This window comes from Ciconia boyciana, chromosome 1 (assembly GCF_034638445.1).
Source record: "Ciconia boyciana chromosome 1, ASM3463844v1, whole genome shotgun sequence".
Taxonomy (NCBI): Eukaryota; Metazoa; Chordata; class Aves; order Ciconiiformes; family Ciconiidae; genus Ciconia; species Ciconia boyciana.
The window spans coordinates 36,050,674-36,122,762 of NC_132934.1; the positions used below are offsets into that span (position 1 = coordinate 36,050,674).

Below are 72,089 nucleotides of genomic sequence, written 5' to 3' on the forward strand. Positions count from 1 at the left end.
TGTTAGCAAGATTATTTTGATTTTAATGAAGGGATTTTTTTAAATTCTCTTCAAGTAGCTGAATTAAATTGTAGAAGTGGTGAACCACCTAGGAAACTCTTTAGGAAGAAATGAGTACATGTAACCTCTACTCTCCACCCTCTCCGTACACACGTGCGCACGTGCGCACACGCACACACACACTTTATTTATGACTTTGTTTCCACCTGCGCTGACATGGCTGGGAATTTACAACAGCATTGAGAAAGTTACAAGCAGTACCTCAGAAATTCCATATTTTACTGAGCTGCGTTATTATGGCACATTTGTCAGGCAGCCAAATGCTATGTCAGCCCTGTAATTGATTTACAGCAACATCTTTAAGAATATTTGAGGGAGAGGAGGAAACCAGTGTCCACTTTTGAATCCAGTGTTTCAAAGAAACTAATGGTAGTGGGAGATTCACAAACAGAAAACACAGAAATAAACAATATGTTTAAAGGGATATATGCTAAATGTTACAAAATGGGGGGAAGACAAAAAAGTGCATTACTTTTCAGACAGGAGAATAACCACAACCTTTCCAGGCATGTTTTAACTTAGCTATATAAAACACCTGGCACTAAAAAAGCAGACCTTTTTCTTCTTTTTTTTTCTCCTGAGGAAAATATGAAGCTTAAACGGGAAGCCCACATAGGCTCAAAACTCCTTTGTGAAAGACCTCATTAAAAAAAAAAAAAAGAAAAATCCCACCAAATTTATATAATAGTTACTTTGTAATTGCTATGAACTATATGAACAAATCCCTACTTTTCTATTTAAGAAAGTTTTGTGAGGAGAAAAGAGGTCCAGCACTATCAAAGAGCTGGAAAGGTTTGGGTGGAGGAAAGAGGTAGGAATGCGTTTCCCAGATCACTCTCCTCAGCCTCCGCACCTACAATAACTTGCTTTTCTGTTTGCTTATCGAACATTTTCTCTGCAAGACAGTAAGCTGCTGAAGAAAGCAGGGAAGATAGCTGATATATTTGGGAATGCTGGATATGATTTCCATCATCCTGCGACACGGTGCTGTTTTAGTTTTGGGGTTTTTTTCAAAGTAAATGAAGTTGATCAAACATTATAGACTTTAAGAAGTTTCCTCAGCCACCTTGTTTGAAAGATGACTGTGTGATGCGGCCTTTTATTTGCATTTCAGTTCAACGGGAGGGATGCTCACACAGCTCCTGAATCTGAGGTGCTGTTTGAGATCTGCTGGAGCGAAGCATGCCTGGGGCGGGAGTCACCCCTGTCGCTGCAGCTCCCCTGTCAGCAGCGCACATGGCAGCACCTCTGGTGAGTCCACTCGGTGCTCGTTCAGCAGCAAAACCACCTTGGGTTATGCAGAAAGTGCAGGGACCACCTTCCTACAATTCTCCAAGTGTGCAGAGACCAGAACATTTCTAATCACACAGAAAAATATTAAGCCTGACTTTTTACAACTATAGAAACTTGTTGAGTCAGAACCGCTAAGACAAAATCAGGAAGAGAAACATGCTCTGGTGGCAATGGGAATCAATCTGCAGGGCCCTGCCAAACTCAGAGCAGATGGATTTGGGAAGAGGGATATGTGGTGGGGACGGAACAAGCAACAGCTCTGCCCATACGAGCCTCCAAGCCTGGTCTGTTGTTGGCCTGATAACCCAAAGGGTTCTGCACTCTGTATTCCGGTTCTGAATGGAAAAGTGAGAATTTAAAAATAGAAATGAAAATAATTTTGCAACAAGTAATTTCAAAGTGAAAAATTTTCCATTTTTCAAAGCATTTTCCATTTCCAAAGCATTTCCATTTTTTCAGAATTTTTTTGATGTTCTGATTTAAGCAATTTAGTAAAATGAGCTCAGTGGCTCAGCGTCACAAAGCTTCTTTTTTATTTCATCTCTTTTTTTTTTTAAACCTACTTTGAGTGAAAATGCTATTTCAGATGAAACTGCTAGGGTGTGCTGGTAGGTGAAATAACACAGTTGTTACAAGCTACAGAGCAATAAACAAACACGTTTCTAAAATGAGGCACTTAAGAACCTCAGTTTACATTAAAGCATAATTTTATTCATTAAATTAATACAGCTTTCTAATTAGTCATATTTTCCATCATCACCATCATTTTACTACTTTGCCACTGTGTGGTCACAGTTACGTGAAATTTAATTCATTCTAAGTACTATTTTACACATAGGTTTTTGTCCCCTTGCCAAAACCTGAGAACAGATTAACTTTTCCCTGCTTATAGCAAATACCTACGAGGCTGCTGTGAGCGCCCCCGACACTTTCCATTCTTTAGTTTACATGGAAGGCTGTGTAAGCTAATTACGATGGGGGCCATGTTTGCCCTTTCCTGAGGGAAGGTTAACAGAAAAAGAAGTTTACGCTAATAAAGAATACAATCAGCATGTGGCAGAAGCCAGGCTCTGGGTAGTTGGCTGCTGTAGCACTGATGCTTTCTTAATGCTGTTGGCATACACACCCGCAGCAGGTAGAAGTGCAAGTACAGTTTATTTTAAGCCAAGAGTACCTAGCTTCAGTTATAAGAGCTGGCTTGTTTATATATGTCTTCTACCACTTACTCAAGTAGTAGCTTCTTCATTGGTGTGCTAGTGAGCCACAGCTGTTAAAAAACTATTGAACAAAAGCCTCATTTGTTACAATTATTATGTGGTACCAGTGGATCAAATTTTTTTTTGTGCAAGCTCTCTGGTTTTCAACTATGTCAGTTAATAGTCTACAATATCTTTCTGCATGCAAAAAGGTGAGTCATGAGCAGAGTGAGGGAAATCCTGATGCCAAATGAAGGACCAAGTCTTTCTGGTTGTTTCTAAGAGTCTAGAACCACAATGAGATTGAAAACCAGTTTCAAAACCTCCCTTAACATTTCCGGGGAAAATGTGCGATCTCTTCAGACGCAATTCTCCCTGCCACCTGGAGGGCTCTTTGTCAGCAAAAATTCTGCCATATGTGGACTGAGCATCAGACAAGTATCTCACCATGTACCTCCAGCTCAAATGGACTCCGTGTCCTGTAGAAAATGGCACAGCTGCCCCATCCAAGGGCTGATAGAGTGGCAGCTCTAACTTCTTGATAAGCTTACTGAACTCCAGAAGTAGACGCATGTGAACCTCATGAGGTTCAACGAGGCCAAGTACAAGGTCCTGCATCTGCATCAGGGCAACCCCTGGTATCAATACAGGCTGGGGGATGAAGGGGTTGAGAGCAGCCCTGTGGAGAAGGACCTGGGGGTACTGGTGGATCACAAGCTGGACATGAGCTGGCAATGTGCGCTCACAGCCCAGAAAGCCAACCACATCCTGGGCTGCATCAAAAGAAGCATGGCCAGTGGGTCGAGGGAGGTGATCCTGCCCCTCTACTCCACTCTGCTGAGACCCCACCTGGAGTCCTGCATCCAGCTCTGGAGCCCTCAGCACAGGAAAGACATGGACCTGTTGGAGCGGGTCCAGAGGAGGGCCACAGAAATGGTCAGAGGGATGGAAAACCTCTCCTACGAGGAAAGGCTTGCAGTTGTTCAGCCTGGAGAAGAGAAGGCTCCAGGGAGACCTTATTGCGGCCTTTCAGTACGTAAAGGGGGCTTATAAGAAAGATGGGGACAGACTTTTTAGCAGGGCCTGTTGCGATAGGACAAGGGGTCATGGTTTTAAACTAAAAGAGGGTAGATTTAAACTAGATATAAGGAAGAAATTTTTTACCATGAGGGTGGTGAAACACTGGAACAGGTTGCCCAGAGAGGTGGTAGATGCCCCATCCCTGGAAACATTCAAGATCAGGTTGGACAGGGCTCTGAGCAACCTGATCGAGTTGAAGATGTCCCTGCTCATTGGGGGGGGGGGCAGTGGGGTTGGACTAGATGACCTTTAAATGTCCCTTCCAACCCAAACCATTCTATGATTCTATGATCTGTGTTACGAGGGAGTAAATGCTAAAACCTACACAAGTTACTGCCTTGGAACAAGAGGATTATTCAAAACCACTTTATGATATGACAGGAACTCCTGCTTTTCTCCTTTATGTTCACTTTACAGTATCTCTGTAGCTCTGACTTTATTGTGACTTTACTGTAGCTCTGACTTTACTTCACTTTACTGTGACTTACAGTAGCTTTGACTACTTCCCTTACACGTGGTGTGCCAGCACATTAGCAGCAGGACAGAATTATATATTGCTGTCAAGTGCTGGCACATGTAAGAAAATCAGCATGAAAACCCACCATTTGTTGATGAACAGAGGGTAGAGCCCTGAATTCTCCCTGTTATAGCAACACAAAATGGAAGACAGCAGCATAAACAAAACTTAAGGACATCAATATTAATTCCTTCATTACAGTATTCTTCAGTAGATTTCTAAAATAAGTAGACTGGAAAGCAGGATCAGTGTCAAGGGTAGTTTCTTTAAGCAAATAGGAACTGATGTGGTTTTGCATCATTTTGCCTCAAAAGAAGCTGAAGCCTCACTGTTCAAGAAGATATTATTTCAAATGGCTGTATAATCAATACCTGAATTTTGATTATCCAGCAGTGGACCCAAATCATAAGTCTCAGCTTCTCCATGCACATCTACAAAGGAAGTGATGACTATAAGTAGGATGCACATTTCTCAGGCAAATGAGGGAGTCTTTAGACCATGCTGCATACAAGTCTTTCAAAGTATAGGCATCATAGCCTACAAAATCTCAAAGCCTGTCTTATATTCAGAGGATCTTATTACCTAGGTCAACCAGTAAAACCTTAATTTCCAGTGCAGGTTTAAAATTAGTCACAATTCATTTCAGGACATAATATATACATTGCATTTGTTGGTGAATAGTCCATGGTCAACAGTCAAGCTGAATGGGTATAGCAAGAAAGCACTTACTGATGGCTGAGGAAAAGTGATCATGCTGAAGTGCTATCAGTAGTCCATAATCTAGAGTAATTTATGGTTCTGTTCTCTGTTGTGTGGGAAATAAAATCCTGGACTCAATTCACAAAGCCTAAATTTGTTTTACAAGCAGTGAACTTAAATTACTACCAACTTCACTCTCAGGTCCTGTTGTCCCATGGCATTCTTGAGTCACATTGATCACAGGCATTCTGACACAGTGGACCCCATGGACCACACGACTCTGGGAAACTATGCATTGCACCAGCAATATTTGGTCTTGAACACAAACACAGAATAACAAATGGATCTTGCTGCTTGTCTACCAGAAAAGGAGATTTCAGATGCAGTAGGACGTAACTCTCCCGATGACATGCTCTTTGGCGCATAGCTGCTTTTGCCATTTTAGTGCACAGAGGATAAGTGGAATTAAATACACACAAAGTATTGTGAAGAGCATGGGAATGCATGTATTGTATTATAAATATTTTATATCTGTCTCCTCAATTATGCATTTACTGCATATTCATACCAAGAGCTTCCTAAAGCTGTGGCTAGCCTGTCTCCCCATGCTTCCACTCCTCCCAACTACTCCTCCCCTACTCCCTCAGCACCCAACTACTACCGACTTACTGCCTTCGACTACACTGTGCTCTCCACTGCGCTACACATTTGTCCTAGCCTGTAACCACAGTGACAGGGTAAGCAAAGAAACTGGAAACAGAGTAATGTGGGTTACCAAAGAGGGTCCCCAAAGGACATGGGAAGAGTATTGAGCTACAAGAGAAGAAGCTGCATGGGAAACAGGAGAGGGCTCCTGTGCCTTTTTTAAGTGATAGGATGTGGACATACCTTGTTTCAGTGGAACTACTGAACCTTAATACTTAGGCACAACCACCGTGAAAAGCACTGTTTGCCACATGTAAGTAGGCAAAGACACTATGGCTTTTATTCCCTGCTGTAACATTTCCCTAAAATATAATAAAGGAAGGTATCTGGTAAGCTCTTCAGCTGAGTAAAACCATATGTACCAGAACTGCACGTTGTTATACATTGGTTTCCTCCTTTCACTAAACAGGCTGAGGCTCTCCCCTCCCCTTTACTTTCTTAATATAAGAATTTCACATAGCTACTAAACTAACATCCAACTAGTCAGACACCTTCTCTATAACAATACAGCAATACACAAAGTTAGAAAAAAAGGGAGAAGACATCACAGAGTATAAATAATTGAGACATGTTACATCTGCAACAAGAAGTCTTGCAAGTAGCAAGTAAAATTTCCTTACATTTATACTTGAAAAGAAATACAATCCCCAATTATTGTCCTGGCTTGTAAGGCTGGCAGAACATAAATGTTTGCAGGATAAATCTTCACAAATGTTTAATAGATCTTGACACTTAAGTCCTAGTTTTAAACTTCTTCAAAGCAGTTCAAGGAATAAGACCTAAGTGTTCAAGAGATCTCTGAGACTAAATAAGAAATGTTTGGTGACACTACTGAGTCCTCAGTTGGAAAAGTAGCAATATTCTTCAGCAGAAAGTTTGGGCCTAACTCTTTGCCATTGCGGCACTGTCAAGATCCATTTACAATTAAGTAAAGAAAAAAGAATTCCAAATTAAAGCATTTGGTCCTGAAGTACTGTAACATTCTTTAAGGTTTTATATGTTTGAAATAGTAACAGTAGCACACAGCCTTCATCTGAGAAACTACACAGGTATCCCCCAGTGTCACCTCAGACACACCATTTAGGTTATTCAGTTAGGAAACGCTTGCTCCAGAGAGATTCTGGTAAACAGATAACTCCATTTATCTGTCTCAAATTATTATTCAGGGCTTCCAGAAACTATACGTCATTAATTATTTGTATGAGTTCCTTGGGTAAAAAATTTTATTGTGTAAAGGATTAAGAGGATACTGACTTTAAAGAACATTTTTCAAGTTTGACAAGATTCCGGTTGCTGCTGGTCATAAAACTGCAAAAAGTCTGTTTTGTCATTCAGCAACACTTGTTTCTCATTCTAAGACTCTGAGATGCAGTGTAAGCTTTATCCATTCTTGACCACAATTTATTTCCCCATCACATCAACTTACGATTTAGCTTTCAGCTGTGTAAATATCAAACTACCAGCTCCCTAACACCTGGATCTTCAGAGCAGGAAAAAAGAAAGTAAATTGGAAGAAAAAAAAAAAAAGAAAGAAAAAAAAGAGAATGAAGAAAACACTTGCACACCTTTAAAACAGATGTTTGGTTACATCATTGCTCTTAAAAAGAGCTATTAAGACATTGCAAGTATCTTGCAATTTACAGATTGCCACTGTATTTAAGCACAAACAATTTACTAAACATGAAAACTCACACTGGCAAAAAAGAGGACTCAGGAGCATTCATTTCCATTTCTGGGTATTTAAGACATCAAAGTTCTAGTCATTCGTATTTTTAGGATGCTAAATGAAGCTTGATGGGAAGCATCTAAAATTCAGTCATTGACCCTGAACGTTTATTTGGGTACAGAGATCCATGTCCTTGGAAGATTAGGATCTTTATATTCTCCAACAGCGAGTCCAAAAAAAAAGTATTTAAGGGAGAAGAAATGGAATAAAATGACATTGCCACAGTTCCCAACCTTCTCCTGATACAGAAAACAAATTTAAAGCTTGTTTTTCATGATGGACCTTTAACATGGAGCCTTAAGCATAAACATTAACTCTGGAATGAAAGATGTACTTTTTTAACTTTTTTTTTTTTTTAATGTCAAAAAGCAATGTCTGGTTACAAATACAAGCTATCATGGCCCCCAGCTCTCCTCCCCCTAAAAAAGCTAGGGTCAGCAGGAGGGGGGAAGAAAAAGGAGAGTTATTCAGTGAATCAAATTTAAGATTTCTTGCCTTATTGACTTATAGCATGTGCTTAACTCAGGAAAAATTAATCTCTTTCAAAATGCATTTAATTATAATCAAATACCCATATCAATGTCTGTCACCACATCAGCACATCTGGCAGCAATGAAGACAAATTAACAATAAGAGTCAGAAAATCTGGCAATATGATCAACTAAAGCACGCAAAATCCATTCTCTACACTTAGACCACCAGTGACTAAGGATGGATTAACTTCCTGTCTCTAGTGCTGGCGCCTAAATTAAAGGGAAATTGCATCGCAATCTGGGTACCAGGTTTCTGGCTACAAACAACAAAAAGCCCTTAGCTCAGCTACACCAGGCAGAGAAACCTTTGCTCTAGGTTTAGCCATGATGTCTGTGATGGCCTACTTTAACAGCTGTTTTTAATTTAGTTTAAAAGAAGTTACTTGGCAACCATGTAAGTTTGCACCTTCAAAGTAGACAGATGTAAAAAGCCGATGTCCTGTAACATTAACCATTTTGGAGTCTCGCCATCTTAATGCAGTGATGACAGCAGGATTCACAGCTTTTAAAAATAGTAGGCATCTGTACACAGAAAAACAAAATAGAGTGTTTTCACTTAGTTTTAATTACCATTTTATAGTAAGCAACCCTCTTTCTGACTTTGTGTAGTTAAAGGCATTAGGTTCATTACTGCAAATTTAATCCAGCAAGAATTTACAACTGCTCAACTTGACTGAGCAATTGAATAAAGCACAGACCTCATCTATAACCAGAAAAGGGCAGCTGAATAAGGAACACGAGTTAAACCAAAGAAAACATTATCTTGTACTTGGATTACCTTCTGATGTTGAGCATGGAAGTGGTTGCAGAAGCAAAAAAAGAGGGAGAAAGGGTATGGGAAAGTAAAGACTTGGGCATGCACTGCATATTTGGAAGACACTTGACACTAAGCCACTTAGAAAAGAGTGAGGCTACCAGGCAGACATCCAGTGCCTTTTTTCTCCTTTTACTAAATTAGCTTGATATGGATTTGTGCATCTGCTGGGCATATCCTCCACCACATGCGTGCAGACTATTTGCACACAGGCATGGGCAGACTGTTGGTACTACAGCCTTATGTGCATGAAAACTTGAGAATGTGTGCACACACACCTATTAGTGGCAATTCACAAAGTGGAAGATTTGCATACTTATTTTGGTACAAAGAGCTTCAACCCATTTTACCAGCCACCAGTAGCTGTGGCAGGACCACACTCTCTTAGAAGGTGAAGATAGTTAACACAGTAAATCCAGAGGTAAAAGTTTTAGTCAAATAAAGGTGCAGACATGCAACAGAAGGCACCTACATATGCAATACTATCTACAAACATAATTCACACTTTTCATTCTTCATACACTAATGTGGGTCAGAGACCACATGGCAGCATATTTTATTAAAAGTAATGTGCAAATAAGATGCATGATACCTGCAAACAGCATGGAGTTTCCATTTGTAAAAAGGTACAAGTAACAGTACAAAATTAGAATGCTTACTACTCATTTCAATAAAATGAAGTCTGACATAGAAATACATATGCTGTATTATTTACACCATTAATTTACAAAAGATATTATTTGCATAAAACAAAGCTATAAAATAATTAGAAATATAGTATTTTTATAAGGTATGTTTTCCCTGTATAAAAATGTAGAGCATTTTGGCAATTATGCTTTATTTGAATAAAAATGCGTTTATTTGTTCTGAATTCATAGCATCATGTAGTTTCTTTCTTCCCTTCTTCCTTTCCTTATTCCCTTTTTAAATAAAATTCCACACTGAGGTAGTAGTATGTCAAAGTATTTCTTTGGTTCCAGAAATCAATGGCAGGTCCAAAAGGAGCTATGTATCCAAATCACAGGATTGGAAAGTAGAAGTCCTAAAGTTTTCAAAGCACTGTTTGTAAGTATAAATGCTGTCTTCTCCTCTAGAAACTGTCCTTTCCTTTCCATCTTCATCTGCCTCTGCATCGAAGTCCAGTGAGGCATGAGGATTATTATGGGAGGGTTTTGGTTGGCAATTTGCTGGCTGTCTACAACTTGAAAGAGAGTCCAGCTGAGGCCTCCATAAAGGCTTTCCAAATGTTCCTGAAAGACAGTAAATGAGTAAGTAGTACAGAAATACTGATGCTAACAGTTTTGTGTCTCACTAAGGGCTGCATGTTAGAATGCAAGCCAAGGATCAACACAAGCAACAGTTCACCAAAGTGAGATTTTACTTAACTGTTATTTTACCCCTTAAAAGAAAACATCCCTGTGATCACAAGCATAAGGCAAGATTCTGCCACCTGAGACATTAAAAACATTTCCAAAGTAAAAGTATAGCCACGCACAACTTCATTACTTTTGTTTTCATGACTACTCCCATGCCCATTTTTCTTTGGGGAAGGTGGTGAGGGGGGAGGTGGGCACACAGACCAAACTGCAAACACATCACAAGACACTTTCTAATGCAAAAGTCACAACAGTCTCCCTGTTTTGCTCATCAGTGAACAAATGGCACATGAAATCTGCCATGCAGTTCAGCAAAAATAATTTTAAAAAAATGAAAACCCCAATATGTGTAGGGTTATACAACATCCTCCCACTGTGCAATCTGAATGCTAAACCAATCTTTTTCTGGCTAGCATCTCCCATTAATAATAAAGGTCTCGCCAGCCAAATTCTCCATTCACACCTGTTCATCTCTTTGCCCACGACTGGCTAGAACAGATGTAGCCCAAAGAGAATTTGGCATTTCAGTTGAATCTTTATTAATCATTATCTGGATTCACTAGCCAGAAAATACTTAGTGTGCCTGTCACTCTTCACCATTGGGAAGGTGTCAGCATCAACAACTCTGCAAGAAGGGCCTTCCCTTTTTTCAATGAAGAAAGATACGGCCATCGCAAGTCATAGTGTCTGTAAGTGACACTCAAAAGACTTCTTTTTAGAGGACAATGTGCCACAGGCTGATTTTGTAGAGGTCAGTCTTTATCAATAACTTAACACTACAATAATTAATAAATTTTGCACCGAAAAAGCCACACTTCTAGTTTTGCTTAGTTGCTAGAAGCAAAGGTTTCAAATAAAACTGTGATGAGAAGTTACTAAAAATGGATTTGGACAACATCCATATTTGCATCAACGATCTGCTCCTAACACAACATTAAAGGATGTGCCTCACAGCACCAAAGCTACAAACGAATCCTGTCTGAAAAAAAAAAATCCAAGCTATGAACTTTCTGGCTCATGCATCAACAGTGATGTTAATGCCAGCTGTCTTCTTCATTGTGATTGTAGAGGCAAAAGGGGGGCTGAATTTGAAGACAATGATGCTGAAGAAGCGAATCCACAACTAAAGACAAGAAATCTATCACAACTTCTTCCATAGCCACCACCTCCAAGATCTAACCATAGGCTCTTTGAGTGAAGAGTGCTAACAATTATGAAGCGTCCAAGGCAATGATGATGCAACTTGGGTGGGGTAGTAGCTCAGAGAACTGACAAGAAAAGTAGCCCTGTGTAGATTTTTAAGTCAGAAAGGGGAATATGAGCCCTTGAGGTTGCATTAACTCCTGTGTATACTGACATACAGTAGAACTACTTTCTGCAGGAGACATGTGGTAAAGCCCTATCTGCACAGTCCCACCACAGCAATAGTGGCAGGCAGCCAGGAGAACGTGTGTAGTCCCAGGGCCTCTGCCAGATGTCATGGCATCTGCAATGTTTTACAGTCCAAACATCTGGCTTTCGAAGGGAGAAAACTTCAGAGCTTGCACCTCCCTCCCCACCCCCTGAGAACAAAGAGCCCAGTGATGCACATTCCCCCAGATCCCCTTGCAAAGCCAGCAGACCCAGGACTTGATCAACTATGCTGACACACCAGCCGGGAGACAATCCACGGTACCAGGGCTGCACTTGGTGCTCAGATATCACAGGGATGAAAGCAGTATGTGGGTTTATATACATTTTAAACCAACCAACCAAACCAACACCCAAAATCTGGGGAGCTTCAAAGGTAAAGCAATGCTTTTCTCCTTCCCCCCACCTCTCCCTGCAATCTGGATTAAAATTGTAAACCCTGAATTAAGCTTCAGGAACTCTTTTTTCATACACACCATGAAAAAAGACAACAAAGGAGGGGTAGAGAGGGTATTTTTCCACAGTGCCTTACTTTGAAGGGTGAATAGTTCTGGCTCACTGTGTTATACAATATATCCTCATACACTGGAGTTCAAGTCTCCCCACCTGCCCTGAGCCCTCCTGGGACCTTGCACACCTTTTGCCTGTCAGGCAAAACTTCTGGTACGCCTGAAGTTTGTTAAGGTGCATTTAAGTAAGTACCTTAACATTTACAGAAATCTGCCAGCTATATTAAGATAAAAGATAAGAATCACACCACTGATGAGATTTTTATGTAAGTGTGAGCTATTAAGATCTCCTGGTAATCTAAATATGGTCATTACGCAGTTTTACCGTAATCACTTTTCTGTTCCTGAACTGCAAACATTTGGGACTTTGTATCTAATGGTCCTTAAAGTCAGGTTTCCTGAGAAGCAGAAGTGGGCTCACAGTTACACCTGGAGGTGTAACCTGGAGCTGCTCCCTTTGTAACACAGGATAGGGCCCATCTCCTGGCTAACTCCCAGTAGGATCCAGAGGGCACCCTAAGTTCTGGGGCATCCAACTGTCCTCATGCACTGCAGTGGAGAGAGAGCAAGCCTACGTGTACAGTTCAGTTGTGTGAGCCTTAAAAAATAGATACTGCAGTATCGCAAGTTACTCAGGGAAGAAGAGGGGGAAGAAAACAAAAAGACAAGAACACATGCAAAAACATCAAGGACAACTCTCAAACTGCCTTTCCTCAGCTAATTCCCATCTCTCCTCTCCTCCTTTCTGAAGTGTTTATATTCCACATGCTGTATTATCTTACTAAATTCACAGACACTCACAAAAAGAAGCCCACGCAAAACTACACAAAATTAGTTTTTCACAACACTAGCTATATGAGCATCTAAACACTACTACAGAATTACCTGTTGTAGGAATGGGAAAGAAAAAGCTGAGAAATCAGTTTTGCTTAGTATTGGGAGTAGGAAATGAGACAGCAAGGATACCAGCAGCTTGAATAAAAACCAATAGGTAGAACATACCCATGAAAGTGCTGTTACTGATAATAGATGAGGGTTCCAAACTTCTGTTTAAATCAAATGTGTCTGAGTTCAGACTTCTGCTTTTTAGTCCAGTTCCTTCATTTTGAGTGTAAATGGAGTTAATCAATTTGCTACCTGTAGCCTGCATCCCAATAATGCCAACACGCTGGTCAAAGGGATCTTCCAGTGGAGGTGAGTACTGATAGCACTCCTTTCTCTTTAAATATCCAGACTCATAAGGGTCCAAGCATGCTGTTCTTTGGTCAGGGCTGCAACCTAAAGAAAAATGAAAAATTGTTTTTATACAGATTCCTCATAGCACAAGATGAAACTAGGACTAACACTGTGTTGTGTACCCCCCAACTTACTTGCACTGTATGCTTCAAAGGCCTCAGAGCCATACGTGTTTCCTTTTAAATACAAAGTCCCTGAAGTCCCCAGATAGTGGCACAGGAATGGATCTGCAACACCCTCCAAGTCTGTTTCACTGCCGTTATCTAGATGGCAAATGCCTTAAAAATAAAATTGATGTTTCAGCGTATGGTCTTCTCTTAAGCGTCAGCTTATAGTTTCTTGGGTAAGTTTTGTTCTTTTAAGAACCCCGTCTGTTCAACTAAATTTCATAGCGTATTTAGAGCTTGCTTAAGTTTAACCTGACCTTTTGATGAGAACTCTAATTCTAGCAAGTGTTCAAATAATTAGCTTGACAGAGAATGTGTCACACTTTGCATCATTATACAGTCCCTGGATAACAGAACAAACCCAATCACAGGCATCAGAACCAGGGACTTCCTTCCTCTAAAGCACTGGAACCCAGGCTCATGCTCTGTCACAAAGCAACCTTTCGGAGCACAGAGTGCTAACGAGAAAGTTCCAGGTGGAAGAATCTGAGGGAGTCACTGGCTGCTCGAACAGCCATACTGACTTTCAACTGAATGGTTCCTGAAAGCTGTAGACCTGGTCTGTGGTTCTTGCTCCACAAAGAGGCTGCTGCTTTCACCATCTTACAACTGCAGAACTCTCTCATTACTGCTCCATTCCCACCTGCCCCAACTCCTGACTATATCTCAACCCCAACCACTTCCCAGCAAGGCGCCTTTTCCTCCCTAACCCAGGTATGTTCTGGACTCTCAGGGGCCACATGTATAAATATTAAGTACTGCAGCTTTTAACTTGCAATCACATTAAATCCTTTACTGACTCTGACCCTAATGACTTTTTTAACAGGAAAGTTTAATCACTTATATTATGCTAAAGTTACACTGGTGTTATCACCCATTAAAAGCAGCCTTTTCAAGCCATAACAGAGGAAGACGCGCTGTTGTAATTCCTTTTGGACACTCTTGTTTTGGAAATGTGATCATCAGTTTAAATTTACCCTTGAGACTAGAGAAAAACTTCATGATTTAAGCAAAGCCATAACGTCATTTGGATGAACAGAACCAAGTTTCCCTTCTTATCTCGTTGAAGCAATCCCAAGCAATAAATTTCACATCCTCTCAAACTTCAGTGAAGATGTTTCTTTAGTGTTATTTCTATTAGTTAGAAAGACAATAGCCAAACTGCAGCTACTCAAGCAACATGGAAAATCTGCTTAACATTTTACACCTACCATTACTGTCCCTCTGCTGCAAGAAATACCCTCCCACAGAAGATGTGAGGAACTGATGATGACTGCCATTTTCAGATGAACCATATCCATCCTGCCTTTCAGCCAGTGTCCCTTGGGATGACAGGTAACTTGGAATGTCAGCAGGCAAATTTGTTTCATCTGTGGGGAAGCAAAACACACACAAAAGCCATCAGCATACTTCAGAGTTTGTAGAAGCATTTTTAAACTTGTCAGCAAAGCGCTGAAGGTAACAAGTAATTCACTCTTCTGACTCTGAGTCAAAGCACACAATAAAGTCATTGCAAAGCAACCACAAACATTTTTTTTCCCCTTTCCAAAGCAAATCTTCAGTTTACACACCTGTATTTGTGATGCTGCAATCTTCATTTCTCCTTCTGGTGTGGTAGATGATGACCACCCACACCAAGGAAGTGCCCACCACACAGCAAACCACAGCTATGATCACAATGCCAACTGTGGCCCATCCATCATCATCAAGTGATGGGGCAATGTTTTGAGGAGAATCACAGGTGGGAGTAGGAATTACGTTAAGGCGGATGTTGCCTCGTTCTGTTCCAAGCGTATTAGACATTTCACAAGTATATTTCCCAGCATCTTCTACATCTGTATCCACAATAATTAGTAACTGATTGCCTGCAGCAAAGAAATGTCTTTCCGTTACCACGAGAGGGCTGTCATCCTTAGTCCAGTTCAGTCGGGGTGGAGGGCTACCACCAGCAATACACTGCAAGACTGCAGTTTCACCTTTTGTTACAGTTCGATCCAGCAAAGGCCGCAAAAATGATGGTGTTTCTGAAAAGAAAGCATAAGCCTTATATTCTAAGTGACCTTGCAAGAATGGGAACATGTCCCTTTCCTTCACAGCTCAAGGGGAAAAGCTAAATTAAATGCATCAGTAAGGCCTAATGAAGCTTACTCTCATTCTCAGAAAAAACACTTTCAAGGAATTTGAACTCAGAGCCTACAGTTTACTTGTCAATTGATCAGACCTAGACACTTGATTACCTTAGAAGGTAAGAAGGTCAAATCATACATGCTCAAGATTGCAGAGAACTAGATTAAAAATGGTTAACAAAACATCAGGAAATTGAAAGTTAAACAAAATCTCCTGTCTCTAAAAAAATAACAGGTCCTTTTTTTTGCCCCCTGCATATCAGACATTGTGTACAGACTGAGGAACATAACTAACTTTTATTATTTTGCATCATAATAGTGATTGTGTGCTGGAGTACGTATTTCTAATCTGTAAGTATGTGTCAATACAAATTATTTCAGAATATTTTTATTTATATACAGCACTTTCATAACAATGCTATTTTTAATCAGCTGACAATTTTAAAAGTGCTCAGCAATAGTTCAGTTCTTCAAGGAGATTATGCCACTAAGGATTGCCAATGTCTTACCTAGTACTGTTAACGTTGCATTAGCTGAAATGCTTCCAGCAGTGTTTTGAGCTGTACAGCTATAAACACCTGTGTCCTCAATCTTTACATCAACAATAAAAAATACGTCATCTTCAGGCATGACATGCATGCGCCTCTTGCGCGCTGCAGGAAAATCTGTTCCACCATCTTTCTGCCAAGCAATCTGTGGGACAGGATGCCCAACTGCAGCACATTCCAAACGTGCCATTGCCCCAGCACGAATGGTTAAGTCCATGGGGATCTTCGTAAATGAAGGCAGCACTAAAGAAAAATTAGCGATACCAAAATGAATAAATGAAACATACTTTTCCTTTTTTGCACAGCATATTCTTAACACCCTTCTTGGGCCTAAAAATTTTGAGAAGCATACAACCTAAATTTATCAGTAGCCAGCAAAGAGAAAGGGAAGGAGCTGCAAAGTATGAGAGACGATCTAGATCAAAATCTCATTTCTGCTAACAGCCTCCTACATGACCTTTCTGTAGCACCTTGAAACAGAGTATAAACTTACCTCCTGTGAAGAAAAGATTAATGTTTTCCAGTCTTGTTACATAGATTTTGTCAGATTTACTACGAATTGGGTCTGTTATTTGTTTTTTCCTATACTGTGGTTCAGGACAATGGGGCCAGATGTAAAACTGAATGGTGATCTTGGAACTAGACACATTTTAAGAAATAGTCTCAGCTTATTAAGGGATCTTCGCAGATGATGAGAATGGAAAAAACTATGTTTACATGTCTTGATTAAAATCATTCGACTAAGTCCACAAGAAAAAAGTAACATACTTACTGTTTACTGTAAGTTTGGCTTTGACAGAGTAGGATGAACCAAAATGATTTGAAATAACACACTGGTATTTCCCTTCACTGCTGAATTCAACATTGCGCAGTCGAAGGATGGTAGTGTACTCCATCACTTCACCACCCTGTGCCCGGAGGTGTGCATAATTCTCCATTTCAGCATCTTGCAGTAATTCATTGTCCTTCTTCCATGCAAAAGTCATCGGGGAATCACTGCTGCTGGCTGCCGAACATACAAAACTCAAATTGGAGCCTTTGATTGCTGACTGGGTTTCTGGCTGGACAGTGATCTGTGGTTTAGGAAAATCATCTGCACAGAAGGGAGAAGGGAGAAAAAGTAACACAGAGGAAGAGAAAAAAAAAAATATATGTGTGAGGCCTGAGGACTCTTTTTAGAAAGCGTTTATAAGCCTTGTTTTATAGATTTGAGCTAAGAGTCAGATAAGTATTTATAAAATGGATACACAATGCTTTCATTTTAAATTTCGTTAGCCTTAGGGCATTTAAAGATGCCATATTTATGAGTTTATTGTGCCAAGCCATCTCTTATTGAAGAGAAAGTACATTTAAAAGCAGGCTGTGTGTACAGTTTGTTCAAGAACAGCACTAAAGAGGACAGAACTACCCCCTGACATCTGCAAGAACTATTCTGAATGTCAGTCATGAAGTCTACCCTTCATCTTTACAACACCTCAGGCTGCTGTGAGCTTTTCTTTATTGAAAGCATAGTCCTTCTGCCATCAGAAACTGCAAGTTAAAGTTGAGGGTTTCCCCAAATCCACAAAAAAACCACCAAGTACAACAGTCACTGCTCCAGTGATTTGTGGCTGTTTGGTCCACCTTACAAACACAGCAGTGCTGAAAATCCCTTAAGCAGGGCAGCACACAAGAATTTCAAGAGATTAGTTTCTGGAGGTCCCTTTACTACTGGAAAGTTCCTTTAAGAGTACCATTTTGTAAGTTTACAGAATCAGTTGCCTTCTGAACTATTTGTTCTGTCAATTGCATGTACATTGCACATACAAAAGGAGTGGCAATTAAATGCTTGGTTTCCCAAAAGCAAAAGCCTTAGAGTATTCTCAACTTTCAAGATGTCTCCTACCTCCTGACAATGACACAAGCCCAAACTTCACAGGCACTGCAGAAAAAGCCCTGAGCCCCAACTACTCCTTACTGCAGACCCTGCCTGCACTGCAGAGAGTCAGGTTTTACCTAGCCCCTTTGCCTCCTTACGTCTCATCTGCTTGGGAACAACACACCAGGGTCAAAGTGTAATTTCATTGAAGAACCTCCACCCTGCATTACAAAAGAAAATGAGATGTGCAGGTGGCCTGAAATTGAGCTGCCTGCAGAACACTTGCAGGTCTGGAGCTGCGCTCCAGTGACAGGGCAACATGGATCCCCCAATCTGGAACCCTAAGCATGGGTCTTAAGAATCTCCCAGGCCATTTGGTTTTCATGCTTCATACCCATGCCTTAAGTCCTCCATGACAAACTATACCATTTGCAAATTGAGTTGATAGTTATCCCTGTGCAAAGTAATGAAAGTAAGTAAAACATTGTAAATACTTGAGTTAGCCTTGTGAAAGGACAGGAGAACATACTTCATTCTGTTTTAATTATACTGTCAATGGAATAATAAAATACTTTAAAATCTTAATTATTTGGCAAGAAGGGGGGATGAAAAGGTCACTCAAATAAGCAGATACTACAAAATACAGAAGAACACTCTAGGATGAGACTGGCAATGTGAACAGAATAATTTGAGAGTGTATTTGAATACATGTATCAGAAATGCACTCACATATATATATACACACAGATACATAAACACATATACACACAGACACACACACACTCTGAGAAATATATTTCTCATTTTACAGAAGCCACTTGGCTACTATATATAGAAGCCACTCGACTACTCTGTAACAGAAAACAAGCTATTCATCACCTAGATGGTACTCTTTCAGCATCACTATGTTAAACTGAAGTAATTAATACAGGTCAAAAAAGCATCTATTCTGTTTTTCTTCCACAGTTATCTTTAGTACAGAAACGTCTCACGATTTGTTTCAGCTTGAAAGACATGATCTTAGGAAGCACAAATTACACAGATTTTCTATATTTTTTTTAGTTTCACAGATATGGAACCCTTGCCTAACACATCCTTTCCTTTAACAAGTTTAGGATGACTCCCTCCTATCTCCTAGCTGTTTTGAAAAACATAACTTGGCACAATTGGAGGATTTATACACTTATAAATTATACATAATAAATTAAAATAATTTCAGACAGGCATTAACACACTCCTCTTGAAAATACTACAAAAGCAAAAGTGGTCATTGTAAACTTATAAGGCAAGGTGTGTACAACCAAATGTCTAGTGATGACATACTTTAAAGATTTAATAAACAGTGAAACACTCATTGATTGTATTAAAAGATTCTAGTTACTTCTGCATGACCATTACTTTACATATTAAATATAACAACTCTTAGTACATCCCTTTTTGCTAATATATCTTAAAGGTTTTGAAACTAATTTATTAAAAATGGCATTCAGCAGCTAAAAGAAAGATCATGATGCCCCATGGTTTAACAAATAAGAGATATATATTTAAATCCCTCAATTTAATTTCTTGCCAGAATGAGTTCCTCATTAATAAGGATGTCTGCTTCATATATACTCCATTAGCTATCGAGTAATCTGTAATTTCCTGCACTATATCCATTTCTCCTTTTCAGCAGTAGCTAGATTATGCACCATCTACTCATTATTTAACGTTAGTATATTAAACATTTGACTGCTAATAGGAAGGGAGAAAACAAGTTTTGTACACTATTTTATATTTTGTGCCTGCTTTCCCACTGAAAAAAGGGTACGAGTGGCAACAGTAAAAATTAAGCAGTCATGTTTGCTATGAGGAAAGTTATTGAGAAGCCAAATATGGCTATTGTTTTGTCTCCAAAGAACATAAAGTTTGAATTTTCTTTAGTTAGAAAAATGAATGTATACAACAAAACCCACATGAAATCCAGTTAGTTTTTAATTTCCTGATATTTTCAAAGTTCCCACTTAATGTATCCAGAGTACTCAAATACACATCTTTACTCTGAATGCTTAGCTTCACTTTGAATACAGAACATAATTTATAGGTGATAATGAATGTTACTAAACACACATACAAAAATTTCATTTTTAAGGCGGATGCAGATGCTATCACCTCATTCTCAAGTCTTAAAGTAAAAATATTTTACTAGCATTTACTATCTGGCATACTGAAATACAAAATATCAGTAGCATAACTGTGGTAATCGGACGTTTTAAAGTACAGTTTACATACAGGCAGTAACTTACACGGCCCAAAGAATTTTTTAAGTAGACAACAAGCACACATAGAAAAGGTCAGAGCTGAGGCCAGTATGGCTATTTTACCTTTAAACTTTCTCAGCCGTGGAATAACCTCAAGACTGATGAAGTATGAAAATAATTTATAAATAATCAAACCCAAAACCTGCATCCTAAGTTTGCCAAAATATGTCTCACTTTAAAATGTAGTTATCTAAACAATATCCATCTTTTAAATCTAGAGGCATATACATTTACCACCACAAACTATTGAGCTTTCCCTTTCACAGTATGCTATGTACTATGTAAGCAGGCTGTACATTAAATAAGAGTCAGAAAACAGTCACTCCCCATCTTGTACAAAGCCACAAGCTTTGAGCAGCTACATCACAGTTTGGGAATGGAGAAAGAAATGTTAACAAATATTAAATCCTCTCAATTTTATTAGAGAAATCAAAACATATCAAAGAAACCACAACAAAAATCAATGCATTCAGCAAAATTTGTTCTATGGAATGAGGAATAGAGGCTATACTCACCACAGACAAAACCATCCAGGCTGACAGCAAAAATACTTCTCCCTTTTAGCAGTTGAGGATGGGCACAACTGGCATTTACAAAGCTCTGAAAGTTGTTCTCTGACATCCACTGTGGTAGCCATTTTAACTGGCAGTCACACAAAAGACTCGATGTGTTTAAGTGCCTAAGAAAAAGCAATTACATTCAAAGCCTGTTTGCTTGTTTTTTCTGTTTGTAATACAGATCTGTATGAGCACTCGTCAGTAACAAAACTAAGTTTTTAGGCTAAATGCTTATATCACAAGAGAAAGACAGCACTATTATTTAGCCCAGATGCGGTGACTCCATTGTCATGACTCCTACATTCTACAAAGCAGACATGTTATCCTGAACTCCCAGCTTCTGCCATGAATATGAGTCCAGGCAGACAGGCATGTTTGTAGTGTCTTGGGTACAAAACTACAGTCAGCAGTAGGACACGCAGAACGGGCACACAGGAGAACAGTCCAGAAGGGAGGCACTCTGGAAGCTAACATCAAAAAATTCTGAGACAATTTCATTCCCTCATTTCCATTTCAGTCAGAATTTATCTTAGGGAACATATTTAAAAAGGGGAGTGGAGAGAGGAAGAATAGTCAAGTGTTGAAATAACAAGTGCAGAACTGGTTATCAGCTTAGCTAACCTATACAAATAGCTACTTTCACAGAGGGGAAAAAAAATAAGAAAACAAAGGGATATCCTCTGAAGTATCAAGAATCAGGAGTTGAAGTAGGAAGAGTTCTCAGTTTTGGATGAAAACTCAGAATCACCCCTAAAAAACGTATTCAAAAACACAGTCAGTAATAAAATTCCTCTCTTCAAATCTTACCTGTTCTTGGAAGAAAAGCAAAAATAATTTATGGATTCAGGGAGAGAAACAGCTTTAAAAGTAAATGAAGAGATACCAATTCTTGATTTCTTCTTGAAGAAAAGGAAGAGTGTCTCTGTGCTCCTTTTTCACACTAACACCGCATAGATAAAACCCAGGGATGCCAGCTCACCAGTTCACACTGAGATGAAACAGGTCATCTTTCACTGAAGTTCTAGGAGCATTCTTGTTATTCTTAGGAGGCAGAGAAACCACAGTATTTTTTGCTACCCTGATGCAGTGAGTAACTGTGATATTATTTTCAGATTTACTCTCTAGGGGCCTCAGAATAAAATTACTAGATGGGAGTTTATACTAAATCATCTTACTTCTGGGAAAGTACTTTCTACCATCTGTCTACATCTTCCTCAAACATAATGGATGTCTACCAGGTGTTTCAAGAAAAGTACAGAAAAAAACCCCAACAAGTCTTTAGTAGTTATTTCACTAAAGTGTTTGGAGTCTGGTATCTTGTAGCATCTTACACCTTCTGGAGCAGTGTTAGCCTGTCATTCCATCACATTTGATGACTCTTCAAATCATCTATATCAATCCTTAACTGTCAGCACTGCGCTCCCACTGCTCCTCTTCTGCCAAATCTAGCAATTGCCCTGCAGCCAGCTGAGTGAGTTCAGCAAACTAATCAAGCAATACAACCAGGTCCAACTCAAGGAAGAGGAAACGCAGAAAACCCCTGGCTATGGGTAGAAGCATGGCTACTGCTTTCTAGAGCAGCTGCAGCTACACTAGGATATGGATAACATCAAACTGAACTTCGAATGAACCAAATATTGTCTAGATACAAGAAAGAAATATTTTACAGGGTGAACAATCATACACTGGAACAACCTCAGCAGGGATGGGGTGGAGTCTCCAGCACTGGAGGATTTCAAGACACAACTGGACAGGGTGCTAGATAATCTCATCTAGGTTCCCTTTTCCACGAAAGATGACCTTTTGAGGTCCCTTCTAATCTGGGCTGTTCTATGATTCTATGAAATACACAAGGCTCCTCGTTACTTTCTCTACAGCACTCAACATGGAGTAACACTGTAAAATGAGGTAGAATGCCAGCTGCTAGGGTGGTATCTGATAGGAATCTGGAGAACACAAATGAAAAGCTCCAAACAAGCTTCAGGCAGTTTCTACTCATAAGGAGAGCAGCACCTTTTTGTTATTCTTTAGTTTGTTGACAGATTATCCACAGAGCAGCTCAGGACAACAGATCTGACTAGAGAAGGCTGATATGAATAGAGGAGACATAAGATATATGCAAGAGGAAGAATTAGCTGTGCTCAAAACACAGGGATAAGTGACAGCGTTTTTCTGCATTGATCAACAAAGAGGGTAAGAGGACAAAAAAAACCCCAAAGCTCACTAGAAGAATACCTTCTTCCCAGTGACCGCTTCATGACTTCTCTGAAGATCTGCCCCTTTGCTACCACAGGACAGAAGGACCCAATTACAAGCACTGACAACCAGGTCTTTACAAAAGAATTACAGTACTGCATTTCACTGGTCCAGTAAGCTTTAGCTCAGTGATAGCACCGCTGATCTTATAGCACATTATATCAAAGTCTCCCTTATCTAATACCTATTAGAGATCAGCCAATTTAAAATAAGGACTCTAGACACCAAATGTAGCAGAAAACGAACGCCTCCTACCCTACACTATCTCACTTAAATACAGTCATCACATAAAACATAAAAAAAACGAAACACTGACATACCCTTTTTACTTGACTTCAGAGAGATTACAGTGGGAGTTTATCACTGCATCAGGCAACATCTTACAAGGCTTTTATTTATATATTTATATGGTTATATATTTAACAGAGGCGATGTCTTTAGATAGAAACTTACAATTCTTTGAGTTTCTTCATTTGTGAAAATGCATTTCCTTGAACTGACATAATTGCATTGTTACTTAGATCTCTAGCGGGGGAAAAACAAACAAACAAACGAACAACAACATTAGAGGAGGAAAGAGTAATTTATTAAACTGAATGTACTTAAGACTCAAGGAACAGTTTGCTACCTTAGTGATATACAAAGGATCCCCTAGCTCAAACACTAAAAAGACAGGATTAAGTAGTTTTATAGCATGCTTAATACATAACACTTTCTGCATTAATTCCAAAATTCATGTTCAGCATAACTCCAAAAATAAAAAAACCTTCTCAAGATAACAGTAGCAACCAGGGTAAGTGTATTTCAGTCAAAGTCGTAAGTAAAGCTTGTTAGCCCTACTTTTATTTCAATTAGTATCAAAATTCATTTTTTCCAGTGTTGAGATAAATGTGAATTTCTACTACTTACAGGTGTTCAAGTGCATCCAAACCAGAAAATGCTTTCTTTGTAACGGATCTAATTCTGTTTCCTTGGAGTATCCTGAAAAATATAAGTACATGATGCAAAAAAGATGCAATAAAATGGAAGCATTATTTGAGCTGAACAATTGCATTTTTGGCATTTATTTCTAAACTGTGACTAATATTCACCATTCAACCTTCCCCAATGCAGGAAAATGTCTCACCTCAAAAAGATACTCATTTATTCCCCTTGAGTAAACATCTAAATTTTACAATGGTTTTAGAAGATATTAAATATGTGCAGTTCAATGATATGGATTATTCTAAATGTATACACATAAGCACCTTTTTATTTCATAGATGTGCATTTGAAAATTTCACTGCAATGAAGCCACTTCCCCTGGATGCTGCGTTACTTTATCAAAGACTATCCCTGTCACTATGCCTTTGTCATATAATGCACTTATTACTTCCTATTATGGGAAATCCCCATTCTTTGAGAACTGTTTGCATAAATAGCAGTAATATATAAAATATTTCAGATTAGTTTGACTTGAAAAATCTGGAATTTTTTATAGAAAGGAACATTTTGTAGAGAACAAAATGGTAAGGGAGGGGAAAAAAAAATCATTTCAGCTATGGAAGATACAACATCATTAAGTGTTGGACTTGCCCCTTGAAACACACATAACCTAAGCTAATTTTTTTAAAGGAATGATGAGATACAAATATGGTAGCAATACTCACAGCTTCCTAAGTTTATCTAGGCCAGAGAAGGCACCATTCATATCTTCAATAGTCCATGATATTTCATTGTTTTTCAGATCCCTGTTTAAGGGGAGAGGGGAAATCAAACCACAAGAGCTATTAAAAAGAACAAGGTACACACTTCTTCAAGACTATGTATTATTTAAAACAAGTTCTAAAATAGCTTTCTGGTAGGTTGTTTTTTGTTTGTTTGAGGGGTTTTTTTGTTTGTTCATTTGTTTTTTTAAGAGAATCTTTCCTGATTAGCTATTTCATTTCAATTTTTACTGAGAGGCTTTGAAGACTATTAGTAGTACTTTTTTCACTGATAATTAAAAAGATCACAAACCCAACAATTTTAAGAATTGTTAGAAAACAAACCCACATTACCCTACAAGGGTATTCAGATACAGGACTATCATAAGAGAAGGAGCATCGTAGGAAGGGAAGGAATCAACTGTTCCCCCTTCAAAACAAAATACACTCATGCCTTTGTAAGTTCATAGTATTAACACACAGAGAACACACAGAGATTTATTAATGAAGTGAATCATTTTTACATCCTACAACATCCACAAAACTAGCTTGATTATCTGTGAAGCATAAAGAGCTTAGAGATTTGTGAAAAGAACAGAGTGTCAGCAAAGAATCAACAGGGTAGGGCTAGAAGAGAAAAAAAAAATCTAGGAGAAGTCTAACACTTAATTCCTAGACACCTTGCAAGTCTCTGACTTCCTCTCTTCATGATCTATATCCCTCTATATACTTAAAAAACAGCATACACACCTCTGAAATGCATCTTTGCTAGATGCCCAAAGTGTGAGTATGTGAGCAAACCCCTGAAAGTAAAATATTAGCACCCTTTTCAAAGCCTAGAGGGAAAGGCAACCATTTCATTCATCTGGCTAACAGATGGATCAATGGTATGCAATTGTAAGATTTTAATGAAGTGGAATATATTTAGATTAGTTACTTCTTTCTTCCCCTTCCATTAAGAAATGCTATTTCAAAAAATGCTCAAATGCTTAAAGCAATTGCTCAGTCACGACAAGCATCAGCATCCATAGTAATACACAGTTTTGAGTTTTGTCTTTTTATTTCTACCGTGAGGGAAAACGTTGATTCAGTTAAGCCACAACTATGATCCAGATCCCTAAAGCTGTGGGTAGCAGTGCTGCTTTCGAATGGAGACATGCCTTTCCCATAATAATACTACTGAAAGTTCATATCTTAATTACCACCATCCATTGTGCACAGCCTTAACGAAAGAGGAAGTCCTCCCTCTCCCAACTATTCTGAAAAAAATTCCTACTGTAAGAAAAACATATGCTGATCTCGGAAAGTGAACAAAAGGTTCTTGTATATTTCATAAGAAAAAAAAATTATAAACACTGAGGGTTTTTTCTTAAGGTTTTTGACCTTAAAAAATGAGTTTGTCAACTTACAAAGTCTGTAGACTGGAAAGTCCCCGGAAGGCACAATCGGCAATGTAATTTACTTTGTTGTTTCCAATGTACAGTCCAATCAGCACACTTAAACCAACGAAGCTTGAATCATCTAACCTTGCTAAGTGATTGAACGTCAAATCTCTGCATATTCAAGGAAAAAATGTATTTTAATGTTCACGCTGCAGTGCTTATTACTCAGTTCAACCCAGGTGAATTTTCAGGGGGAGAGAAAGTTTTTTCCCTTACAACTATCACAAAACCTACTACACCATTTTTGATCACACAGCTTGTGTATCGTTTACGATAATTCACAAAATTACTGCACAATGAATTTCTTTCATTTGAAAATGACTGTGTTACAGTTTTAGTACAACTGCCACAGTGAAATGAAGCAGTCACGGTTGGCTTCAACTTCTTTCAACAAAACATAACTGTCTCACATACAAAAAAGTTGTTGTCACCTTGGAAACTTTGTTATGAAAAATTCACAGATCAGTGGTAAGAAGCTCATGCTTTGGCATGTACCCAGCTTTCAAAACTGGAATAGAATAAAAGCTACTCACAGCTCACTGAGTTTTTGGCAAAATTCCCAGGCATCAGGACTGATCCTGCTGATGGCATTTTGGCTGAGATGGAGTTGCTGCAGCATCAGCAAGCCATAAAGCCAGCCTTTGGTTACCTCTGTTAAGTTGTTATGGTCCAGCTGCCTACAAACACACAGAAACACATACAAACAGATAAAAGACATAAGGTTCAGAAACTCAGTGGCATGTGTGCTTTGCGACGGGTCCACATCTAACTTATGATACTGGCTAGATCGCTGCAGCCTCTATTTACTTTTAGAGTTGTATGCATGCATTCAGAATGTCCTACACATTCACCAATGACTGCTTGATGCTTTTCAGACCACACTAGAACAATTTAATTCAAAAACATCTTTAAATTTTATCAAGCAATTCTATTCATTTTGCGCAATTCTACTTAACATGTTATCAGCAGAATCCATCAGCAGAAAGTTGATACTTACAAGACTTCCATGTTGGTTAATCCCCAGAAAGCGCCATCCATGAGCCTAGTAACCCCGTTTCTCTGCAGTTTTAATGATTTCAAAGATGGAAGTCCTTGGAAAGTAAGCCCATCTATTTTTTTAATTTTGTTGCGATTCAGTTCCCTGCATCAATAAAATTTACAGTTACAGCAGAGTAAGTTCACCTGCATGCCAACAACCTTTCTCCCCTCTCTAGAAACAAACCTTATTTAAATGCTTTTCTTGCACATAAAACAAGAGAGACAAGATGTAATAAAAATCAAACATTTTACTGTAATACATACTGCTAATACTGTTCTGCCTTTCTGATACTGAGGACAAGTACTTGGTAGTTCCTTGATTTTCAGATTTAAAGAATCCTTGTAGACCTAGAATGTCATGGTTAGTCCTGTTCACAAATTCAAAAGTGAAAGCAAGTTCCTGGTGTTTATCCAGCAGTAGAGCTGTTAAGGTTAGCTTGTAATTGCAACCAATAATCAGTCAGAAAGAAAAAGTTAAAATTTTTAGTTGTGATAACTAGGCAAAATTAAACATCCTGGGTGATCCCTCTCTTGCTTGATCTGAGGTCAAGCATTCATTACACATTCCTCCCTCAATCTCCACAACTAGTTACAAATAGGTCCTTCCCTCTTTCTCAAGTGGTCTTGGCACTCATCCTTCTGCCACTACACACACCCCTTGCAGGTCAGAAGCTGGGACCCATATATATCCTGGAAGGGAGTTGTAAGGCATAACTAGCTGGAGGGCAAGCTGCAGTGACAATAGTATTCAATATTTTCTATTTTCCTGCTCTCCACGACACTTTCCTGGCCTTGGTCCTTTTTAACTCTGAACCCTGCACCAACCTCAAGCAGCTTTCTGACTTTGTGAGCTACGTGCAAAGGGAAGTCTAGCCTCACACAGGCACAAAGAACAATGTTAACTGCTTTTATAACAGTGAATTTTAAACTAGCTATCATTTGCTAAGTTTATTTATTAGCAACAGTTGATATATAGTATAAAGAGACAGGATTAGACAATACTAAGAAAAGGCCCTCATACAACGACTGATCATCTGCCCCTTCAAGAAGATCTTAGATCTATCAACCTGCATCCTACCAAACCAAGAATAATCCTCTCCTTCCAAAGCTTACTTCCCCATGGGAAGTAAAGGCCTAAATAATTCTCTCTCCATAGTTATATCACAATTATTTTTCAGAGTCTGAGTCTTGTAAGAATTCAGCTTTCCTCTCTGGTAGTCTGATATGAACCCTACCTGGTATAACAGATACCCAATAGAGAACCCTACTCCTCCTCCTGTGTTTAAATGTGCATAAGCAGTGAAGAACACTAAGAACAGCCTTCAGTTCTTCCCCACTCCTCCTCTGAACACTTCTTTCAGGTGATAACACAAGTTTTTAACCTTCATTGCAGATTAGCTACCTAACATAACTAGGTCAGCCTACCGATTAAATTGTGAACTGTGAAACTTTTTTAGGCAAGAATATCACCAACTTCCAAAATTTCAGTTGAATCTGAAGATCAGAAAGTCTACTAAGATTGCTAACAAATCCTGAGCTTTTCAGGACTGTTCTCACACTCTTCTACAGAGGCCCGAGTCAAACTCTTCCTGCATTCGTATACAGAAAAGACACAGTCACTGTTTCCAGACCTGTCAAGCACCCTAACACTTCACTGTTCTTAATGACCTTTCACTTTCAAGGTTAAGCTAAGAGAGTTCATTATTTTTAACTCTTGACTATCTAATATGGAAAATAATTATTCAGGATTTGACAAAGTGCAGTCCTAGCCCATCCTCTTGTCAACTTCCTGCATTCTAAGTTTAAAAAAAAAAAGGGGGGGGGGGGGAAGGAAAAAAGGAAAAAAAGGGAAAAATATATTTCCCTATCCTCTTCCATATTAAATAACTGTATTATTTATTAGGTAAAACATTTATAGACAGCATTGTATCAGTGAAGCTGATGGAGGTCTATTTACTCAAGCATATTGCTTATTGTCATACCTTCTGAAAGCAAATTAATTCCCTTCATTTCACCATGAAAGCACAAAATAAATAACAGACTGCTGTGGTGAACTACATAAGTTTACTTCACTTAGTATTTTTCCAATGCTTTCTTATAGGAATACTGCTATTACCCCTTCTCTAGCCTTTTCTTTTTTTTCTTTTAATAGGTAAACACAATTTTAAACACAAAGACTATTCACATCTCACCAATATATAAGACTAGTTTTGTTCAGTACAGAGCTGCAGTAAAGGTTGTAATAATATGTTTTCTGTGTCTGTCTCACTCTGCCTCTGATTAAATTAAAGGCTAAAGTTCAAGCACTGCCAGTGCTTTGGAAAACCTGAAAACAATTAGTCAATTGTAGGTTGCACTTACAGGTGCTGCAGATGGGAGAGTTTAAACATCTTTTGAGGGATTGCTGAAATTTTGTTCCTGTTCAGTTTCAATACTTGAAGTGTGGTAGACAAATTGTCAAAGGTACCAGGCTCCATAGAGGTTATTCGGTTACTGTTAATGTACCTGTTGAAACAATGTCTAGAAGGTTAAATTTACAGTTATTTAATAAATTCTTAATACCAAGTAGTGAAACACAAAGCTCTTGCACTGCCTACTCCTTGATAAATGGAATTTCATTTATCGTATTAATTAGAGCTCTTGACAGCTCAGTCTATGGTCAAATAGTATTTCACCACCAACATTTTTCTCTACTCTGCAGGAGTGTATTATTGGCAGAAGATAGCGTGTTGCAACCCCATTACTTTATTCTCACTCAGTATAGCTCTGGCATTGCAGTATTACTGAATAAGGACTAAGGTAGATTCAAAAAAAGTCCACTAAACTCCATGTAACTCAAGACTAGCCCAACCATGGGGAACTTAAGTTCATTTTGTTACATAATTATTTATCTCAAGAGACATCTCTTTGTTTCATCTCAAGATCATGACCTTCACTTTTTATGAACTAAAACATCTCATTGCAACAACTCATGTATTCCAGTTAGCAGCTTATGTTAAACTCAACAGGTGAAAGTAGGAATAAATATTTAATGCGTGTCTAATTGAAAGAAGATTTAGTACCTTAAAAAACAGCTGCCAATCTAATTTTTCCAACAAGTTTTTTGAAAGTAACCTGAAAGAAAGAAAAGTAATACTAAGTTTTACTTACAGATATTTGAGCTGTAACGACGGAAATGATGATATTTTTAGCTCTGATATGTTGTTGTTGCTCAAGTCCAAAGTTTCTAGACTCTGAAACGGCTTCAGATGTTCAGACAAGATGTTGGCAATCTTGTTACTGGTCCTGAAATTTAAGGACAGTAGTCAAAAAACTGTCATTTCCAGAATAAACACTTGTTAACTACACATGACTCTGACGAAAGTTAGTTCTTAATTAGCCCACTTGAAAATAATTTCTAGTTAAAGAAAACCAATAAAGTATGTTCTCTAGACACAACATTCACTTCTAGTCATCACAAATTGGAATGCTCTAAATGTGTTCATCAACATTTCTTAAAACACATTCCCAGAAAACAAGAGAAAAAACCTGCATTATAATCCAATTACTGCAATTCATGGCTTTTAAAAGGCGACGTAAAATTCTATGATCATCTATTTCCGAATGGTAGAAATATCTAGTATTTGCATTGAACAGTGTCACAGTACTGTAATGAAATCAGATTAGAGTTGTTTTCTATTTTAACCAAATTAACATCATAGTAGCTAGACATTGTGTTTTGTTTTTTTGAAAACTCCTACAGCATGAAAATCAGACTGAATTTCCATAAAACCAAAGCTAGATTAGAGGAGATGGATGCCAGTGCACCCCCTCAGAAAGACATTCTATAATTTTGCAATTAGACATAGTATTTAATCTATAGATTTTTCTAGTGAGTTTGCAAAGAGTAAAATATGTGCTTGTTACAGCTCATTACAGAGGTTCTGGACTTCATGCCTGGTCAAACTTCAGCTAAGCATCACACCCAGTTCCACAACAAGAATTCTGCAACTATTTAAAGACATGGGTATCGTAGTCTCCTATAAGGAACACCCCTTCTTTCATTTCCAACAAAATGTACTTTTTCCAGCGATCATATTTCATGTTCATACCCAGCAACCTACCAGTTTTTCCATCCCAGTTGCATAATGTACAGAATCACACACGCACATCAGCAACATTAATAGGGTTATTCGTTTGGGGCTAACGGTACATAGGGGAAAACAGATCACGACCAATAAAATGAACTAACCCGAAACGATCCTTGTTACCTTGGGAAGTTCAAGTCAGTTCTGGCTGTGGTACATTCTGTACCTAGTATGATGAACGATCAAAATTTAGGAGCTCTCCCCAGCTCCTAGAGATTGCAGGCAAAGGCAATTTCAGTAAAACTATCGACAAGAACGTTGATTCTGGAAGGTGTTTGCCTTTGTTGGAAATACTTGCTCTGGATCAAATAGTAAGCCACACCTTTAGGATAGCATTGACAACTCTCACATATTCAAGGGGTGTGGGGAGATTACTGTGCAAGACAAAAAAGTCCTGACTCAAAAACTGAACCAGAAGTTAGATTAATGGGCCTTCTGACCACATGTGGGAATGGGTAAGTGATCTTGCAGCCCCTCCAATGCTGTGTTTGTATCGTGTTTCATTCCTCAGGCTGTCTGGTAGAGGTACACTGCATTTTTTTAACTCTTAGCTGAAAGTATTTATAATAAATGGAAACAAATTACTTTAATAAAAAACAACAACAACCACCACCACCATGTGTCAGTTCCACTGGCCAAACAACACTGTGAGTTAGATAACAGGCCATAGAGCCTTGCCTTTATGCATTAGTTTGTTTATAAGGTAATTACTAACAAGGTATTAAAACTGCCAATTACTTGAGTGACGAATAAAATTTTCCTTGCAGTTAAAGTGTGCTCCAGCAGAAGTCAGCAATTTCCTGAACAGCACGCCTCCTAAATTGCAGTGTGAAAGTGTTCAGTTACAGAGACGGCTTGCACAGTGCTGTCTTTGTGTCAGCACCGCTCCATAAAACAGAAATTCCTCACAACTGGCAGAATAGCCCCTGTATTACAAAGTTTAGTTGGACCTAATGGAACAGAGTAAAACTCTTATACAGGCTTCAGATTAGCACTTGAACTAACTGGCGAATTACCTGACACAGGCCAGGTTACAACAAAAACAAACAAACAAAAAAACCCAGCTTGTTTGTTTCAGGGAACATTCTTCTTTTTCGGTGATGGTAAGGTCATATTGTGGGAAGAAAGTAACTTCTTTTGTTCACTGACGAAGAGCTACACATCGAAGTCCTGGTCCATCTCACAAGGAAAATCAAACCAGCCCTCACTGCACCTTCTTGCTTACTCATATTTGTAGAAGCTACTTGAATGCAAAATACCTGAATGGTTCTCTCCTTATTGCCCCAACCTCCTACTCCAGTTTCCACTTCAAAAAAATTGAAGTGCCATAATTCACACCTAGGAGATTATCCAGCGCTGAATATATCCAAATAGTTCTACTTTAAGGCCCAACTTTAGTTAAAATGTAAAAGTTCAATTCTAATTTGATTTTTCTTCACAATCATCACTTAAGTAAATTAAATAAAAACAATGTATCAGCTTACTCATAACTGCCAAATCACCGTCAAAATTAGTCAAGAACGACGTGTTTGAAAATGCAAGCCTATCCAATTGTCAAGGCAGAACCACACAGTAACCCCTATGTCAGCACAATGGCATACATGTTTGTTCACTGTGCAAAAAACCAAAAACAGAACAGCAACAACAACCACCTTTCCAGCAAAGTGCTGTTATTACTGTGCTCAGACAAAAGGAGTTGCACATGCCACATTGGTTTAATTTCACAGACCCTCAAGGGGAGATCAGAGCAACAGAGATCTCCTGCACCAAGAGAACCAGTGCATCAAATTCTCACAGACGCAGACCTGCAGCAATCTGATCACAACTTCTTAATGTGCAAGGAACAGCAACACGCTACAGCTTCCTTGGAACTTCTCCTGTTACACCTAAAGCAGCAGGAGCACAGAGGAACACAGACAAAACCACCAAAAATACCTGCATAAATTTGAACATGCCTTTTGCAGTTTGCATGCCTACACCCTGACTTGCAGCAAAAAAAACCCCTCAACAACCCAAGAGTACATGCAGTCTGATTTAATTATTTTTACATAAGCCTGTGTGAATACCAGCTTAAAACAGAATATCGGTCTTTCATTACAGGTATGAGAAACATTAGCTTTCCATCTCAGCATTCATGACTTTAACCTCACTACTAGGCCAAAACATCTATAACAGCCCTATCAATCATGATCTCAAGATTCGTTCTATATAAACAACTGCTACAACATATCTGACATATCGACTTGTACTTTCCCTGCTTCTGGGGAAACATAAAGCAGGAGAGCAACTTCCATATTCATTTTGTTAAGGATCTAGTTAACACCATTTAGACATAATAGTTATGTGCTGAAAAAAACCCAATTTTTAAAGATCTGAGATAGTATGACTAAGTATATCTTGATAAAGATTGTCAACATGTCATGTTTTCTAAGTAAGAGAAATATCTATGCAAGCTACATTACTCTGATCCTATAACATGGAAGCCCCAACTCTGAAATAGAGTAAGACCTGAAGTCCTATCATTTTTTTCTATTCAAAGTCTCAGCACAAAAAAAAATACTTTTGCACTTCCTTCTCCAGCATAACTCTTTCTTCCCGGTAGCTCTTGATCTGCTGTGTTTTGAGAACCTCTTAGTCTTATCTTACACCATGATCCTGACAAGGAACATGTGTAGGAGTCTGGAGGTGGAGCAACCTGGTAAAAACCAAGTTATCTAGAAAGACAATTTTGGAGAGCTGTGTCTGTGCAGCCTGTTCTCCAAAACTGTTAGATGTAAAATAACTGTTTTAACATCTGTGTGATTCTGGACTAAGAAGGTATCTCCTGTCCCTCAACTAAGCCCTGAGAGGCAGGATATATTGAATTTGCCTCACAAACAGACAAATGAAATCATAGTAGAGTCTCTTTCTAGAGATTAAGAGGATATGTACAGAGAAAAAATGCATTCTGCTAGGGCTAGATATATCTTTCTGAGCAGTGCTGAAGCCAAGACACTGGAGTTCATAGATGTTTAGTTTTACCGCCTTGTGTTTACATGGCTTCCAGATTAGAACTGGCTTGGAGGCAGCCATGTCAGAGCACAGGCAAAGCAGATGTGACTGTCCACATCCAAGCACATACCGGGTGGTCTCCAGTACATGCCACTACATCCATTATGTGCCACTACAGCTCACAGCCTCCTTTTTCACATTTCCTCAAATCTTTGCGGTTGCTTCACCTGTTCTTCCCTCCACTCAACCACTGACATCATGACTCCTGGCATATCATCCATTGTTTCTTGCACTCGCCCTCCTGCCCTCCCAAACTCCTTTGGACTTCTGGAGCTTTTTTAAGAAACAATGATGTCAAGACACTGAGCGGAAGAAAATTTAAGCAAAAAGAAAAAAAACCTAATTGATAGTAAAGATGAAAGATCAATACTGTAACAAACTTCCTCACAAAGTGCTGGAAGACTCATGCTTTGTGGCTTTTAGGATAAGGCTGGACAACTTTAAGGAGCACATACCAGAAGAAAGAGTCTCAGTAATTCCTAGAGAGAAAAACAGAGAAAAAAAGAGAGAAAAACAGACCTTTTATTTATATTTCTTCAATTTCTACTCATTTGACTACTAAAAGTAGCGAGACTGTAATGAACAATTACTTCATTTAAAATATTGTAATTATGGTTTCAAGCTGAACACTACCCTTACAAAAATCCCTTGACATGAACGGGACTATGTGCTCTTCTCACCATTAGACATCCAACTGCACTGAATTAACAACCTCCATTTTTTTGAATTTTTGCAGCTGTTAGATACAGAAATACTTCAAGTGAAACTGTTTTTCTCCAATACGAAGATGCCAGAAATAGAGCCAGGATTCTGGCTCACTTCCAGTCCTACTGGTAGGTCTACAAGTCTGATGCCTCCTTCACACACAGGCTTCTCACGTTCGTTGTGGCAAGCAGTTGTTCTTTTTGTTGAAGGTCTCCTTCATTCCATGATCCATGCCTGTCATTGTTCTTTCAAGACAGATGTCAGCAAGTCTCTCTACTCTTATTTTTTGTGCTTTTTGTGGTATACAGGCATAAAGTAGAAAATGAAAACTCAGAACTCTGTAAGCTACTGATACCCTGTTCAAAACTTGAGACCAAAGGTTTATTGATTCCTAAACCAAATAAAGTGGGAAAAGGGGAAGAGAAAGATGCAGAATGAAACAACTCTGGGATCAGATGTTTTATCATCAAAAAGAAGACAGAAGCAAATCCAAACTTCCAAACACGTGATACTTCCATAGCAATTCTCTCCTGATTCCAGTCACAGTACCAATATGTAATTAATTAAACTTTCCTTCGAAACTCTCTTCTTGATACCCCAGAGTCTGTTTCCCATTACACTTTCTGGCCTTTCCAAAATAATCACAAGTTACTTAGCACGTGATAGCCAAGTGAATGTATAAGTTCATTATTTTAAAGAAGGTAAGCAAAAGCAATGCAGGCGTAGCTATTTCAGCATGAGCTGACAACAGGAGTAATAACCCATTGCAGACTTGGTGCACTCTGTGACTGTCAGTTAATGCTAAAATCTTGGACAATTTTAAGTACGACCTAGATTAAACCCAGCATAATGCCCTCCAATGTTATAAATCATATTTCTAATCTGATGTATGGACTCGTTAAGTAAAAACATCTACCCTTTATTGTTACAGAGCCAACCCTCCCTTTTGGAGGGCGCAGACCAAAGTCTAGGCACTTCAGACTGCACACCCTTCTAGATCTACTACCTGATCTAGAAGTATTAGTAAAATACTTCAACTGTTAGTAAAAGTTGAGTTATGTTCTCCTGTCCACTTCTATTTCACTCAAGGCACCAACTCATTACATTTCACCGCTCTACTGCAATAACCACCCACCACTTCTCTAAGATACAACCCCAATACTTATGCCTGACCTCTTAACTTCATTCTGACTTCCCTCATTCTCTGTACTGTATGCCCTACAACTTGACACCTCCTCCTTGGTACACTTTCCTACCATTCTTCCATTTTGTCACACAGGAACAGTGTTCTCTATTTTTCTGATCCATTATTATTCTTTTTAATTCATCTTTTTCTTTAACACTGATGATCAGAAAATCATGCCTTTTTTTTTTTCCACTGCAAATAGCTCATAAAATTTGCATTCTTTTCCATTCACATTGCAAAAGCATTTGTCTAGGCCCTCACTACTTTATATTTTTGCTACAACAAACTCTGGGTTTCTACATACTTCTTCCCTTTCCCATCATTCAGCCTAAATTGCTGCCATAAAAATCTAGTTTCCATGTCTGCAAGTCTGACTAAGACAGGTTCCTTTTCAAATTCTTTCATTTACTTCCTCTTAGTCTCCACACCAAATGTCAAAGACTGCAAGAACTAATTCCAGTAAGTTTATTTGCTCTAGCTTTTTGCTCGCAACTTCAGCCCAAGTCACACATGGTTTACCACCACTCTCATTTTTGGGACTTTCTCCAAGTAGCCTTATGCCTGAAGCCCCGTTTGGCATTCCTCTATCCTTTCTTTCAGTCCTTCAAAACAAACTCTTCCAGGCAGCATCCAAATCTTAATCCTTCCCATAAGAAAGTGGTAGCTGAAGAGATGACAAGGATGTAAAATATTTGACCAACATTTTCTTAACATTGGGAGCCAGACTTCAGTTTAGTATGCTAGCTTTATAAACACACAATACCACTTTCTCTGGCAAGCGTAGAAGGGAAAGGCATCCACTCCTACTGAATGTAAGCTTTCATTTTCACGAGTTGCATCTAAACTTCTTTCTTGTGACTGTGGCTTTCTAAACGAGAACTGAGACAGTGTTATCCTGGATTTTACACAGGGCTTCCACTCCCAGCCTACTGTAAAATGACAAAGAGGCAGATTTCTCATATCTACCCCTATTCCAAGTAATCTTGCAAACAAGGATTATAAAAAAACCTCCTACCTTTACAGAAGGTCCTTCGCAGGAGTTTTCCTTATTAAGATACTGCCACACAGTGCAAACTATCACTCTTATTTCTACATTGCCAGCTGGGGCAAATGTATAATCTATTTTGCATGTTTCCTTCAATTAATTGAATTTTACTTCTCAAGATGACTATTTGAAGCATGATCTGGGATGTCCATTATTGCAAAATGAATTTAAATATATTTTTCCACATTTTAAACAGAAATGGACTCACAATACTAAAATAAAATCCCTTCTAAATAGTATAAGGGATTAATCACCACTTTTCTTCAGTAACTACGTTTGTGCATAAAGTTAGATAGGTATTTAAGCTGTATGTTGATTAATCAAAGCTAGGATGCAACAGTGCACGCTCAAATTTTGGAAGAGTATCTTTTTGGCAACACAGATTTTTTTTTAACCAAGAATGAAAATCAGTGACCAGTATGCTCTATTATTCCCCCTCAAATGAAGAAGGTAAGACCATTTTGTTCTTCGTGGTAAGCAGAATGGAAGCAAGCATGAAGCTGCCTAAAATACAGATTAATTTACAAATCTTTAGTCACAAGCTCAGTGTCTTGTTTAGCAAAGATCTCTGAGAAGTCACTTCAACTTAAGAGTTAGTTTACTTAGTTTTAAGAGCTATAAAGAAAAATCCTTTTTCAGATTACATATTTAAATTAGGTAGCATGAACAATCCCATTCAACTTGAAAGCCCTGTAAGTAAAGATACTGGCACTGCAGTATCATAAGCTCCACATACTAAAGGTTTGTATCACATCAGAGTCAGCTCTGTCTCCACTCTCTGACAGCACAATGCTTCACCAATCTCAAGAAACAACCATGTTGTAACCAGGTCTTTCATCAAAGGGATTTTATTCAGATTGGAGCAAAGCACGCTGAAGAAATTTTACTGATTACTGAAATCAGGATTAATGAGCAACTAAGCAAGGTAGCAGGAAGGAGCTAATATAGGAAGACACAAAGCTAAACCTGGGCTCTTCTGATAACTTAATTTTAAAATTACAGAGCTTATTTATGAAGCCTCATATACACTAAAACTTGCAGATCATCTTCTCCAATAAATTCCCCACTGCAGCTGTGTGGGTTGACGAGCAACCCTTTGAGAGCACACACTACCATCTGGACCTGAAAAAACTTTTTAGGCATTCCCTGGATTCTTGTTTGTTTTCAGTGACTATAATAATAATTATTTTTTTTAAAAACCAAATCACTGTTGATGGCTTAGATAGTTTTTTCGTTGTTTTGTTTGGGGTTTTTTGTTTCCTTTGAAAAGAATGACTTTGCACTTTTTCAGTACAGCAATTCACTGTCAACTTTTCAGTTTGCTTCTCAGAAGTGCTCATTGAACACCAAAGGCCTGAGATGAATAATGAAGTAATCAGAGTCATTTTAGAGTGGCTGATCAGAAAGCTATGTTTAAAGCTGGAACAATTTTGCTTACTGTGAGAACTTGCGCTGTGGTCAGTTAAGACTGGCTACTTTCCCGTTCTTTTGTCCTGTTTTATCTCCTGACCAATCTTTTTTGTTAATATTTTTTGTTCATTTACCTTTTTAAACATCCAGGACACAAGACACATGTCTTCAAAGCCAATACATTTAAACTCGGCATATACCAACACAAAGACATTACAAACCGAAGGCTGTAGAAAGTCTTCAGAAAAGTGACTTGTGGGTTCAGTCCAGCACCTAACAAACAAGTGGGCACATTTCAAGAAATCTCCTCAATACTGGCAACATTTTTCATCATCTCAACTCAAAACTGAATGGCCATGCAACTCCTTGTTTTAACTGCATTAAAGACCCCTGAGCAGAGGCAGCTGGAGGATCCTCTCAGGGTAGCAGAGGAAAACCTATACCATGCTGCATATTCTGTATGTGTCTTCTGAAAAGAAGATTTCACATTCTGAAAAAAGTAAAGTGGGAACCTAATACAAACCACATATTAATGTAAATGAATTGTGAATCATCCATGCTCCTCTTATGTACACTTCATGAACTTTGTATTTTCCACTCTGGCTTTAGTAAGACTGAGTATTTGTTGATGTTCTAGACTAACAAGATAGGTCTTTACAACATAAGCTACAAGGATATTTCCACCTAAATCACCTGCACCACAAGTACTAGTCATTTTAAATAAAATAATTTCCATTCAATAAAGTGTAAAATCACAAATTTATTTAAAACACTCCATCGTTTAAAGCTATTCTAACATCAGAATTTCACTATACACACTAGAGACTTTGGCATGTACAGATTTTCTAGTCCCGACAGACAGCAAGACGATTACTGTATAACATATCCTGGATGTGGGTAATAAGAAACATGGTTTTTAATATTAATTCTAGTTCTACATATACATTTTGATAAGAACAGTAAAATTTAGTCGGAGGCAGGACGCTTTAATACTCAAAGTTGTTCTGTCTCTCTAAAGTTACTGCTGCCTTCCATTTTCCACAGTACTCAAGGATACAGTGCACTAACGATGTTGGATGGTGTCTACAATTATTTATTTTTTAAAATTCTGCCAGTAAAGTAGTATCGGTTTCTTATTCAAACTGTATATCCCTAAACAAAACCTTAAATAAGGTTGCAGCATTTGCATATCAGTGTGTGTCTTCCCTACAAATCACTAATCACACTAAAAGTACTTACTATTTTCTGAAGAGTTTTGAAGTAAAACCCCTATGCAAATGGTAATTGGTAGTTAAACATCATGTAGGACTTCTATACAAGGCTATTGTACTTATATTACTCGGTTTCAATCTATTTCTGGATTCAACCTAGGTACAAAACTTTACAGCAATAACAGATGTAAAAGACAATACTACTTTTCTCCTCCTGTACCAACATCACAGATTCTAGCAGATTTTCAAGATAAATAGGACAGGACTGGTACATCTTGGATAAGGAATGCCATTAGAATGAGAACCAACTTCAGAACCTCTGCTTGTTCTCCTGGAACGAGGGCATTAGTGCCTATTTCTCTACCTGACACAAAAGTGTTCCACATACCTAGAAACCACAAAAACCAATCTGTTTATTCTCCCAGAACTGCAGAATTTTCCAATATAAAACTACCACAACCATTTAAAGCAATTCTACGTTAATTGAACTGTTTTTACACTTCAGGAATGCAAATAAGGAAACATGTAACTGACATAGATAAATACAGTATTACTGTGTACGGTATCTGTACTTTATGTGGTAATCAGTTGCTAAATCCAGTATTCTTCCCAAAAGCTTATGTTGTCAAGCACGTGGTGTGACCTGGCCTCCTGGCTAAAGCCACTGTGGTGACTGGAGAGCTGGCAATCTCTGGCAAATGGCTGAACTTCTCTATTTCTGCCTTGATAAACTGCTCTCTTCCTGCCTTCTCTCACAGGAGAGAGAGAGAAGGGCTGGGTGGCTGAGCAAAAAGAACACCTTGCAATTTCAATTTAAAATAATTTACTTAAATGGTTAAACATGCTGAAAGATGCAATCAGACCTTTGCAAGTAACATCACTGTGAGACAGGCATGCCCAAGTACATTGGCCAGACATTTCAAAAGGAGCCTAACTTTAGACATCTAAAAGTTAATTTAAAATAGATATCTAGATGGGCTTCAGTAGGAAAGTCATCTGAACTATCTCAGGGAAGACAAATCACTTCAGAGAGAGCCTTTTCTTCTCCACTCATCCTGAAGAGGATCTACAGTTAGTAACTCATACTTATGATGTCAAACTTTCAAGAATTTAGGGAAGATGAATCCTACTCTTTGCTCTGTCCAGAACGTACTATATCTGTTAGTACCAGGCAAGCCATCACAGCTTCACAGCCTAAGGCCTCCTGACCATATTTAGCCCAAAGTACCACCCACTTAGTTCACAGCAGTTTCCAGATTCCCAGAAGGCTCAGAAGCTCTCCTATGCCATGTGACAAGATAGGTACTCATCACATGAGTAAAATCATAGATGCATCTCCAGCCATGTAATAAGAGTGTGCCTGAATGTGCTTGTATACTCCTTCACACAGACATAAGGTCTTTCCAGGGTAGTGGGGGGCGTGTGCCTGCCTGATACTTTTCTCTCCCACGGTGTTCAACCCTCAACTGGCACCCATAAAACCAAAATGTTGGCATCGTTGTTTCATGTTACAGACAGACTGTGACCAGGAGACTGGGAACATCTATTACTCTAGGTATGTTTACCATGCATAATTCAACAGTATGTAAATATCTACGCTAGATAAATATCAATTAGATAGCTAGAAATGAGATTGCTCCAGAAATGGAAACTACACTAACATGATAATCCACCCATGCTTGTTTATACTGCTCAAAGATTTTAGACATACAGTGCTGTATGGAGATACCGGCACTATTATTCACTGTAGACGTACCAGCAGTTTAATTTCCTTTGCAGGGCAAGAAAATTCTTGCAGAACAGGTAAAAGTCTAAGGCTCCACAGCTGAGTGACAAGTACTAAGAAGTGGGAAAAAAAAAAAATTCTTGCGAGAAGATATTTTCTTCAACAATGAAGATTTTGGCAAGAAAGGAAGGCACAACTTCCACAGCATTGCTTGAAGACTCCTTTGAAAAAAAAAAAAACTGGCTTTTCAACTGATGGTAATGAACCAACATATATGTATGTCATAAGAAATGTAATCAAATCAAGTTTCAGAAGGCTAGCACCCTCTTCTCTGCTATTATTTGAAAGCTAGAATAAAGACTCAACAAGGAAACAGTGGTTTGTTTTGGAAAGGCTCCACAAGCTCCTTTCATATAAAAGTTTAAAATCCTGAAGAAAGTCATCAGATGTTTAAAGTATAGTTTTTCTTTGAAGAGTGGCTCTAAAAATTATATTCTAATTGTTCTGTATGTGTTTTCCTCGCATGACTTAGCTATCATACTAACTCAGTTTAATTCAACCCCTCCAAATAACACCTAACACAGAAAAAAAAAATAAGTGAACATATTTTTTCACTTCTAAAAAAAAAAAAGGACCATTAAATTTAATATTTGTCCATCTATATCACTATATCACATATTTTTATGCTGGACAACTGCTGTATGTTTATTCTTCTTTATTTATATTCTTTTCTGTAAAATGAGATTTAACATCTTTACATAAATAACTTCCAACCTGCAATATGTTTTAAACAGAAACCTTTGCAAGAGAAACAAGATGCTTTATTTTTTGAACAATGCAATACCACTCTCTAATTTTATGTTCTATCTACATCCATTTTGATATGGAACAAATAATTGTCTTAACTATTACACACTGACATTCATAAGTTAATGAAAGACCTTTAAATTACTTAATGAATTATTTCTACCATATTAATCTCAAGGAATCTCTGCTGTGGTTATAGAATAGGTACTTAATCTCAGCTGAAGCACACATATTCAATAATCTCCCAACACCACACACAAGTAATGGAAATTAGAACAAGAACAAGCTAGCACCCAACCAGACCAACTTTAACTGCATTGGTAGTATGACAACAGCTTTTAGAAATACTTTTTTTTTTTCTCCTTTTACATGTCAGTATACATAGCGCAGACCACCAATCTAACAGAGGCTTTTCCATGTTTCACCACCTGAGTAAATGAACGAAGCCAGTGACCTAAGGATAAGGAACAACCAATCCAGCAGTGACTGATTTTCATTACTCTCTCAAAGGAATACAAAAATCTTTGCACAGCTGCAGAAGGATGATTTTAGGTTCATCTAAACTAGTTAAGTTTCCATGAGAAGGACTAGAGGAGATGCTAAGACAAATTCTCAACTTTGTATTCATCAGAAGTAAGGTAGGAGGATATAAACCACTTTATTATGTCAAAATTTCCAACCTCATGGTAAAAAGAATCTTAGCAAGGTAAAAAAAAAACCAACACAAAAAAACCCACCACCACCCAAGAAATATATTCTTCAGATCAATTAGATGCTTAAACTACAGAATGATATGCCAGTGTAAAAATAACATCAACACTAATGTAAAATAGAAGATTTGCTTAAATTCAACAATTATTTGTCAGACACCATCTGCTTTTTCTTTCATTCTTTTCTGATTCTGATCTGTAAGAAACCACATCAGTATCAAATGTCACTTAGTTCTTATTCAAACAGAGCAGTCCAGACACAGCGGCTGCACCAGCTGACTTAGCTGACCTGGGCCTAGAGTAAAAACAAACCCCTATAAATCACCAGATGTAAGCAATTGAATAGTGATCAATTTAATTAACTGAACAGCTTTCCAAAGTTTACTGTATTGTTTTAACCCTTCGGGCTTCTTCAAGAAAGGTAATTTGCAATTTGTATTCAAGGGCAGGATTTAGCCAGAGGGCTACATATTACTAGCTTTAGACACTTTAGATTCCCATTGATAAAACCCAAATCCTACACATGAAAAACATGCCTTTTCTTTTTTACAATTAATAGTATGATAGTAACTATTTTTGTTAGCAGTTCCTTGAATATTTTAGAGAAATTACATCACAGGAAAAAAATCAAACTGATTTCAAGTGAAATCCTCAGGAATTAAATTTCCTTTAAAATCAACTGTTTTGGTTATGGGCACTATTTGCTATTTATAACTTTATACCCGTATTACAGATGCCACACCAAGTAACCCACTAATTTATTTCAAACAAAACAATGAATATAGACATAATCACGTGTCACAATTACATGTATTAACTGCAGCCGTAAAAAAATTATGCCACACATTAAAATGGGCTCAAAAAGACATTTTAAAGATATTGGCAAATAATCTTCTAACCTAGATACTTGTCCTGAAGCTGCATCTCGAGGGGATTTCCCCATGTTGCCCACTGAAATTAATGGAATTCCGCCATGATTTAACGCAAGTGGGATTTCAGCCAAGATGCATAATCATAGAGTATAACTCTTGTTTTAAAGTCTGCATTGTACAAGTTTGTATAACTTTTACTAATGTTTGTACAGTGCCTAGCACAACAGGGCTGAGGCTCCTGGGTACTACCACAACATAAATTAATTCTAATGCAGTCTTTGTATCTGAGGGAAGCATAAAAACTACAAGGATTAAGCTCAATTATACACATTTTAAACAACCTGCTAAATAATATGACATAATCAACTTCCTAACCACAAGCTGCTCTATTTCCAATTATTTCACTTTAATCTCTGTAATGCACATATTTCCACGAACCCTGTAGTTAGTTCCACTAACTAGGGACAAGAGTAAGATCTACTTACAAAGACAGAAGAGTTATATTTGCAGAGACTGGCCCCAGATCTGGAATGATCTCCAGTTCATTGTTGTTCAACTTCCTATTAATATTAGAAAAGGGAGAGTCAGCTTTGATGTTAGTCAGAAGTATGTACACTGGATTTGCTAAATTGCTGAACAGTGTCACCCCAAAATTAAACAATAATTCCAGTTTCACTTAATGTAAAACATCAGAACAGTAAACATCTTTGTTGTTCCACCAATTATCCCTAGAGAAATAGCCATACAATTAGCATACAGAAACACTGGTTGGCTTTTGGGGGTTGTTTTTTTGTTGTTGTTTTTTAAATTAAGACAAATTAACTTACACTTCCCGAAGACTATGAAGGTGATCCAAGAGACTGGTCTTGATTGAAGATAATTTGTTGTGACTTAAGTCCCTATGAGGTTACAAAAATAAACAGCCTGTCAGTTTTGCCATAAAACATTGGGTAAAGCAATACAATTTCAATCCAAAATACGCTATCATTTGTTTCCAAGTAGATTAAGAGGTTTTTTATATATTAATACAATTAGAATAGAAACTCATTTGAGTATACAAGGTATAAATAAGTGTAAATACCTTGATCACTGCCAGCAGTGTCAAAGAACTTCTTACACCTCTGAACAATTTAGAACTGTTCAGTGGGGTGTGTGTAAGAGCCATGAAAAACATCTTAAGATGTTGACTCATACATACCACCAAAAACCCCTCTTCCCCATCCCTTCACAACAAAAGATCTGGCTAAAGCAACCTCTTTGCTTTAGCCTATGAAGGAAAAGTCATAAACCAAGACTCATGGCAGTCTCATTCCTTGAGTCAACCATAGTATTTGTATCGTTTACTCTTCTCACTTACTTCTCTAAAGCAACGCACAGATCATAAATACACAATGAGGACTGTCCATAAATCTCAATTCTATTTTCATGCTTTCACACAATTCAGGACTCCATTCCTACATAACTGAAGTTAATGGGGATCTTAAACAAGCAACATCAGAAGAAAACAGACACAGGAAGGCCTAATTCCATTCTGTGTTTTAAGATGTCTGTATACTAGTCACATTAATACAGCACTTAATCACACTTGAAGAAGTAGCTCGAGCACTTAGCATGTGCCACTCTGTACTCAAGATCCCAAATATATATTGATGCAGTTTATAAGAAATCTTGTTAATGTCTTTGCAGTGTTTGCTACAAAACAAGCCAGGGTACTAAGAATGCCACACATTTTCTTGACCACTGTCAAGAAATGCTTTTCCCTACAGACACCATGCATCTTTACCGTATGTCCTCTTGAGCATTTGACAACACCGTAAAATCCTAAGAAACTTTTGTCCTAAGAAACTTTTGCTGTAGCCTCAGAAGTACTGGAAACATCACAGAAATAAAAGAATGACCACGTAATAGAAGGCAGAGAAGCTAATTACAGAAACTCAAACTTGCACATCTACAGAGATCTGCACAAGTGGTACAGATTCACAACTGATCTTGTAACCATGGCTAGCCCTGTTGAAGACCTCCCCCTTCTTAGTAACTCATCCACCCCAACACGCACCTTCCTGCGCCCTTACTACAGCCTGTCACTACCTCACCTGCACCAATTCAGCCACCTGCGAAGTGCTCGCTGGACATTATAACACTGCGTTTATCCAAGCCAGCCAACAAAAACCGTACCATTTTTAAGGAGTTCTTAAACTCACTCCAGTGAGAGTTAGCAATGCAGACACAAAGAATTGCATTGGTACACTTCAGCAGTGAGCTGCTGTAGCATCAGGTAAAGGCAAAGAAATTTCTCACACTTCATGACACTTCTCCCTGTGCTAATTAAGCACTGAACAGTCATCCAACATGCCTGGGGTCCTCACCAAGCCATGTGGGCATGAAGTGTATTTCAAGTTCAATCTATGAGGAAACTCTGGGATTCCTTACTTTTTCTGGATGACTCAGTACAGTCACCTACACTGAGCATGCCAAACACAGGCCTGACTGCCATGGACATGTCTACTCTCCACCTACAGGTCTGGAAGTGAAGAAACCTGATGATCAGCATATCCTTCCTGCACACAGACCAAAACTGGCTTAAATCAAGCCAGGTTCAGGGGCTGTGCTAGGTGTTCTGCTCTGTCACTAAGCCCTGAACAACTGCAGATCCAGAGAACTCCAGTTTCTCTGCACCCACCACCACAGATCCTTGGACACAGGTGTAACCATGCAACCCAGCCAGGCACCTAAGCTTCTTCAACAGCACATGGGGATGGTAAAACCACGTTTTAGACTCCCCCAACTGTTTGCTGCTTTATGCAGTACTTGTTCAATGTAGCCAGGACAATTCCATCATCCCTTTTGTCCTCCCCCAGAGTCAGCAGTTAAAAAAAAATAACAATAAAAATCAAACATTAAAAATAATCGCAGGCATGTATGGGCATTACGAGGGGTACCACCAGTACTCGGTTACGAGGTGTGCTCTGAGCCAGCCAACTGGATCAGGCTCAGCGGGCCGCGGAGCTGTGGCACCGGGGACTGGGTCACGGCCACAGGCAGGGAGGAGATACGCGCTACGTTTCCCAAGCCAAGGCTGCGCAGGAGCGTGCACAGGATAGACCCGCAGGTGCGAAAGGCACTTTCCAGCACAAAAAAGGCGGGGTGAGGGCTGGCAGGAGCCACCTAGGGAAGGGGAACACCCTCTACCACCTTCAGGTGGCCATGGAAGGGATGTTTTCTGAGACTCAGCTCTGGACTCCAGCACCTAATATACATCTGCACCTTCTTCCAGGTGTCTAAACCCCTACAGATTTTCCTCTTAAAGATGGAAAACCAATACAGTGTTAACATTTTTCAAAAACCCACAAATGTTAGTTTCATCATTATGATTTTGAGTTCTCCTGTAAATGAGGTTAACCACATGAGTTAGACGACTGCATCACTCACTACTTAAGTCTAGTGCAAACATTTGTCTGGCCATAGACTGGAGAAAAATCCCTTTGTTTAACACCTGAAGACATTAGCTGCATAATTTGAAATTCTCATACTGCATTCTTAAATTTAAAGACTGAAAAAGTATGCTGTTACAAAGCTCTAGATGGGAATCTAACTTGGTCCTTTAAAGCAGACAGAGTAGAGACAATTTTTACCCTTAAACTTAATTCAATATTTGGCTTTAGTCTGCAGGGATTATAATAACTATGCAAATAAACAGCCAAAATTCAGTCAAGTTATGACTGTTAGTGCCTAATATGTTACTGTTCTTCATGCTTCAGACAAGACCTAGGAATCAGTAATTATTTCAACAAAGAGCTTTCAACATTAGTGCTAAAAACCTGCATTTCTTCATTTCATCTAAAAACCCTGCAAAAGGTTTATTTAAAACATGTTTGCCTAAAGGACCTACCAGACAGTAACAGACGTGAGTAGATTTGTTCTGCTGGAGTTATAACATGTTAAAAAAGAAAGAAAAAAAAAATCTGGCAGAGTCCTTAAACTATAAAAATCCTGCAATTACAACCACTGCTGTGCATGATCACCACACTGGAGCCAGACACTTTCACTCATAGCTCAAGCTTACATCCATCTGGAGTCTATCAAGGCAACCGTGAGCGTAACAACTTACACTAGGTTTCAAACTATTTTTTCATGTTTGTTTTTTAACACTAAAGATACTCTCAGATTTTCCACATAGCACCTACTTTAAAAAAATACATACGTACAAAATCCTCATTCCTGGTCTACTTACAGCAGGTTGTCAAACACAAGTTGCAAAATATCCAAAGCAAACCACCACCACCAACAAAAAAAGACAATACTGAATCGCCTGTTTCACACAGCTGTATACATACTTGTTTACCAATTGTTGGATAAAATATGAATTAGAAATATTTTATTAAACATTATTTCAGTGCTACTGGCATGAGAAACTTCACAAAAAAAAGCCTTGCAAGTTACATTTTTAAGTTAAATCAGAGTGGTTGGAAGTGAACCAAGAGTTAAAATATTTGTCTTTTACTAATATTCTAAGTGAAGCTTAAGCCTATGGAAGTTTCTGAAACTTATAAGCACTGGATCTGAGGCATTTTCTAAATCTAAAAATCTATCAACCCTGTCACAAAGCTACAAGTACATTTCAGTCCAATGCATTTTCAACATATCTTAAAACAAGTATGAAGAAAAGGTTTGAAAATGAATCAGTATTTTTCCTTCACAGAAATGGAACTGACAACGTTAAAACACTAAGATTATTACTATGCATTTTCCATTTCTGAATTTTCCTTGTCTGTTAAAACCACATTACAAGTGGGGAGAAAATCTCTGTGATTACTTTTGCTACTAGAATTTCAAAAGCCATGAAAGATATAACAGTGAATGCACTCAGAAACTTCAAAAACCAGATTTATATTAAGAAATTCTTTATAACAATAAAAAGCATATATACCTGTTCTTCACCTCGGATTTCTAATAAAACTGATTAAGCATTTAAGCAGAATTGCCTCCACTTGAAAAAGCATGCCATAGTTTTTGAGGCCCTTTAAGAACCCATTTTATGAAAGAAACTATTTTCTATATTCCATTACATTTGTGTGACCATCTGTCATAATTCACAAGTCTCTCCATTAGAAAGCTGCAACATCACTCATGAAACATCAATGTTTGGGATAAAAAATTGAAAGGAAGGCTAATGCATAAAGGGAGAGGGCAAATGTTTCTTCACACATTTTATAAATATAACTTTCAGACTCTAACTTAATTTACAACACTTAGTCACAATTATCATCTTCTTCCTTAGAGAACTCAGAAACCTGAGCCCCAAGTCAAATTTTAAAATGCAAATCCAGCAACAGCTTCTTAATCAGTCCCACTGGGGCCTATAGAGCTGCTAATTCAGCAGAAATCAGGAGAGCTGAAAAACAAAAAGCCAGGCTGTAGCTGTTTTAAGACACTGATCCAAAGTGACTCATAAATCAGCTTGCTATGTTCAAGTTTTAGTCTGGAAAATATTGAAAAACAGCTGTGAAAACCATACGGCCCTTTTTTCTGGCAATTCTGGTAGAGAACTAGAGGATTTATAAAATGTAAATACTAAAGATGTAATACAAACACAAGTGAAAACCATCTTTCAGACTTTCCCTCCTGCCCCACCGACAGTTTTAGTTAGCATTCCTCGGTGAACCTGGCGAGGGGTACGGCAGTGCCACCGGGAGTTTGCACACACGGAGGACACTGGCCAACGCTCAACACTCTTCCTCCCTCCCTCCCTCCGCCCCTGGCTCTGCTACACCAGCTCTAACAAACCCACATTCTTGCAATCTCAGGACACGCATCCTGGAAGTAAATCGAAATCTAACTTCAAAACTATTTGTACACAAAACCCTTACAAATGTTTATCGGTTCTCAGTGGACTGTTAGCTTCTGTGAAGGCAGCATCACAGAAGATGGTATTTTGGGCTAAAATCACAGTAAAGCTGGCAATTATACCCTATTTACACCCCATTTCGTGAAGCCATTTCTGTACAAAGCAGTAGCCTCACACTTGCCACCAAAAAGAACGGGACACAACTCAGTATTAAAGCTCATTTTCTTATTTCCTTCCTTGTCCACTCTGAGGTCACGCAGTCTTCCCACATTAGACACTCTCATTTTACTTCACCGGGGGATTTGAACACAAAAGGAATGAAAGAGTCAAACAGCACTTCAGGGAGCCAACTTCATCCCACCGCTCTCTGTCTGGGAGAGCAGACAGATGGGCAGAGGAAGGTGTAAAGCCTAACACGGGCCTAGACCTTTTCAGGCACAAGAGCTTTCCCGCTCCTGCTTGGCAGATCTCGCCTGCGTATGTGGAGAACATGGTGTAACAGTTGTTTTCCAAAGAGAATTGGAAAGCCTGCAATTAAACTACTAGCCTTTGGCTATAGCCGCTATGGACTTCCATGGAAAACACAGTAAACATATACCAATAAAATTCATAAACAGTCTTTTACAATTTGTGAATGCACAGTTTGTTGCAACAATAATCCAGGCTATTCAAAGCTTTTTTGCGTATGCAAAACTGAAATGCATAATAATCTTAAATATTGTGCAAGCCCAGCTCCAGGTACTGGAGTAGCTGGAGGTAACAGACAATGCCACACTCTTTCTTGCTCTGTTATTAAGAAGAGGGGAAGGAAGAAAGAGCAGGGTACTTCTAAGGCATTTGACACAAACAAAAGAAATATTTACACAAAAGCAGCCAGACCACATGGTTTGGTGACACCTACAAAGATGTACTCCTGTGAGTTTAAGAGCGAGTGACACAGCTGTCCAATGAGTAATCTCAGCAGGGTTTCTTACAACAGACCAAAGCTTATTTATACAAGTGGAACTTATTTTCTCACACTTCTAAAGGAATGTGAACTTACATAAGGACAATTTACACTACCAAGGGAATTCTAATTAGAAAAACCTCCCTTGTGCTAACAAAAAAGCCCTGCAATGTGTTTTATTGTCTCTCAGCAACGTAAGTGGAAAGGACAAATTTAGATTACTGCTAATGCAAAATACTTCTTAAAGCAACTCTAAAACTGAGAGTTCTGTGATTTTTCCCCTTGTTTTTTTGTTTAGCATGCTGTCACACCTGAATTTTAACTTAACAGCGCTGAAGTAAGGTAAGCTAAGAAACTAAGCAATTGTCACCTTGAATGGTGTATATACGAGTATGCATTTTAGCATATTTTTATAGCGAGGCAACACTATGAAGCTTAGCTTAGTATCAAAAAAGCCTTAGGTTTTGTCAGAAAACTTATGTTAGTGTACTGAAATAGTTCAAAAGAACAGGAGGGATGAAATTTAATAGGAAGCAAAGCCAGTTGTTGAATGTAAAGCAGATCCGGTATTTGATTCGTATGCTTCAATCACATAAGCCAAAAGGAAAAAAAAGTTTCTTTCCCCTCACACTTTCCTATACCACTCCTGGAAATATTCATCTCCCAGAGCCATTCCTATGTTCAGTTCCATATGGTGTCAATACAGCCATCCACATTTCATGAGTAAAGCAGCATGACCTCCAGACGAGGCAATTGAACAGAATTAGCCACAACTAATTGAAAGTCTTCCTGTTTACTTTAAAGTCCTTATCTCAATCTGCTTTGGAAATGTAATAGAAAATTAATACGACTAATATGGAAGATCTTTGAGTGACAAGAGATTAAAAACAAATGTGAAAAGTCCCTCAGCTATTTTCAGGCTTTTAGAAAGCTCCCATAATTTCTGCTTTGTCCATAAAAGTTTGTCACTGAAAGTAAATTTTCTACAGATGGCATTTCAGTACGCGTTACTGCACATTCAGCGAATCCGTGCCACCGGACCAAACGGGGCAAGCTCCAGCGTCAATAAAAATCATCAAACCCAAAACCAGTGGGGAACGAAGACGAAGAACTGCACAAATAAAACCGAGACCAGTTTTCCCGACACACAAATCAATATTAACTTGATGAGGACCGCGCGTTTTCCAAGAAAGTCATCAGAACTTCTTTCCTCCCCCTCCCAAGACACGGAGCAGCGCTCCCGGGCCCGATTTCAGCCCGGGCCCTCACCGCCACCCCCTCCCAGGGCCGCAGCCCGCCCGAGGGACGCTGTCCCGCTGCGGCCGCCGCCGCCCCCGCCGCGCTCGCTGACAGCTCGGCCGCCGGCCCCAGGCGCTGCCCCCGCCCGCCCCACGCACCTCGCTGCCGGCACCTCCCGCTTCGCTATCGCCACGAAACCCGCGCTTCCCTCCCCAAAACCCGCCCGCGGACGGGACCGCGGCCCCCAGGGGCAGAAGATGGCCGACGGGCGCAGGCCGGCACCCCCAGCCGGCCGCGGTGCCCGCCGCCCCGATACTCACAGCTGCACCGCCCCCCGCGGCAGCCGCTCGGGCAGCCGGCTCAGCTCCAGGCGGCTGCAGGCGACGAGGTGCCCGGTGCAGCGGCAGGGCGCAGGACAGCGGGCGGCGGCGGCGCGACCCCCCAGCAGGGCCGGCAGCAGCAGCAGCAGCAGCGCCAGGAGGGCGGCGGGCGCCGCGCGGGGCCGGCGGGGCATGGTGGGCTCGGAGCCGCTGCCCGCGCTCCCGTCCCTGGCGCTCCCACACTGACAGAGCCGGGCGCGGCGCGACCTCCCGCCTCTCAGCGCGGGTGGCGGCTCCCGCTCATGCCCCGGAGCCGCCGCCAAGGGGGGAAAGCGGTGGGAGGGGAGGGGGGGGGGGTGTAGAAAAAAAGTAAAGGGAGCGAGCGGAGGGGGCCCGCAGCGCCGCCCGCCGCCAGCCACTCCGCAAACTTTCCGCCGCCTCAGCCCGCCTCCGCGCGGCCGGGGGAGCCCCGGGCGCGGCCCGCCCCGCCGCAGCCCCCTCCCCCTGCCATGTGACAGCCGCAGCCCCCGCCCGCCCCGCCGCGGCAGGGGGCGGCCGGCCTGGCCCTGTGGGGCTGGGGGGCGTAAGGTGGCGGGCAGGGGCGCGGGGGGCGGGGGGGCTGGCGTCGCGCCCCGCCCCGCCCCGCCCCGCCCCGCCCCGCTGCTGCCAGGCCGCGGCGGCACCCCGGGCCCGCTGCCCGCCCCGCGGGGGCAGCCGACGGCCGGCCTCGCAGCGCGGCGGGCGCGCGTGTGGGCCCTTGCTGCCTCCCCCGGCTTCTTCGGGGGCGGGCGGGAGCCAGCAGCGGGCGCCGGGTGCCCTGAGCGTCGCCCACCGCGCGCGGGCCGAGGCGCGAAGGCGGGGGCGGCCGGGCCCTGCCCGTGCGGGATCTCCCTTCGCCGCCGCGCCGGTTAGCGCGAGTCGGGGCAATCCAGAAGCGGCTCCAGAGGCCCCGGCAGGTTCCCAGCCAAGCCTGGGGTCACTGGCATGTAAAAGGTGAGGCGAGGTTAACTCCTGCCTTCCGGGTCCTGCGCGGCTAGTCCAGACACCGTAATTAAGCCCATTATGTTCCCCACAGGATCCCAGCTCCAGAGGTTCAGGGAAGTGGGCAGGGCGTACAGATTCCACATCTCTGAGGTAATCTATGTAATTTAAGTAAATACCTATTGTTCAAGTTCCATGTGTAAGCCCGGACCCTGCGACGGATTCAGTTACTGTAGGTTTCACGCACCCCTGCTTGGCAGCACCAGACGTCAAACTGCTCACGGACACTGTGCTTTCTCTCCCACCTTTATATGTTTCACCTGGAAGATTATAGACGGCTTAGACACTGGGGACCTGGAGCCTCGAAAGCCTGACGGCTCTGATACCAAGATTTGTAAGGCTGAAACTTTGTCCCTGTTTTTATTGTTCCCATGTGTATCTCAGGACACAGGTCAAATTAAATAAACGAAACTACATTTTAAGTCGGGAATCGTGAATTTGAAGCCAAGCAGGCAAGTCCTGAGTAACTACAAACATTCACGTGCCACTGTCGACACGACTGTTTCAGGTGCACAGGGTGTGCAGAGCCGTGCGGTGTGTTTTCAGCTTGTGCTCCATTGACCACTGGTGCTCCTTAAGGAAATTAGTATGGGAAAACAAACAAACACTGCAGGAACACGCATTTTTTCTACACATAAAAGCAAGCAAGCAAATAAATGAAATACAGGATAAAAAGTAATTAGTATATATTTACAAGTTACTGTCATTTATTTGTTGTAAATGAAAACTGTCTTGGGAGCATTGGTGTGTCGTAGTTGTTTACTTTCTTTGCAGCCTCCTTCCTTTGAAAACCATTAGGTTGGCATTAGATTAACAAAGCCTGTGAAACACTGAGCTGTTCTAAATATCTAATAGGACAGTGCCAAATTCAGATTTTCAAAACTATCCATCATTAGCCTGTACCTGTTCCCATTGAAGTCAGTGGGAAAGCTTCCTTCTGTTTCAAAAGTGCCAGCATTTGTTGTAGCTGTCCAGTTGTTTCACACCATTATACTAATATACAGAGACAGTTGAACGTGTTATGTTTGTATTTATGTAAAATATGCTGTACTTGCTAGTTTTGCAAAGTAATCAAAAATTCAAGAGGAAGACCTTCATGTTTATGTTGCTCCAGAGAATTATTGAGCACTTTACTAGAATTAAAACGGATTTAAAGTAACTAAGCCTTGTACTGCAGTTCCCAGAGTGCACAGCAAAGGGCCTCTTCTTTGGGAAAAGTGAGCTTGTCTTATCTTGAGTGTTGGCAAGGGCAGTGATTCACTGGAAAGTGGCAACAGAGTCATTAAGCTGTCAGTTTTAACATCCGAGAGAAAGAAAACATAGAAACAAAGCATTCTGAACTTATTTTATCATAGCAGTCAATAATATACATGGTGCATAGGTGAACTATGGAACAGGAGAGAATCTGAGAAAAGAAAGCAGAAAAAAAGATGAAAATGTTGAAAAGGGCAAGAGCTTCTGTTTTTGTAATTTTGAAAACCACTCATGCAGTCATGGAATAGTGTGCCTTTAGAAAAACCTAATGCATATTTAGTGCTAATATGTGAAGCTTTTTTAAATTAAGCAAGGTAAATCAATTCAGAAAATTAATCCATTTGTTTTTGCAGCTTCTTTTCTCAGAATACTCAATAAAACGTTTTAGAACTGATTATATTATGAATTCTAAAATGCTTATATGCTGTACTTCAGAGCCCATGACAGAACATCTTTCTTCCCACAGGGAGATTTGCTCTCTTCAGAACTCTCGGGGACCAATTCTGCGCCTGATACGAATGCTGCAAGAGCTGGCAGCCCCCAGTCCCAGGGGTCTCTTCATTAGTTTTAGGCTGAGAGTGCATCATGACTGTACATAAGCAAAAACAAATGTCTTCTTCACAGGTTTGGCTGGACTATATCTGCCCTAAGTAAGCTTATTTCAAAGTGAGAGGTCTCACGTTCCTCTACCCTGTTATCTCCACATGTTGCAAGGGATTTCTGCCGACCCTTGTTTGGCATCAGCATTAGTATAAATGGATGTTCAACAGGATTAAAGGACTGATTTGACTGAAACCCCATCAAAAATAATAACACCCCCCCTTTAGTTCTGAGTTGGAATAATTCCCTCATCCAGTTTTCCATGTAGCTGCACAAGGAAGAGGGCTTATTCATGGTGGTTGCGCAAAGACAGGGCCTTTCCATGGCAGCCTGAATATCGGTCAGCCTGAGGGGATGATGTTGAGGAGGGGGAAGCATGGCTGCAGAGAAAAGTTCTTGTAAAACTAGACCCTCAAGCTCTCTGGCTTATGAGATTAGTTTCCTCCACGAGACTAGTCTGGGTGAGTTGGGAGTGGAGGAAAGAAAGTTGCATAGTGAACTGTAGACCCTTCATTGGGATGTTATGGGTTGACTCTAATGGTGTCTTTTTCACTCCCTGATTATTTTAAATCAGATAAACATGGGTTTACAGATTCAAGTCCAAACGTATGTTGTTTAAAATATGCGTTCACTTCAGGCAAAAGACACACCCAGAAGCTGTCTAAGTATGATTTTTTTACATATCATTAATGCATTGAAATCAGGCACTGCTTTCAAGTAACCTACCTTCAGAAAAGGTCAACCTCAAATCAGGCTGGTTTTAGCAGATTACTAAAAGTAATTTACCTATTGCTAAATTAAGCAAAACCAAATTAAGATACTGTACATTTTCTGTTCTGAGTTAAATTTAGAACATCTTTTATAACATTAGTAACTTGTAACAGTTTGATTAATCTAAATTCAGGTTTTTCAGTCAGTTTTCAAAAGAGTCTCAAGCCACAACAAGAGACAATTACATATAGTTGTATGTAGTTATGTATAGTTAAATCTGCAGGATTTATGCCGGAAGGTCAAAAGGAGTGAACAGTTACATTACTAAATGATTATGTCCATTAAGGCCACCCTGGGAATTAAGAGTCCCCCATGTACTCCTGGATCACCAGGTAATCCAAATCTGTGTCTAGTATTAGTTTTGGATTTTCTGCTTTTCGTGTGATTTAGATAGTGTTCAGTGATTTAGATAGTGTTCAGCAGCAAAAAGCAGAAGCAAAGCAGAATAACATTGGTTATGCTCTGACACATCTCATTTCTGATAGAGTGAAATGGACATCAATGGCCCATCTATCCACTTTCCTATCAGTGAATGGCCCTGTAGGAGTATTGGCAGAATTAATGTCCTGTCTATTTATTCCTAAACCTTCCCAGTTCCATTTTATTTCTAGTCGAAGAAGATGTTTAGGACTATCTGGGAGAAGGAAATGAAGAGTTCATCCTCTCAAGATTTCCACTCCCTATTGCAGGTTCTCCCATTTAATCTGTTAAAAAAAAAAATTCTTAAGGCTAACAAAACTTTTTCTAAAGCCACAGCTGGAGAGAGATGAACCAGTGAGACCCATCCTGCTTAAAAAACAAAAGTGGAGCAGGACATGCTTTTTGTGGGGACTGCTTGCATACGCGAAATAGCTTGCAATAGGCAATAGAAGGTTTTGCCTCGGGCGCCTGTCTGGAAGTTACTAGAGTCCCACGAAAGCTCCCTGTTGGATGCAGAAGACCCTTTTCATTTCTTCCCTTTGTGTGTGTAAACAGGAATCTCATCCAATATAATGGAATATTTTTCATGGAAATTACTCTAAATGCAAAGGTTTCCCACCCTCCTTTTCTTCTGCCGCTTGGGTATAGCAATTGATATTACTTTTAGTTTATAATAGCACTAAGACTTCATGACCATTTATTTCAATTCCTATAATTAACCATTGCAATTTCACTTGCATTTGAGGAAAACAATAAGATGTTCTTGAATAATTTCCTAGTAATTGTGAATCTCCTACTAGTGTGTCATAAGTCCATGGTGAATATCCCAAGGTGCATACAGAAATTTATTTTGGGTAGTAATTATACTTTACTTTATGTGATCCAACACTGAAACCATGAAAACCAAATTATGCATAATTTGAATGCTCTGATTACAACCAGGAAAACCATATGAACTCTTTCTGAAAACTTTGCCTAGGGCAGAAAATGTTCAGCTTTTATAGAATTCATGCAAACAGTGAGTGTTTGCCTCCATTACAAATAAACTTAAACATCCTCAGGCAATCCACATTAGTGACGATTGTTAATGTCTTCAAGTCATGTCCTGCATGGGGCTAAGTGGGAAGTTAAGTGAATGATTGGAAGGACAATTAAACAATCAACATCTACAATGATGTAACTTCAAAGAGGAAAAAAGAAGAGTTAGTTTTATGTCATTAAGGAACACTCAAGTTGAAATTTTGTCAATTTGAATAAAAATAAGTAGATGTAATTTCAGGATGGTGCTACTGTAATAAAACACCTGCCAGGTCTGCTCTACTCGTTGTTTTAGTTTGCTGGGTTTTTTTAAATAATCTTTTAAAATACGTAAATGTTTTGTGGTAAGAAAGATCAAGAAGTGGCCAAAAAGGGAATCCAGAAGAGATGCTCTGTTGAATCTAGCGGTGGCTGTCCCAGACAATAACGTCTCCAGCTCTTCCCTCCTCCCCTTCCTTGGGGTGGGGGGTTACTGCACCTGAAGCACAAACACATGTTCCCTTCTGCAACGGGGATGGAAGTATCTGCCAGAGGAGAGGCATGGGTGCTCGATGGCTGTATTTGCTTAAATCGTCACAGGCAGACTTGCTAAGATTTTTATCAGTGTTTTGCGCCCCCCCCCCGCCCCCCCATGTTAAGTATTCACCACGTTTAGGTGTGTAACTCTCATTGAAGTCAACGGCTAAAAGAATCTCACAGTGAGAAATCAATGGGAATTAGGGCCTAAATCTTTGAAGAATTTAGGTCTGATTATCTGTTCCGGGGGGGGGGGGGGGGAACAAGCTGCAGCTGGGACTCATCTTGTGTAATTTTAGCAGTTTGGAAGTTTGGTATCTATTCTAAAGCAGTTTTCTTGGCTTCTTCTGTAGTCAGTGGAGAAAGACACATCCAGGGAGTGATTACTACCTTTCTAAAATAAGCAATCAAGGCATTTGGAATGAATCAGTCTCTGGAGGTTTTTCTCCCTCTTCATTGACTAGAGAGAGCCTTATGACTAGTTCAGACTAGACCCTGGATTTTTAGACGATTCCCACTCTGTGCCTTCAAACATACATATTGAATAGCTAAATAGACTGATAGGTATACATATTTCTCAAGCTTTTTCAGTTATAGGTACCTTAAATGTTGTTGTAACAGTAATAAGCAAAATTTCTCACAAATATGAATTGTGGGTTTTAATTTTATTATAGCCCTGTAATAGTTTGCTTTGTTGTCTGCTGATGTAACAAGTTGTATTAAGGATTTATTAACAGATTAAATCTTGTAAGATTTAGTAAAACAAAGGGGAAGTGCTGTGCTTAAGTGAAGTATCATGTACAAATACAAAATGAGGACCCTGTGGAAAAAGACCTAGTAGTGTATCACAAACTAACTCAGTATGTGTCAAATCAAAGAAGGCATTTGGGGGTATATCAGTCAGAGTTTTCTATGTGAGGGAAAGCAATAACGTTCTGTTGAGGGCTGAGATGAAGTACTATATCCCATTTGGGGGTCAGATACAAAAGGAGAGGAACAGAGTGAGGAGGAGAGGGCTACAGAAAGCTGGTAACAGGCTCAGGAGGACACAGTTTACAGCTCTCACAAGATGAATACCTGATGTTGCAGCGCAGCAAGCAGCACCTGAGATTTTGCACAAAGCTATCCCATTGCCATCATTGGGAAACTAGGGAGTCATAGCAGACTATAGTGTCATCTGGACTTGCTCCCCCCTTTCGGCTGTCTGCTGCCTGTTGCTTTCCCAATTATTATAAAAAACAAAATAAGCAAGCACTGTCCCGGTAAGAAGTTGGCCAAACACACATTGCACCACTTCCACAGCTGCTCAAGTGGTTACTTGCAATAGCCATGTTTGCCAATAACATCTGACTTTCTGAGCCAGAGCATCAAAGAGCAGGCTGGATCAGACAGCAGCGAACACAGCCTGATGATCTGGACAGGCTGGGCGCCAGCTACAGCCCAGCAGGAGTTCAACAAACACCAGCACTGTACACCAGCTGGCCAGATTGGTGAACAATGGTCTGCAACACGATCTTTGTATTGATCTTGTTAGTATGGAATTGGGAGAAACTGCAAAGGATACTGGTATGAATCCTGTTCATGGCTCTGACACTTTTTGGGAATCTTATACAAGCAAAGCTTTCTACGCCCTCTTTTATATCTCTCACATGCAGGCAACAAGGTTTGGGAAGCCTCTGAAATGCAGATGTCATCTTCCAAATAGCCTGGTTAGCTGCCAGCTAAGACTAGGAGGCTGAGGTTTGCCCATTTCCTAATGGCCATGGCACTTCTTCTCTTGGCCCTCAGTGACTTTCTCAAGTAGGTTTTCTGCTAGGGTAAGCTAAGAGAACCATCAGCACACATTTCCATGAATGTTGTCTGTTGTGACGTTTTTCCTTTGTTGTTTTCCCTCCCAGGTCTGCAGCTTAATCATCTCCTCTCAGTCACTGCTCCCTCTCACAGGCCCCTCTACACTCTCCAATTTATCAAAGGAAATATTTAGCAGTGCAGAGAGTTGCACGTGTTGAATCTTGAAATACTTTTCTGGTTATGTGCTGTCATCTCCAAACAAGAAACTTCTGGTTCAGGGACTCTCCTTGCATTTGTGTTCTCCATTGCTGTTGCAGCTTATTGAGAGGAAATAAATAGGATAAAAGGGTGCAATGCTTTAGCATCGCTACAAGGCAAATAGCTCAGCGTACAGTTCTCTTTGGACTGTACTGATCTTAGCAGTAGAAAAAGAAACCTTCTAGAGAGATGCCAACAACAGTGTCAGCATCCTACCACATCCTAGGTGGATAAGAAGACACAGTGCCACAATGTGGGTTATTAGGTGCCTTGCCCACATGTACAGAGTCAAAATCAAAGCAGTACTACCACATACATGGTCAGGCTGGGCACAAGTCTGGCAGCAGTGATTAAGAAACCATGCCTTTCATTGACAGACACTCAATAATTGAGTTATCCTTTGAGTGATTTATAATCAGAAAAGTTTCCATAAGGTTGGCTAAGCTACTTCTACAGTATGAATTTCCCAATTTTGGGGGGGGGGGGGGGGGAAGAAGCTAGCAACTAAAGTAAACAGGAAGAGGTTTGCTGATCATTTTAAATTTTGCAAAAATTACATGTTATTGTAATCATAATGAAAAAAAACCCGACCACTAATACACCACGTTATCCACACTAATATTTTTCATTCTGATTTTTTGTTAGAAAAAAACTGCTAAGGATAAACACAAAATTACTTTCCTAGACTTTTGATAAAATCATACACACACTCACTGAGTGCCACATGTGAGTAATATTTCAGTTATCCCACTGATGTCACTGAGATGGAATTAAAAGTGCTGAAATTTTCAGTGATTGATATTTCACCGCAGCTGTGAGCAATGTGTTCCTCGGAGACTGTAATTCTCCCGGGGCAATGTTAAACCCTTGGATTTGCATCTTATTAGTAAAATAATACAATTTAAAAATAGTATCAAAAGACATCTAGCCAAGAAACTTAGCCTTGTGTATATTTCAGTTCGTATATAAATTAATCTCTTAAATTATAAATAAATGTACTTTTTACACATATATATGGCTGCGTGTCATAAAAATAAACCATAAAGTATGTTAAAATAAAATCAACAAGAAAAGGGCATTCAGAGTTACAACTAAAACCATAATCTCTTACATGGCTTTTGAATGTATGTTGTTGTCTAAAAAATGGCAACAGTTAAATATGAAGTGGTAGGATTTTTTTTAAAGTATAGCCGCCTGCCTGACTTCTTTTGCATTTCAAGTCTCTTAAACTTACTCTAATGCTTTCCAAATACTTCACTCTCTATTTTATTTTCTTAAATGGATGTTTTTAAATTAAGTATATATTTAATTATAAAATATGTTGGAGCAGCTCACACCAATGAGTAATTCTACCAAAGAAGCTACTACTGACTACTTTGCAAGTGCAAACAACCCTTTGTCGTTGTCATTATTTAGTGGCATACACTGATCTCCAGAGCTGTAATAGACTATTGTAAAAAGCCCTGATTCAGAGGGGCACTGGAGCATGTATTTAAGAAGAAGGTTTGGATGCAAAAGGAAAGCCTGGTGGGGTGGGTGGTGAGAACCCTTCCTGACCAGGACCCCTTCATGACCTGCAAGCATTCGGTAACCATGAGTAGCTCAAAGCTGTCTCTAGCACTACTCCTTCAGCAAATTAGATATGCCTGAATAGCCTGTAGCCTGTGGCCTGAGTACCTTTCCATACCCATGGGCAACTTTTCAAGTGGGGAGGACGAGGGAGGGCAGTGCAAACAGAGTATCCGTGGGAACAGTTCCTCAGTTCCTCATACCATTTTCTCAAGCAGTGGTGGCTTCAGATTTTCCCATCCAGCGTGCTGCCTGCTCAGACCTGCCCCTACCACCCTTTCACGGTGTGAGCACAGCTGCTTGTGGTGCCTTACAGGAAGCCAGATCATTATTTTTTGTTGGAGTTATTTTTAACCTGGCACTGTTAATTCATTTGGGTTGTCATCTGGCCCCACAAACGATGCCAGGTGCCATGATATGGACCAGGGAACAAGTGGCACGGCAGTAGCGGTCCTGGGTGCACCTTAAGCTGTTGTTACCAATGAAAAATAACATATCAAAAAATATTGTGGCTTAATGTGGTGGTAAATCCAGGTTATGGGCACTGAGTCTGAGATTAGAAACAGCACAGTCCCTTGAAATTACAAAACCTCACTCTGCCTTTTCAAATGAATTCAGTTTCTTTTCCATAGGTATCTTTGTCCTTGAAATTGTGCTGGCTCAAATGTTGTCTCTCTCCACTGGTTTAACTTTATACTGGATCAGATCTGAGCTATCTGTAGCTCAAACAAAACTTGTATAAGATACTAAAGATAGCATTAAACATCATACTTTTTTCAGTTTATCAGAATGCAATTGTGTATTCATACCTGATTTGTCTCTGCTTCCATTTACTCCAGTAGTGCACAGGTCTGGTATTAATGATCATGAAACCTGCAGTACAAGAAAAACAAGCTCATTTTCATAAGCCTGATAGACATTCAGATTGCCAGTAAAAACTGTATAGGGGCTCAAAACCTGAAAAATAGTTGAAAACAAACCAGACAGCATGCATCAGTGCTTGTAATTTATGCTCTTCAATTTCTAGTGCTGTAGAAGCTTGTCTAAAGCCACAAAGTTTGCATGTGTGCTACAGTTCTTTAACGCACATTTTTTATCCTGCTTTCTGAATTTGAATTATGTGCAGTTAATGCTCAGACCCCCATTTTTAATTGTACATGTATATTCGCATACACACACATACACATATATATACACACATATACACACAAATATATTTTATATGTACTTTAACTTTCTGTGCATGTGATATTTAACTTCATGTACTGCATGCATTTTTGTCAGGAGGAGTACAGTAGGTTTCAAGCACAGCTAGTGCAGCCTTCAACTGCGACTATCTATGGCAGCCTCAGGCTCAACAGCCTGGCAGGAAAACCTGCAAATCCTGCTGCACCCCACAGGTTTCTGTGACTTGCAGTGCTGATAGAAACATCAGCTCTGCTGAGGCATTCAAAGTTCCCAAGTAAGGAGCCTTTGCTTCACTCTTTCAAACTCACCAAATTGTTATACAACTGCAATTTTGAGTCTCTTTGATGCTAAATTTGGAATATGTGTTATTGCCACACATACAGTAAATAAGCATCAAGTAAGGGGGATAACACTGGAGCTAATGGGAGTTTTATTGCATGACTTTAAAGAGGCTGGCATTTCTCCCCGTGAAAGAAAAGGCTGGGGATTTCTCCCCATCCAAAAGATGCTGTTCTGTCCCATAGTTAATAGTACAGTGCTATCTCATAGTATCTAACAGCGACCTTAAACACAGTCCTACAGCTGCCATGGATTTGGTGAATTATTCTAGCAATGTATTTGGTCCATTCTGGGAAATGAAGTAGAGCACTCAATATACTGCATCACGAAATCTGATTTATTTGTTTTTTTAAATTGATCTGTCACAGACCAGATTTTCAGCTGGAGACTTCAGGGAAGACCAAATGGTCTGGAGAGACTCTGGAGAAAAATGCCCTGTAGGATGTCAAGGCTTGTATTCCTTGTTTTCATTTGTAGCTTGAAAGAATGGGCAAAAAGTGTTTTATGTATATTTATAATTGGTAAAGACTGTAAACACAACAGAGGACAGCAAATAATAAATGCAACCTGGAGATAGAAATAGAAAGAGAGACGAGATAATTTAGGCCTCTGTTCTGCAAACAGTTATACACATGTTTAATTTTAGGAGTGTCAGTAGTCTTTTAATTCCAGCAGACTATTCCCATATCTAAAGTCACACAAAGACGTGACAGCGGTGGGTGTGTTTTCTGAAGGAGATTAATCGTACAAAAAGTTAAATCTCTCTGTATAGTGAATTGTACTCTGAAATTTAGATTGCAATAAAGGAGAATACTTAGAAGGCAAGAAAAGTAACACAAAAGTAGGTGTACAACTGAAAGATCAGGGAAGTACACTTCTGAGCTTACCACGCAGCACAGACAAAAGACTCAATCCTGTTTCACCCAACGGGAGATCTGACATTTTCCTTTCATTAAATTTGTATAAAGACGTGGGTGTGACAAGCCACTTAAAAGTTAAGAAGCCTTTGCAAATAATTATGTTTATTTGCAAGAAAGAGGCAGAGTATGCCTATGTTATGTTGAATAAGAATTATAACTGGGTTTTTAAAAAGGTATTTATCTGCTATTTATTTGCTTTTTGAGGTTGCCTTCGACTGAGAGATCACAAGAAGCTTTCAGCAGCCATTTCCAATGCATAGTACTAATTACAGCTGGAAAGAGCAGGCCTGTTAGCACTTACTTTCGCGAAGTGCGAGGCAATTTGAGCTGCTGAATGCCCTCAGTAACCTGGCGTTTAGGGGCACGATGGAGCGGGTGGGTTACGAGGACCCGAGCTGAAGCACAGAGCGGCTCTCACGATCCGTGGGGATGTCGTCGCGGGCGACAGGCTCCCGACTGCGCTCTCATTGAAGTCCATGGGGTGTTTGTTGCCTGCTCCTGGGAGAACACCCCTAAATACAGTGTTCAGCCAGACAGTACAGGTGGACAGTAAATGTCTTACTAAGCTCTTTTTCCTTTCTGAAAAAAAATTATATTTGTACAACTACACACACTTCAGGTATTAATCACTTTTGATTTTTCAAATACCATTATCCCATACCAGCAAGTAAAGACATTCCCTTTACTTGGAAAGACTTACTCAAGGATCTTCACTATTTAAAAGCTGATTAATCAGCATATTAAAGGGCACTAATCCTTCTAGAAAGTCCCTTGGTAATTACTTTTCCAGACCATCACTGGCAGCTTCAAGTCTGTTTATTCCTCTGAGCTCGGCACACCAAAAAGCTTTTAGTAAGGCAAAATGTTTGCACCTCTTCAAGTCAGCTGAAAGAGGTAATAAAGTGTTTTAACTAAACAAATGAGAGAACTGTTGTGAAGTCTCGAGATGTTCATTGCCTAAAAAAAAAAGTATTTTAATACTTCTCTTTAGGTGTTATTTCAATTTTAAATTAATTTAGGATAACTATAAAACAATGAAATAGAATGAGGAAGTTAGACCCAGAAAAATTTTGAAGTCAATAGGATGATTATCACTTTTAGGAATTTTAAAAATTGTGAACTTGTAAAAAACTTTTTACTCCTTAAGGAATAGAGCAAAATGGAATAAAACCAACTGCACTTATGTACTGAAGGAAGGAAAAACAATTGCACTTGAGGACTGCAAGGGCTTGACCCTGATAGGTTTAAAGGGAACCTCAACTAAGAGTTATTGGGGGAAAAGATTGTTCTTATCAAAACCAATCCTATCTCTGGTTGTGCTGGTGGGAAATTGCCAAGGAATGTATTAATCAAGTGTTTTACTTTCTACCATTCTACCACTAAAAGGAGAGGACCTTGTTTAGGGCAACAAGGTTTTGCATTTAAATAATGAGAAAAGAGCACAGAGACTTTTGGTAAGAAAAACTATTATTCAAAAACCTCACCAATTCAAATGCAACAATGGGTACCAGTAAGGAACTTGTAGTGCTTCAGTTCAAACTAGTTTTTTTCTTTGTTTCACGATCAAATATCCTATTGATCTGACAGAGGATGGTGCCTGGGAAACAAATGGAAAACGTATCATAAACCCCTGAGTCTGGAGGACGAATGGTGAATAGGCAGATACCCATTTGCTTCACGCAGGTTTTGTGAATGCTCAGACTTTTGAAAGGGTGGAACTCATGGCAGGACTAAGGCCCATGTGCTTTAGAGGCAGTGATTTCATAGGAAAGTTGTCAAAGCTGAACAAAATAAATGTAATTCCTCCATCAAACATATTTTAAGCCTTATTAATGAAATAAGCAAGAAAAGTAACTTCCTTGGCTGTTTCTGAGTTAAAATTCAGTAACTGAGGTACTAGGACATACTTTTTTCAAACTGAACAAGACCCATTCCCCATTGCCTGCAGAATAAATGTGGTAATTTTCAAGCCAAGCCAAGTCAAAGGTAAAAAACAGCTTAGAAAAGGGCTTCGTAATGGATGCAAACCTAATTACAGGTAGTCTATCGCCTCTCCAAAATAAACACATTATAAAATAATAAGTAATAAATATGTAGTAATTACCTCATACCTATGTATAATAAATCAGGTATTTCAGTGCAGTGACTGATGGCACTGTCTGGGAATCACGTAGCCTGTGGAGCTGTAAGTTCATTTCTGGAATAATTTTGTCAAATTTCAATAACAACAGAAGGTTGTGCTTTGTTTGTGTTTAGACGTAGGTAGGTATTTTGTGATTCTTTGCTTCACAGGAATGAGGAAAGCTAGGGTCCAGTTTAGAGCCTGTTCTTCACTGTGCCCAGTGTAGTCTCTGCAGCATGGACACAAGCTGGCTGCCACATGCTAAGAGTGTTCCCCCCACCCCTCCTTGGCGGCTCTGGGTTGCAGCCAGGTAGAGTGGAAGCAAAGTTATCTGTGCCTCAGGCTTTGAAGCAGGCATTAACTCTTCCTTGGATTTCCAAGTGGAAATATGTGGGGTCAGCAGGGGAAGCTCCTGTGGCTAGCAGATAGGCTCCCTCTCTCCTTCTGCTTTCCATCTCTAAAACTTTGTGTTATCCAAAAGCAGGAGCTTCCACAGAACGAAGAGACATAAGGTCATGGAGAGACTATAGATATCTGTAGACAGATCCGATAGGTCTCAGCTGTCTCCCTTACATAAGCAGAAAAGACTGTCTTAGCCTCAGGCAAAATGGATGTTACAAGTTGATCAAAATGTTATGTACAAAAAAGTAAAATCTGTATTTGCAAAATAATTTTGAAAGGGAACTACTGATGTCCTCCTCCTCCTCCCTCCCTCCCTCCCTCTCTCTCTCCCCCCTCTCTCTCCCCCCCCCTCTCCCCCCCAAAAACCTAAAAAAAAAAAAAAAAGCACATACTTAAAAGTGATATATAGAACAAAGTCACTCAGAAAAAAAGGCAAAGAGAGTTTATCTCTGCTTGAAGATAAGCAAGGACACTGTTGCACATGTATTTTCTAGATTATGAACCTGGTAATTTCAGTTTCCATTCAGTCACATAAGAATGACCTTGGCACAGAGTTCTAGTATATGTCAAAACTCAGTTTCTAACTCTGCCATTGACTTCAAATACACCTTTGAATAAGTGACTTAGGCCCACAGAAACAGTCAGGTACCATAAGTTAAAATTAAGTTCCTAATCCCAAAACTACTGTTATCAAAATCCTACCTAGGTTTTGATTGCTGGAGTTCCCTAGTGCACATTGCACACTGAGTGGAGCAGCACGCGAAGAACAGTTATTTATTTTGCAAGCAGTTAATTCACCAAGCCAGGATTCAGAGATTCTTAAAGAATATAGTTACTTGTAGACAAACATCTGCAGCCAACATTTGAAAAAGTTTTGATTACTTTCTTAACCATTTCCCTGTGTCTGTCAGCACTCCCTTCATTGATTTCCTCATTTGGTTGCTGTAAATCTGCTTCAATATGATGTAAATCCTAATATGTATATAAATAATTTACTCTGTTTTAATAAGGGATGCTCTCATACTATTTGTTTTCACTTCTGGATGAAGAAGGAAAAGTGCTAGCTGCCTCCAACATGACCATCGGAACTGTCTGGAGAATTTCATGGACAGACCCAGAGAAAATCCTCTCTTAGCACTAATGCAGAGTGTGAGGTCTGGATTGGAGGTGTTTCCGAGATGCTGTTTTTGGAGAATGCACATCTTAATACTGATCCTTTTTCAGAGAAAATATAAACAGTCCTCATTGTATGCTGTTTATAACTTACCCCCACTGAGTTAGTATGGGCTCAGCATATACTTCTTCAACAGCTTTGCCATAAGGGAACCTCTCCACAGCTTAAGAAGCAGCTAATGAACAGTTCCAGGAAGTATCCCTCCCTTTGAGTTGTACATGCAAGTTCCTATAGTAACTATTGTGTGTTCTTTGTGAAAGCCTTTCTTGACTTGCTGGGGCCAGGCATTAGGCGTGTGCAGATGTTCTGGGAAGCCATCCTTTCCCTTCATGCCATCACAGTTTTACTAGTCTTTTCTATGTGCTTGTTTGGGTTCTATTTAATGTAGCCTCCGGCTTGCTCCTGATGTTGTTTGCTATCATCTGATGTTGTTTGCAAGTCTTGCAGAAAAATCAGAAGTGTTGGGTGTCACTGATTGTTGAGATTCTTGTTAAGTTCAGATCCTGGCCTTGGCCGAACTACATATGAGAAAACGGATCACTGATAACTCTTCGTTGCTTGCCTTGCCTACTGCAGGGCAATCTGCCGCGTATGTCCCATGTTCTCTGTTCCTGTGCAGCTTGGGCTTTTGCATTTTCTCATTCCTTGAGGGCTGTACCCAGATCTGCTGACATGAGTACATTGGCCTTGGATCTTTGGAACATTATGGTCCCCTATCATTTACTGCTTTTTTGTTCTGTTGTTCATTCTTCTGCTAGAGTGTGAAACAAAAATATTGTTCTTTGATGCATCCCTTTCTGAGGTCCCTCCTTGTACGGTTGATAACTACTGTGACACTCTAGGATGTCTTGCAACTCTGTCTTCATTTGCTTTCAAAGCACCTATTAGATGATAATTTGTGCTTAAGTTCTCAATTGACACTGACCGATTTGTGTTCTACCGCAGGGCATGGAGGCCTGTTGTCTCAACAAGTCAGGTTTGCTACACATCTTTCAAAGATCAAAACTAAAGTCTCTGCCTGAATTTGTGCGTAAGCTGAGAATCACTGCACAGAAGCACAAATGATGGTAGGGAAGTGCAAAGAAGCAATAAGAAACCCTTGGTCAGTGTGATGTTAGTGGTCTCAACAAAATCGGAGCAACCAGTTGACAGGCTTTATAAGCATCACAGACATTTTTGCCTGTGACCTTAGTTTTGCCCTCCATTCAGCCCACTTCCTAGAAAATGGAGTACTAATCTGTTGCTATCTTGTAATTTCTGTAACTTTTAATAATTAAAAGATCTATTACAGATCTCCTGGTTCTGTTGATTGCTGGACTATGAATATTTTTTCATAGATCTACGTATGCTACTGATTTAGCATTTCTGCTTGTGAAGTAGCTGTTCCCCCAGCTCATCTCAAACATGTCTCTTTCTCCACATGTGATGAATTCATTTGTGCTGACTTCCAAATCCTCTGGAACTACTGCTTTATCCCTGCCTTTTTAAACAAAACTCCATCTTGTAGCTTTATCTATAATAGGGACTAACTTCCTGAGGCGTTTGCTCCTTGAGACATGGCTAGCTCTGGAGTACAAACTTTTCTACTGTCCGCCATTCTCAACACTCGCAAAAGAGAAACAAAAGTATTGCATTTTGCATGTATTTTCTGTTTTATAGAGCTGGAAGAATACTTGACTCCAGAAGGCATGCTTTGATGTGTATCTCTGTCATTAGTAATGCTGTTAGTGAGTTGTTCCTTATTCTTGCAGCATAACGCTAACGTCTCAGTAACGTGAATTGTGCTCAGTCTTGCAGCATGCAGTGTTTTCTTTGGGATGGTGACTGGTGATGAGACCATGCACCCCACTAACTCATCCGTTTCCAGAGAACATGGTCTCGGGTTTTCATGCAGTGCTAATGCTGCTCCGGGCAGAGAAGTTCTAGCTGTCCTGTAGGGATTGCGTACCTCGGGACTAACAGTTATGTTCTGTTCTTGTGCCTCTCTCTGCTTTTACACTGCATAATTAATTGCCTGAAGGATACATTGATTTCTCGTAGGTGATTTCAGTATCTGAAAAGATACATCACCACAGTCTGTTTTCATTTTTTCTTCTGGGCACTGCACTCATGGCTTTCTGTGTTCACTGTCTAACTGGAATCTGAACATAATTTTCCCCCAGTTTGCTTTCAGCCCGATATTTCTACCTGAGCATCTGTGTGGGCATCTGATGAAACTTGATGCTGTGATCATGGGCTGCTTCTCTCCAGACCTCTCTCCTCCAGTAATGAGAATGTTCCCAGCTGCTGTCTCGATTCGTGGGAGTCCCCTTGATGCCTGCTTCAGTTTACAGTGAACACCTTCCGGGGTTGGGATGATGCCCATTGGCATTCATACCAAGTGCTGCCTGCCAAGAAGTGTGGGAAAGGTTGTCAGGTGGTAGGGTGGCTCATCTGACCCGACAAACAAGAGCGCATTCTTGATGAGAGCTGGCTGGGAATTTTCCAGTGAAACTTGCTTTATTGGAAAATATAGAAACTGGTATGTGTCAATCAGGTGGCATGTCTGGTCAAAACTGAAGGCCAAGAGACCCACCACAGAATAGTCTGGCCGGTAACGCAGTGATGCAGAAGAATATCATTCATACCCATGCTTTGCACAACTAGTTCTTTGCACAGCCCTGTGGATGTCTTAACTATAGAATCACTGAGTACTCAGTCACACCTCTCAGCCCCTCATGGTGCAGCTGCTCAAATTTGTATAAGCAGTTCAGGAACTTAAATCCAGAGTTCTTATGCCGTAATTACCTCTTGCAGCTACTGGGTGCTCTGCTACCTTCTTTATGCTTGTTTTGATTAAAAAGTCCATGCTGAAAATCTCCCCTTTAAAAGCTTTTCATTAAAACTTAATTTTCTCTGTCAAGAAAGATCAGAAATTGTATGATATTTTCTGAAAAATCATGTAAAAATCTAAAGATCTAAAAATCCCAGATGAAATCTATCAGTGCCCTCATCACTGGATGCATTGTGCTTTCTAAATTCTTAATGTGGCATTAAGATATAATGGAGTTCTGGTTTTCATAGTTTTCAAATAGGTCATTTTTTTTCTGTCTTTGTTTTGCTTTCCACAATATGGAATTGTACCATCCTAGCCAAGACATTTGCAGTCAGACTGTCTCTGTCTTGCGTTCCTTTATCCTTGCTTCTTCACTAAGAAGAACTTCAAATTGGAAATTGAAGAAGGAAAGTTTGCTCCTTGATTGAAACAATTTGTGTTATTTTCACAGATAGATCATGAAATCATCTCATTCGATAACAGTAATATTTGTTAATATCGTCCCTTCCAGACTGATCCATAATGCTTTATTCTTACATAAATGACGTGTTTATAAGAGATACTTTCTCTGTCATCTTCTAGCATATGAACTGCTGCTGACAGAAGCTCAGGAAAACCAAATACAGTGAAACTTTTGAATCATGAAGTAGAATATTTTCTAATTCCAGAGGAAAGTGGCAGAACTGCCTTTACTGTGGTATATGAAACTGTAACACACAGCAGTAATGATTCCATTTTCCATGCAGGATATGCTTCCAGGACTTTGCTCTCTCTGGAGGTAGCTGCAGTTCTCAAATGGAACTGGCAATTTTAAATTTTTTATATTTTTCTGGTTTCGTTGTTTCACTTAATGTAAAATGACTTATTCCAGAAAAGAAAATATTGTCTCTTTTTCTCTGTGGAAAACATAACACTTCACATTTTCTTTAAGTTTGGAAACACTGAGCTGTTATTTGAACTTGTTTAATAAAGGGGAATTTCTGATACTGGCAGAGAATAACTCTGTGGAAATATCTTTCTCTCTGCAGTAATCTTTAAGGATTTAAATTGCCCAAGATACTCAATACTTCGAAGTACCATTAGTGTTTTCACTTTTCAGATTTCCATTTGTGTGAATATGAGAAAATGAAGGAATGCCTTTTTCTGGTTTCTTCCTTTGCAGAATTTCAGTGCCTCTTTGCTTCAGTTCTGTTCTTTTAGCTCTGTTTGCCCATGTAACTTAAAACCAGAATGGAAGTGAATGGTTTGAAAGAAAGATATTTGCTTAACAGCTAGTGGTTCCAGCTAAAAAAATCTGCAGTGTCCCCTTGCTCCCATACACTGGGTGAGGCAGCCCGGGTTTGATGGCAAAGCTTATAAAACATTGGGTATTTCTTGTTTAAAGTAGTTACTTTTTTGAGTCTTCTGCTGTGATTTTGGTAATGTTTTTGATGCTTTAGCCTTTGTTTTCCTAAAGAAATGAAGTTTAGAGGATTGAGTAGTCCTGCATTTTTGTCTGTCAGATCATCCCCTATCATTTTTGAACCTACTATCAGTTTTA

General features: G+C 39.6%; 1 protein-coding gene across 1 annotated transcript; it reads right to left on the minus strand.

Moving 5' to 3' along the window:
- Window positions 1-9,483: 9,483 nt before the first annotated feature.
- LRIG3 (leucine rich repeats and immunoglobulin like domains 3) lies at window positions 9,484-52,636 on the minus strand. The gene is made up of 19 exons (XM_072876999.1): window positions 52,332-52,636; window positions 44,809-44,880; window positions 44,467-44,541; window positions 30,282-30,416; window positions 29,493-29,636; window positions 27,091-27,234; window positions 26,627-26,770; window positions 26,061-26,204; window positions 24,616-24,696; window positions 23,876-23,947; window positions 23,420-23,491; window positions 20,669-20,832; window positions 16,768-17,088; window positions 15,957-16,238; window positions 14,893-15,345; window positions 14,533-14,691; window positions 13,289-13,432; window positions 12,921-13,196; window positions 9,484-9,873 (listed from the first exon to the last, which is right to left on the minus strand). The coding sequence occupies exons 1-19, from the start codon at window positions 52,523-52,525 to the stop codon at window positions 9,629-9,631; spliced, it is 3,321 nt and encodes a 1,106-aa protein (XP_072733100.1). The 5' UTR covers window positions 52,526-52,636; the 3' UTR covers window positions 9,484-9,628.
- Between the last annotated feature and the right edge of the window lie 19,453 nt (window positions 52,637-72,089).

Excerpts from the sequence above, each read along its gene's own strand:
- LRIG3 (XM_072876999.1), bottom strand. The coding sequence starts at position 52,525 with ATGCCCCGCCGGCCCCGCGCGGCGCCCGCCGCCCTCCTGGCGCTGCTG. Across the intron at positions 23,492-23,875 it reads TTGGATGCACTTGAACACCT|AGATCTAAGTAACAATGCAA; the intron begins GTAAGTAGTAGA and ends TTCCCCCGCTAG. Across the intron at positions 13,433-14,532 it reads GCAGCAGAGGGACAGTAATG|GCATTTGCCATCTAGATAAC; the intron begins GTAGGTGTAAAA and ends TTTATTTTTAAG.